Here is a 72,089-nt window from a genome sequence, read left to right as displayed (position 1 = left end):
GGGCCAGCTCAATTGATTAATCCCCTGGTGTTACCTAACCAGGTAGCTTGTGTCAAATTCTTCTCCCAGTTTTTAAAAGTTCCACCTCCCATTGCTTTCAGAGTAGTTTTTAACAAACCGTTATATCGCTCAATATCCATTTAATACCATGTTCTTTGGTTCAGTTGGTTATGAGACTATTTTTAAAATGAGTCCCATTGTCTGACTCTGTTCTTTCTGGAGTACCATGTTGCCACAGGACTTGCTTTTCAAGGCCCAGAATAGTGTTTCAGTCAGTGGCATGAGACACAGGATACGTTTCAAGTCATCCCGTGGTTGCTTCCACCATTGTAAGCACATAGCGCTTGCCTTGGCGTGTTCTAGGGAGTATAATATAGTCAATCTGCCAGGCCTGCCCATGTTTATATTTCAACCACTGCCCCCCATACCACACAGACTTTAACCTTTTGACCTGATTTATTGCAGCATATGTTTCACAATCATGGATAACCTGTGAAATAATGTCCATGGTTAAGTCCACCACTCAGTCCCGAGCCCATTTACATGTTGCATCCCATCCTTGATGCCCTGAAGCATCATGGGCCCACCGAGCTAAAAAGAAAGTTCACCTTTATGTTGCCAGTCCAAATTCACCTCAGCTACTTTAATCTTAGCAGCTTGATCTGCTTACTGGTTGTTCTGATGTTCCTCAGTGGCTCGACTTTTAGGCACATGGGCATCCACATGCCGTACTTTTACAGTCAGGTTCTCTAGTTGAGCAGCAATGTTCTGCCAATTGCAGGTGCTCTGGAGCTTTACCTTGTTCCAGTGCAGTCTGGATCAGTCCATGGCAGATAGTAGGGCTGTGTTTCTGTTAGCAATCAGGACACATAACCACGGACGTAGTTATATGCGGTGCTTTATTTCAGCGCTGGGAAACCAGGGGTTCGCGCCCAAAGCTGCCTTCGAACAGCTGATTCAGACCATACCTTATTATACAAGTTAGTCACATACATATTCATTACACCCCTGACAACCATTAGCATTTCCCACACCTATTCTAACACAAACTTTCTATCTAAAAGATGCTATAATTATCAGTTATTTTCTACGGTACCAACTTTAAAAGAATATATCGTAAATCTATGTCCACCTTAAGAATAAGGCTCGGTTACAGTTACCTGCCTTATAAGAATATGCCATAAATCTATGTCAGCTTTAAGAACAGAGTTTGGTTACTGATTGCAAGAGTTCTATGGCTACAGGGCTGGTTGCTATCCTAATATTAAGTCAACTGTAACAGATCCAGCGATATTCAGGGAAGACCCATTCTGTCCCGTTCCGTGGAAAAAAAACATTTTGTAAGGTTGATTACTATCATTTCCACCCCTGGGGCAGTCGATTCCAGGTGTATTGGATACCCCTCCAGGTAAAATCAATCTGTGGCCTGCATTCTGCTGCTAATGGAATAGAGAAAAATGCATTAGCAATGTCAAGTGTGGCATACCACTTGGCTGCCTTGCTCAGTCTCTGGTAGGGAGACACAAGAATCCCTCCTACTCTGTCTGGAAAGCCTCCCACTGGAAACTGGAGCAGCTTTTCTCTTGGGAGCTTTGTTTTTCAACTCACGTACTCTTGCATCTAGGTTGGCAGTGGGCTTGCCATGCCAATTACTCATATCTTCTCCCCGGTCATGTGGAAAAAACCATAATTCATTTCGTGACATGTTGCATTTCTCTCGGACCGATGCTGCAGAAGGGCATCTCTTCCCAATAGCTGTGGCTCGGGCCCGTGTATGTGATGAGTAGGATCTGTCCTCCCTCCTGGACAGTTTGTCACACAGTTTCTCCACAGCTGTGACACACGCTTGTAGGGGAGAAGAAAGAGTGTCTTCATACTGCCGCAACATGTCTGCTACTTCACCCACAGTTGATCAACTGTCTTTTGAAAGGGTGAGTATTCCTAAAGTGCGGGCATAAGACGGTGGTGTGCTCTGCACAAACTTCCTCATTATACCTCAGGAACATGGCACTTCATCAGGATCTATAATTGTCTGTGAGTCACTGTAAATTATCTCTTGCACAGCCGGTTCTCTCAGATACCTAATACCTCTTTCCATAGTAGTCCATTTGGGTGGGCGGCATATGATACCATCTTTTAAAGGGTACCTGATTTTTACTGCTGACAAAATTCTTCTCCAAAGGCTTTGACTTAGTTTTTTCTTTGCAATTGCCTTATCAATGCCACCATCTCTGGCCAGGGATCCCAACTGACTGGCTTCACTGCCATCTAAGTCCAAACTATTAGCCCCACTGTCCCAGCACCGAATGAGCCAAGTGACAATTGACTCGCCTTCATGACAGCTAAAGTCTTGTTTCACAGTCCTCAGCTCCTTCACAGATAAGGAGCGTTCTATTAGCTCGTCCTTTGCTGGTCGCTTTGTTTTAGAAGGACCCGCTGGTGGCTTTGCTGTAGTAGCCTTGGATAGCAGTGGAAGGAGTTTAGAAAGGGCTGTGGGAGGAGCTGTAGAAGGGCCCTCTTCTTCCTCCTCTGATTCTTTTTCATCATCACCTTGCTCTATTCCAGAAACAACCTCTCCCTGCTCTGTTGTAGAAGGACCCTCTGCTTCCTCTTCCTCATCTTCCTTCACAATGGATTCCAATTATTCTTTCTTTTGCTTCCTCTTTGTTGGGGCAACCAATACTGCTGAAGTCTGAATGGCTGGCAGGGGGGATACTGTTGTAGGTGTCTATTATAGGCCACCAGATCAGTTGATGAGGCCCTCTATGCACAGCTGAGAGTGGCCTCACAGTCACAGGCCCTGGTTGTTGTGGGTGATTTTAACTTCCCTGATGTTTGCTGGAAGGACCATTCAGCCAGCCAGCCACAGTCCAGGAGGTTCCTCCAGTGCATTGATGATAACTTCCTCATGCAGATGGTGGAGGAGCCGACTAGGAGAGGTGCACTGCTGGATCTCATCCTCACTAACAAGGAGGGTCTGGTCGAAGCAGTAAAGGTTGAGGGCTGCCTGGGTTGCAGTGACCACGAGATGGTGGAGTTCAGCATCTTGTGTGACAGGAACAGAATAGCAAGTAGAATTGCAACCCTGGACTTTAGCAGGGTTGACTTCGGCCTTTTCAAGCAATTGCTAGGGGAAATCCCATGGGCAAGACTGCTTGAAGGAAAAGGGGCCCAAGAGAACTGTGGTTGTTAACTCAGCGAGCCACCTATCGGGCAGGGGGCGTAGACCCTTTAGAAAGGGGAGACCCCAAATATAAATCATTTGACAGAAAGTTTACAGAAGGCAGCCTGTTTACGCTTAATGTACAACAGGCGATTAGTTCCCCAAAAATACTCTCCAATGTTACTAGTAGCTGATCCCAATCAGATGACACCCTTAATTCAGGGCTTACCAGACTGTTTGAAACTTTATGCAGTTCAGTTTCAAGATCGGTTACGGGATATACTAACCCTGCAGGGAGAGGGGAGGCAAGGTCCTGGAGGGGGGTCAACCCATGACCTGGGAGGAAGTAGTGCAGGAACTAATCAACTATGGGAGGTGGAGGGGGTTGAATGGTCCTAATGCTAAACAGAAGACTGTGGTTAGGCAGTCTGGATATTATGAGAAGTTATCTTCTACTCCTTGAGCCTCAGGAGTAAAAGGAAACCTATTGTGGGCAGAGGGAATCGAAAAGGGGATTCCCTGAGATTTAATGGGTGATATGCCTATAGAGCCTTAGAAAAGTTCATTTGAGTGTTGAAAAGCAAAAGAAAAAGTACTTGATTGATCTTCAGATGGGAAACTGAACATGCCATCCCCAATAAGTGAACTGGGGGACAGCCAGTGCGTCCATTTAAGAAGGCTCATGGAAAATGACATGGAGGACTTGTTGATTACTTTCCCTCTTGGCCCCTTTAAAACCCCAACCAATCCAGTCGGATAATGGAAACCATTTTACTGCCAGGGTGGTTCAAGACTGGGCCAAAAATGAAGGGATTCAATGGGCTTTCCACACTCCCTACTATCTTCAAGCTAATGGGATTGTAGAGAGAACAAATGGACTCCCAAAAAAATGCTTAAACATCATGAGCCTGGATGGGTGTCACGATTGTGGGATGCAGTTTTTCATATTAACAGTCGATAGGGGGGCCTGTGGTTGTCCCCAACTTACTGCTTTCTGTCCCCAAGACCCCCTCTGTTCTTCCAGGGAAAAAGGAGAACAAGAACCCTGTAGCCCTCCTCCACTACACCGGACAACCTGACTTTGTAGAACTACCCACCATTGGCACTGTACCCCTCATTTTAAAGACACCAATGAACATTTATACATGGAAAGCTACTGACACCCATGGGAAAGAGCACCAGATCAGCACCTGGTGGATTGTCCCTTCATTTTTTTTACAAAAGAGGAAGTTTATTTTGCCTTTTAGTGTTATTATTATTCTTTTAGTCTGTTTTGGGATTTTTTTGTATATTAGCTCTCTCTTATCTGACAAGGGAAAATGATGTGGGACAAATGGATATTCATATGTTGTATAGGACTAACATTGTTTTTGCCAGTGCATAACCAGAATGTATCAAATTTAGCTTGGGAATTGGTACAAGGGCTCATGCATATTTGGAACCAGATGGACCAAGGAATGTGTGTTGTGGGACAGGATTTGGCTGGCCTCAGCAAGACTCCCAGCACTTATCAATTGGTAAAAGGAGACGTGCTGGAACTTGTTGGTCACAGGCCATGGGAAGGATAAAGACAAGAACCTTACTTAGAAGGAATAGAGAGTGCTGACTCTATGTTAGTAAAGCTGTAAAACAGTTGTCCTGTAAAAAGAGGAACTATTGTTCTTGCACAAGGAAGATTGCTTGAGTTAAGGTAGTAACTGTTTAAGAAAATGTCTTAGCATTAGCCAATCTGTGAATGTCTAGTGTACAGTGTAGACCAATCAGCCTGTAACACGGTAGCAGAAACAACAATCAGCTCGAAGCACGTTGCTGAGGAAAAGTATAAATGTATGTGAAGTACACTAATAAAGCGGACATTTTGTTTGCATCAAACTGCGTCCCGTCTCTCAATCGCGGCAGTGTGTTTCCCTTCCTGGTTCAGCGGCGGAAGGATTTACATTTACAATGATTGGTTTGAACCTCACAAAAATATTGGAAAACAAGTTAAAAAACCTTAATCACACAGGAGGAAACACCATGTGGGGAATAATTGAGTCCCCTTTTCTTGAACAGAAAGGACAGCTGTGGAAAAGTAATGGGACATGAATGGAACACTCGAAAGCTTTGTATGAACTCCTGAGCAATACAACTTGGGGAGAGTTGTAGAACCAAACTTGTTATTGGTCCTATAATGTTACCTCCATTCTTGTTCCTTGTACTATAGTACCGCGGTGGGATTCCCCCTCTGAAGGTGATTATTTTGAACACTAATACAATGTAAGTTGGAATGACAAATGGTGTATACATATCCCAGACAAACCAGGGGAAATTCACCTTATTAACCAAACTAGATATGAATGGGCTTGGTCTTTGAAACAACTATTTACAAAAAAAATCACAGAATCGTTGGGGTTGGAAGGGACCTCTGAAGATCATCTAGTCCAACCCACCTGCTAAAGCAGGTTCACCTAGAGCAGATTGCAGAGAAATGCATCCAGGTGGGTTTTGAATTTCTCCAGAGAAGGAGACTCCACAACCTCTCTGGGCAGCCTGTTCCAGTGCTCTGTCACCTTCAAAGTAAAGAAGTTTCTCCTCATGTTTAGATGGAACCTCCTATGCTTCAGTCTGTGTCCATTGCCCCTCTGGAGGGAGTACAGAGGGGGTCTGCGAAGATGATTAGGGTCTGAAGCATCTTTCTTATGAGGGGAGACTGAGAGAGCTGGGTCTGTTCAGCCTGGAGAAGAGAAGGCTGAGAGGGGATCTTATTTATGCTTATAAATATCTAAAGGATGAGTGTCAAGAGGATGGGACCAGACTCTTCAGTGGTGCCCAATGATAGGATGAAAATTATGAAAGGTGATTTAAAAGTAGCTTTGCAATACTGAATAATCTGTGGTCAAAACAGCCAAAAAGCTCACTGTGCAAGGCGTAAACCAAAGAGCACTTAAGCCGAATGGTTTTTTTCCTTGCCATGGAAAAGGCACAAGTCTACTCTGTCATTATCTGATTCATACATAGGTTTATATTGTAGAATAAAGACAGAAGTCAGGGAAACATCATTGTTTTCTGGTCTGAAAACTAACAAATCACAGTAGTTCCTGACACACACTCAATTCTTCTTTTCAGCCCTGCTTTGTAGAAAGAACACAATCAGGTCTGGGTTGACTTTTTTAGAATTTGTGAAAAAATAAATAACGAAACAGTGGATATTAAAGGGCAAATAAATCCGAACAAATTTAGAGAAGAAAGGAAGAAGAGCCAGAATATGAACCAGGAAAGAAAAGAAATCCAAACCCAGTTGTCTGCTGCCATAAATAAGCATTTACTTAATTTATGGTATAGAGTTTCTTCTATATAAACTGACCAAAGATTTGTTCCCAAGTAAACAAGAAGCTGGGAATGGTCTGAGCAGAGCCTATATGAAACAGCAGCCTGTATTGTATCAATTGTTTGACATCCAGGTGGTTGAATTATTGTCAAGAGATACCTTGTTTCCCCAAAAATAAGACCTACCCCAAAAAGAAGCCTTAGCATGATTTTTTCAGGATTTTTGAGGATGCTTCAAATATAAGCCCTACTCCAAAAATAAGCCCTAGTTACGGTTCATTAAAAAGTCTATTTAAATAGTGTCCAGGCAACTATACATATAAAAAGAAATAAATTTTGGAGCAAAAATTAATATAAGACCCTGTCTCATTTTCAGGGAAACAGGGTAGTAGGGAATTGTGCTGGTTTCACTGAAAGCAAGTTAATTTTCTTCATGCAGTTAGAAACTTTTCTTTTTCACAGCTAGCACAGTTGTTGTTCGGATTTAGTTTGAGAACAAGAAGATAACAACCTGGGACAGAGTTTATGTTTTTCTTCAAGTAACTTTCCAGTGGTTTTGAGTTGGGATGGAGAGAATGTAAGAACTTACTGCTATCTTACCAAGGTCTTCCTGGGCTCTTTATCTGCAGGTGTGAGGTAGCTAGGAAAGGGGGTATAGATGGGGCAGACCTTGACTGACATCCAGACTGATCAATGAGAATATTCCATGTCATTAGCATCATACTTCTCATTTAATGAGAGTAGGGTTTTCCGGCCATCCTGGTTCAGCTCCGTTCTGGCTGAGTTCCTGTCGAGGGTTAAGATTGCGGGGTGACAATCAAACCCTGGCAGATGTACTGTTAACCTCCTCTCCCCCCCACTTCCCCCTTTTGCCCCTCCCTCTCCCCCCTTCCCACTCAGCACAGGCGATCGGGAGGGAAAGAAGGACAGAGAGAAGAGAGTTGGAAAAGTTAAAGATGTTTTACTAATGCTACTAATAAGAATAGAGAAAATAATACGAAATATACAAAACCAATCTTGTAAAGTCTCAGCAACTGCAGAGCCAGCACCCAAAGTCCTGGATTAGACTCTGTAGCCAACCGGAGCTGGATTCAGTCTCTCACTAGGCCTCAGTTCGCAGGGACGACCAGCAAGGTCCTCTCCTAATGTCAGCCATAAGCAGAAGGGAAGGAAAAAGGGAAAAGGGACGAGATCCTCGTGATCTCCCACTTTTATATGAAGTATTCACGTGAATGGAATGTTATACACCATTGGTCAGTCTCTCGGTCATCAGTTTCTCGTTGCCCCTCTCGCGAGATGTCCATCCGTGCTTATCAATAAGTTTGCATTCCATTGCTAGGTTTAACCAAAACATGTGTTGGGTTCTCCAGGAAAATGCAGCTAACATGAAGGCTTTAGCTGACAGGCAAATTCACTAAAAGAGAAACTTGTTTTTAACAAAACCAGGACAGTTCCATTCAGGAGTTCCTTTAATTCGGCCTTTTGCCATCCTGCCATTTTGCCGTGGGCTTCTGGGCCTTTCTGTCTATTTCTCTCTCTCCCTGGGATTTGCTGTTTGGGACCAGGGTGCTCTCTTCCCCAGACTGGTTGCTCAGTGCAGACAGAGATTGTGAGGAATTGCACTGAGTATCTCTTATATTCTATTTTCATTTTATATATATTACTACTAGTAGTAGCATATTAGAATTATTTTGTTATTATATTAAACTATTTTTATCTCAATCCATGAGTTTCTCTCTTCCCTTTCAATCCTCTCCCCTATTTGGGGGTGTGGGAGAGGGAGTGAGTGAGCGGCTATTGTGGTTCTGATTGCTATCTGGGGTTAAACCACAACAGAAGTTAAAGTATTATTTCAACTTCAGAATTCAGTACTGGTTTAAGACTAAAGTAATGTAAAATTAAAGGAGACATGAAGAAAACCTGAAACTCATTTGGAAACATTAGCAACATCTCCCTAAATGTCCCTTTCGGTCTAGCTGCCTAGCTACAAAGTGCTTTCAAGCTGTACTTTACACAAGCAAGTTCAAGCAGAGCAGTCCTGGGTCCCTTAGGGAACTCCTGGGTCTTTTAGGGCACGCCTGGGTCACTCCCAAACTCCTGGGTCCCTTGGGGCAGTCCTGGGTCCCTCTTGAACGCCTCGGTCCTTTGGGGCCCTCCTGGGTCTTTCCTGAACTCCTGGGTCCCTCCCCGAACTGCTGGGTCCCTTACGGCATTCCTGGTTCCGTTTCGACTCTTGGGTCCCTCCCAGAACTCTTGGGTCCCTTAGGGCATTCCTGGGTCTCTCACAGAGTCCTATGTCTCTTGGGGCACTCCCGAACTCCTGGGTCCGTCCTGAACTCCTGGGTCCCTTTCCAGAACTCCTGCGGCCCTTGAGGCACCCTTGGGACACTCCTGGGTCCGTTTGAAATCCTGGGTCCCTTGGGGAATTCCTGGGTCCCACCCGAACTCCAGGGTCCCTCCCCGAACTCCTGGGTCCCTTGGGGGACTCCTGGGTCCCTCCCAAACTCCTGGGAACCTTGGGGACTTCCTTTGTCCCTTGGGGAACTCCTGAGTCCTCCTAGAACTCCTGGGTCCCTTGGAACTTTCCTGGGTCCCTCCCAAAATCCTGGGTCCCTTCAAAACTCCTGGGTCCGTCCCGAACTCCTGGGTCCCTCTTGAACTACTGGGTCCCTTAAGGCATTCATGGTTCCGTGCTGAACTCCTGGGTCCCTTAGGCCATTTCTGGGTCCCTGTCACGGAGGCACCCCGAGGCTAGTTCAAGGGACAACAGGGTCCAAAACAACTTTTATTAAACCGGTGAGAAACAGGGTTTTAGCACTCCAAAAGTGACTTAAATATAGGTTCGGGTATCAGTTGAGGAAAATTAAGGGGCAGCAACTAGTACAAAAGGAGGTCCACAGTGTGCATGCACGTGGCTTCACCCAAAACAATGCCGGAACCGTCCCTGAGTCCCAGAGGAGTACACACTTGCCTGAACACGGTGCGGGATTATTCTTAAAGAGATATAGGTACTCGTAGTGAGTACAGAAAGTGTACGCTTGCGATTTCGCGAGGATACATTTATAATACACTCACAATCCTGCGAGGGTTAATTTACTTACACGTGTGAATGTGCACGGAATACTACACATGCTTATATGGAAGCACGGGAGGAAAATACACTCACGATTGTGCGAGGATAAATTTATAATGCACTCGCAATTGTGCGAGGAAATAATTTAAAGTACGCGTGCAAATGTGCACGGAATAAAGTTACACTCGCGATTGTGCGAGGAAATAATTTAAAGTACGCGATTCTGCGAGGAAATAATTTTATACGTGCTTGTATTAAGCACGGGAAGTTACACGTGCATATGTGCACAGAAAGGATAAATATACTCGCAATCTTGCGAGAAGTTTTACTCACACACGTGGCGGCAAGGCAAGCAGAGTCTCCATCCTGGCGAGGGGGGCTCTCGGCGGCAGCATCTTCAGCTCGTGCTCCGAGAGACCGGCGACAATGGGCCCAGTCTCGACGAGAGAGTCCCATTTTTATACTGACTGATCAGACCTGACTGTAGGCATTCTAGAAGCTTCTCTGCACCCCCACACCGTGTGTGGGGTGCCCCTGAAGCCTCCAAACATCCCCCACACTGGTCACAGGTGCCCAGCGGCTCACTGGCGCCTTGGTAATCCCTTCTCCTAATGGCCCTGGCCAGGGTGCTCTGGGGCCAAACAAAAGAAGCTGTTAGCCTCAAGTAGCAGAGAGAGGGAGATGTGCCTACTCCCTCCATACTGAAGGAGGTGGGGGGAGAGAGGGGGGTTTGCATTCTGCCACAGTCCCTCACAGAGTCCTGCCTCTCTTGGGGCACTCCCAAACTCCTGGGTCCCTCCTGAACTCCTGGTCCCTTAGGGAACTCCTGGGTACCGCTTGAACTCCTGGGACCATGGGGGCACTCCTGGGTCCTTCCTAAACTCCTAGGGCCCTTCCTGAAATCCTGGGTCCCTTCAGCACTCCTGGGTCCCTTTCAAACACCTGGGTTCCTTTGGGTACTCCTGGGTCCCTCGCAAACCCCTCGGTCCCTTCCCAAACTCCTGGGTCCCTTTAGGTACTCCTGGTTCCCCCCAAACTCCTGGGTGCCTTGGGGCACTCCTGGGTCCCTTTAGGTACTCCTGGTTCCCCCTGAACTCCTGGGTGCCTTGGGGCACTCCTGGGTTTCCCCTGAACTCCTGGGTCACTCCTGAATTCCTGGGTCCCTCCAAAACTCCTGGATCCGTCCCGAACTCCTGGGTCCCTCTCCGAACTCCTGGGTGCCGCTTGAACTCCTGGGTCTCTGGGGCACTCCTGGGTTCCTTGGGGCTCTCCTGGGTCCTTCCTTAACTCCTGTGTCCCCCACAGAGTCCTGGGTCCCTTTGAACTCTCCTGGATCCTCCCTCAAAATCCTGGGTCCTCGTAAACTCCTAAATGGGCACTCCTGGGTCCCTCCTGAACTCCTGGGTCTCTCCTGAACTCCTGGGTCTACCCCGAAGTCCTGGGTCACTTGGGGAACTCCTGGGTCCCTCCCAGAGTCCTGGGTCCTTTAGGGAACTCCTGAGTCCCTTGGGGCACTCCTGGGTCCATCCATAATCCCCTGGGTCATCCCTGAACTCCTGGATCCCTGGGGGCACTCCTGGGTCCCTCCTGAACTCCTGGGTGCCTTGGGGAATTCCTGGGTCCCTCCCGAATTCCTGGGTCCCTCCAAAACTCCTGGATCCATCCTGAACTCCTGTGTCCCTCTTGAACTCCTGGGTGCCGCTTGAACTCCTGAGTCCCTTGGGGCACTCCTGGGTCCCCCCTGATATCCTGGTCCCTTTGGCACACCTGGGTTCCTCCTGAAATCCTGGGTCCCTTGGGGCATTCCTGGGTCTGTCCCGAACTCCTGGGTCCCTTGGGGCACTCCTGGGTCCCTCCTGAAATCCTGGGTCCCTCCCTGTACTCCTGGGTCCCTCCCAGAGTCCTGGGTCCTTTCAGGCACTCCTGGAGTTAGGAGTTCGAGAGGCATTCAGGAGTGCCCCAAGGGACCCTTGAGTTCGTGAGGGACCCAGAAGTGCCCCAAGAGACTCAGGAGTTCAAGTGGGACCCAGGAGTGCCCAATGGACCCAGGAATTCAGGGGGGCCCAGGAGTTTGTTAGGGACCCATGAGTGCCCCAAGGGACCCAGAAGTTCGAGATGGACGCAGGGGTTTGAGATGGACGCAGGAGTTCGGGTGGGATCGCGGCGTTCGGGAAGGACCCTGATGTTTGGGAGGGACCCAGGAGTGCCCCAAGGGACCCAGGAGTTCTTGGAAGGACCCAGGAGTTTCGGAGGGATGCAGAAATGCCCAAAAGAACTTAGGGCCTTGGCAGGGACACAGGAGTTCGGGAGGGACTCAGGAGTGCCCCAAGGGACCCTGGAGTTTGAGAAGGATCCAGGAGTGCCTGCAGGTACCCAGGAGTTCAGGAGGGATCCAGGAGTTCAGGAGGGACCCAGGAGTGCCCCAAGGAAACCAGGACTCTGGGAGGGACCCAGGAGTGCCCCAAAGGACCCCGGAGTTTGGGGGGGATCTAGGAGATGGGATGGATGCAGGAGTGCCCCAAGGGACCCAGGAGTTTGGGGGGGACCCAGGAGTTTGGGGACGAACCCAGGAATGCTCCAAAGGACCCAGGAGTTCAGGACGGACCCAGGAGTGCCCCAAGGGACCCAGGAGTTTGGGGGGGACCCAGGAGTTTGGGGACGAACCCAGGAATGCTCCAAAGGACCCAGGAGTTCAGGACGGACCCAGGAGTGCCCCAAGGACCCATGAGTTCCGGTAGGGTCCTAGGAGTTTGGGATGGAACCATGAAATTGGGAGGAACCCAGGAGTGCCCCACGGTACCCAGTACTCTTGGAGGGTCCCAAGAGTGCTCCAAGGGACCCAGAAGTTCGGGAGGGACCCAGGAGAACCACAAGGGACTCGGGAGTTCAGGACAGACCCAGGAGTTCGGAGAGGGACCCAGGAGTGCCCAAAGGCACCCTGGAGTTCAGGACTGACCCAGGAGTTACCCAAGGTACCCAGGAGATCAGGAGGGATCCAGGAAATCTGGAGGGACCCAGGAGTGACTCAAGGGAACCAGGAGTTCTGGAGGGACCCAGGAGTGACCCAAGGGACCCAGGAGTTATGGAGGGATACAAGAGTGCCCCACGGTACCCAGTACTCTTGGAGGGACCCAAGAGTGCTCTAAGCCACACGGAAGTTTGGGAGGGACCCAGGAGTACCCCAAGGGACTCAGGAGTTCAGGACAGACCCAGGAGTGTGGAGAGTGACCCAGGAGTGTTCAAAGGGACCCTGGAGTTCGGGAGAGACGCAGGAGTGCCCTAAGGGACCCTGGAGTTCGGGACTGACCCAGGAGTTGCCCGAGGTACCCAGGAGATCAGGAGGGATCCAGGAGTTTGTTAGGGACCCAGGAGTGCCCCAAGGGACCCAGAGGTTCGAGATGGACGCGGGGGTTCGAGATGGACGCAGGAGTTCGGGAGGGACCTGGGAGTTCGGGAAGGACCCCGCTGTTTGGGAGGGACCCTGGAGTGCCCCAAGGGACCCCGGAGTTTGTGGGGGGGGAACGAGGAGATAGGGATAGACCCAGGAGTGACCCAAGGGACCCAGGAGTTCAGGAGGAACCCAGGGGTTCCCCCAGGTACCCAGGTGTTCAGGACGGACCCAGGAGTCCCCCAAGGAACCCAGGAGTTTGGGAGTGACCCAGGAGTGACCCAAGGGACCCAAAAGTTTGGGAGGGATCCAGGAGATCGGGGATGGACCCTGGAGTGCCCCAAGGTACTCAGGAGTGCCTTAAAGCACCCAGGAGTCAGGGAGGGACCCAGGAGTGCCCCAAGGGACCCAGGAGTTTGGGAGGCACCCAGGAGTGCCCCAAGGGACTCTTCATTTCAGGAGGGACCAAGGAGTGCCCTAAGGGACTCAGGAGTTCAAGTGGACCCAGGAGTGCCCCAAGGGACCCTGGAGTTTGGGATGGACAAAGAGTGCCCCCAGGTACCCAGGAGTTCAGGAGGGAACCAGGAGTGCCCCAAGAGACCCAGGAGTTCAGGACGGACCCGGGAGTGCCGATCCCTTATCTAACCCTGACTTGTACCGTGACCCTAACTCTAACCTGGGACTTGGCGTATGCGTAAGCCTAACCGTAACCCCAACCGTAACCTAAGCCTAACCCCAACCCTAACTAGTAACCTAATCCTAAGACTAATCCTAATGCTAACCCTAACCCTAACCCTGACCTAACACTGACTCTGACCATGACCCTAACCCTAACCAAAGCCTGAGTTTAAGCCTATGCCCAAGCATAATCGTAACCCTGACAGTAACCTAACCCTCACCCTAACTCTAACTGTAACCTAACCCTAACCCTAAGCCTAATCGTAACCCTAAGCCTAACCCGAAGCCTAACCCTAGCCCTAAGTGTAACCCTAACCCTGACCTAACCCTGACTCTGACCGTGAACCTAACGCTAACCTATGCCTAGGCCTATGCGTAAGTCTAACCGTAACCCTAACCGCAACCTAAGCCTAACCCTAACCCTAACTGTAACCTAAGCCTAACCGTAACCCTAATTCTAATCCTAACCCTAACCCTAACCCTAACCCTAACCCTGACCTAACCCTGAATCTGACTGTGAACCTAACACTAACCTGTGCCTAGGCCTATGCGTAAGTCTGACAGTAACCCTAACCGTAACCTAAGCCTAACCCTAACCCTAACTGAAACGTAAGCCTAAGTCTAACCCTCATCCTAATCCTGAGCCTAACCCCAACCCTAACCCTAACCATGACCTAACCCTGACTCTGACCATGACCCTAGCCCTAACCTAACCCTAAGCCTATGCCTAATGCTAAGACTAACCGTATCCCTGACCGTAACCTAAAGATAACCCTAACCCTAACTGAAACCTAAGCCTAACCATAACCCTAACCCTAACCCTGACATAACCCTGACTCTAACCGTGACCTTAACCCTAACCTAAGCCTGAGTTTAAGTCCATGCCTAAGTCTAACCCTAAACCTGACAGTAACCTAAGCCTCACCCTAACCCGAACTGTAACCTAACCCTAATGCTAACCCTAATCCTAACCAAAACCCTAAACCTAACCCTAACCCTGATCTAACCCTCACTCAGACCGTGACCCTAACGCTAACCTAGGCCTGGACCTAAGCCTATGCCTAAGCCTAACTGTAACGCTGACCATAACCTAAGCCTAATCCTAACCCTAAGCCTAATCCTAACCCTAACTGTAACCCTAACCCTAACCCTAAACCTGACCTAACCGTAACCCTAACCCTAACCCTAACCCTAACGCTAAACCTAACCCTGACTTAACCCTGACTCTGACCATGACCCTAAACCTAAACTAGGCCTGGACCTGCGCCTACGCCTAACCGTAATCCTGACCGTAACCTAAGCCTAACCCTAACCCTAATTGTAAGCTAAGCATAAATCTAAACCTAACCCTAAACCCTAACCCTAACCCTGTCCTAACCCAGACTCTCACCGTGACCCTAACTCTAACCCAGGCTTAGGTCCGTGCCTACGCCTAACTGTAAACCTCACCGTAACCTAAGCCTAACACTAACCTTAATCCTAATCCTAATCCTTACCCTAACCCTAACCCTAACCCTAACCCTAACCCTAACCCTAACCCTAACCCTAACCGTAACCCTGACCGTAACCTAAGTCTCACCCTAAACCTAACTGCAACCTAACCCTAACCCTAATCCTAATCCTAACCCTAACCCTGACCGAAAACCTAACCTAAGTCTCACCCTAACCCTAACTGCAACCTAACCCTAACCCTAAGCCTAATACTAACCCTAACACTAACCCTAACCCTGACCTAACCCTGACTCTGACCGTGACCCTAACCCTAACCTAGGCCTAGGCCTGCGCATACGCCTAACATTAATCCTGACCGTAACCTAAGCCTAACCCTAACCCTAATTGTAAGCTAAATATAAACCTTAACCCTAACCCTACACCCTAACCCTAACCCTGACCTAACCCTGACTCTGACCGAAACCCTAACTCTAACCTGAGCTTGGGCTTGCACCTACGTCTAACAGTAAACGAGACTGTAACCTATGCCTAATCCTAATCCTAACCCTAACTCTAACCCTAGCCTTAACCCTAACCCTACACTCTAACCCTAACCCTGACCTAACCCTGACTCTGACCGTGACCCTAACGCTAAGCTAGGCCTAGGTCTACACCTACGCCTAACCGTAACCTTGACCATGTCCTAAGCTTAACCCTAACCCTTACTGTAACCTAATCCTAAGCCTAAGACTAAGTCTAACCCTAACCCTAACCCTAACCCTAACCCTAACCTTAACCCTAACCTAAGCCTGAGTTTAAGCCCATGCCTAAGTCTAATCGTAACCCTGACCATAACCTAAACCTCACCCTAAACCTCACTGTAACCTAACCCTAACCCTAACCCTAATCCTAACCCTAACCCTAACCCTATTCCTAACCCTAACCCTAACCCTGACCTAACCCTGACTCTGACCATGATCCTAACGCTAACCTAGACCTAGGTCTACGCCTTATCCTAACAATAACCCTGACCGAAACCTAAGCCGAACCCTAACCCTAATGCTAATCCTAAACCTAACCCTAACCCTAACCCTAACCCTGACCTAACCCTGACTCTGACCGTGACCCTTTTTAACCCTAAGCCTAACAATAACCCTAAGCATAACCCTGACCTAACCATGACTGTGACCATGACCCTAACGCTAACCTAGGCCTAGGCCTGCACCTACGCCTAACCGTAACCATTATCGTAACCTAAGCCTAACCCCGCCCCTAACTAGTAACCTAATCCTAAGACTAATCCTAACGCTAACCCTAACCCAAACCCCGACCTAACACTGACTCTGACCATGACCCTAACCCTAACCAAAGCCTGAGTTTAAGACTATGCCTAAGCCTAACCATAACCCTGACCGTAACCTAACCCTCACCCTAACCGTAACCCTCACTGTAACCCTAACCCTAAACCTAACCCCAACCCTAACCCTAACCCTGATCTAAAGTTGGCTCAGATCGTTACCCTAATGCTAACCTAGACCTAGACCTAAGCCTATGCCTAAGCCTAACTATAATGCTGACCATAACCTAAGCCTAACCCTAACCCTAAGCCTAATCCTAACCCTAACTGTAACCCTAAGCCGAACCCTAACCCTAACCCTAACCCTAACCCTAACCCTAACCCTAACCCTAACCCTAGCCCTAACCCTAACCCTAACCCTAACCCTAACCTAACCCTGACTCTGATCGTGACCTTAACCCTAACCTAAGTCTGAGTTTAAGGCTATGCCTAAACCTAACCGTAACCCTGACCGTAAACTAATCCTCACCCTAACCCTAACTGTAACCTAACCCTAACCCTAATCCTGACCGTAACCCTAACCCTAACAATAAGCCTAAACCAACGCCTAACCCTGAACCTAACCCTGACTCTGACCGTGACCCTAACACTAACCTGGGCCTAGGCCTATGCCTAAGCCTAACCGTACCCCTAACCATAACCTAAGCCTAACCCTAACCCTAACCCTAATCAAACCTAACCCGGACTCTGACCGTGACCCTAACACTAACCTAGGCCTAGGCCTATGCCGAAGCCTAACCGTACCCCTAACCATAACCTAAGCCTAACCCTAACCCTAACTGTAACCTAACCCTAACCCTAACCCTAATCCTGACCCTAATCCTAACCCTAACCTTAACCCTAACCCTAAACATGACCTAACCCTCACTCTGACCGTGACCCTAGACTTAACATAAGCCTAAGCCGAACACTAGTCCTAACACTAACCGTAACCCTGAGCATAACCTAATCCTCAGCCTAACCCTATGTGTGACCTAACCCTAATCCTAACCCTAACCCTAAACCTAACCCTAACCCTAACTACACTCTGACTCTGACCGTGACCTTAACGCTAACTTAGGCCTATGCCTAAGCCTAACCGTAACCCTCACCATAACATCTGTCACCCTAACCCTAACTGTAACTTAACCCTAATGCTAAACCTAATCCTAACCCTAACTCTAACCCTAACCCTAACCCTAAACCTAACCCTAACCCTGACCTAACCCTGACTCAGACCGTGACCCTAACGCTAACCTAGACCTAGGCCTGTGCCTAAGCATAACCGTAACCCTGACCGTAACCTAAACCTAACCCTAATCCTAAACCTACGCCTAAACCTAACCCTAATCCTAAGCCTACGCTTAAACCTAACCCTAACCCTAAACCTAATCTAACCCTAACCTTAACCTTAACCCTAACCCTAACCATAACCCTAACCCAAACCCTGATCTAAACCTGACTCTGACCATGACCCTAGCCCTAACCTAAGACTATGACTAAACATATGCCTAAGCCTAACTGTAATCCTGACCGTAACCTAAGCCTAATCCTAACCCTAACTGTAATCTAATCCTAAACCTAATCCTAACCCTAACCCTAACCCTTACCCAAACCGTAACCCTAAACCTAACCCTAATCCTAACCCTAACCCTGACTCTGACCGTGACCCTAACGCTAACCTAGGCCTATGCCTAAGCCTAACCGTAACCCTAACCTTAACCGAAGCCTAACCCTAACCCTAACCCTAACCCTAACCCTAACCCTAACTGTAACCAAAGCCTAACCCTAACCCTAATCCTAACCCTAACCCTAATCCTGACCCTAACCCTAACCCTGACCTAACCCTAACCCTAACCCTAACCCTGACCTAACCCTGACTCTGACCGTGACCCTAACGCTAACCTAGGCCAAAGCCTATGTGCTCGACTAACCATAACCCTGACCGTAACCTAAGCGTAATCCTAACTCTAACTGCAACCTAAGTTTAACCGTAAGTCTAATCCTGACCCTTATGCTAACCCTAACCCTAACCCTAACCCAAACCCTGATCAAACCCTGATTCTCACCATGACCCTAATCCTAAACTAAGACTATGACTAAACCTAACCCTAACCCTAAGCCTAATCCTAACCCTAACTGTAACCCTAAGCCGAACCCTAACCCTAACCCTAACCCTAACCCTAACCCTAACCCTAACCCTAACCCTAACCCTAACCCTAACCCTATCATTAACCCTAACCCAAACCCTGATCTAAACCTGACTCTGACCGTGACCCTAGCCCTAACCTAAGAATATGACTAAACCTATGCCTACGCCTAACCGTAATCCTGACCTAACCTAAGCCTAATCCTAATCCTAACTGTAACCTAATCCTAACCCTAACCCTTACCCAAACCCTAACCCTAACCCTAACCCTAACCCTAGCCCTAACCCTAACCCTAACCCTAACCCTAACCCTAACCCTAGCCCTAACCCTAACCCTAACCCTAACCCTAACCCTGACTCTGACCGTGACCCTAACGCTAACCTAGGCCTATGCCTAAGCCTAACCGTAACCCTGACCGTAACCTAAGAATCACCCTAAACCTAACTCTAACCTAACCCTAATCCTAAACCTAAACCTAACCCTACTCCTAACCCTAACCCTAAATCTAACCCTAACCCTGACTTAACCCTGACTCTGACCGTGACCCTAACGCTAACCTAGGCCTAGGCCTACGCCTAAACCTAACCCTAACCCTAACTATAACGTAACCCTAATCCTAAACCTAATCCTAACCCTAACCCTTACCCTAACCCTAACCCTAACCCTACCCCTATCCCAAAACCTAACCCTAACCCTAACCGTAACCCTAACCCTGACCCTAACCCTATCCCTAAACCTAACCCTAACCGTAACCCTAACCCTGACCTAACCCTGGCATTGACCGTGACCCTATCCCTAAACTAAGCCTAAGCCTTGATCTATGCCTAAGTCTAACCGTAACCTTGACCGTAACCTAACCCTAACCCTAACTGTAACCTAAGCCTAATTCTAAACCTGATCCTAACCCTAACCCTAACCCTAACCCTAACCCTAACCCTAACCCTAACCCTGACCTAACCCTGACTCTGACCGTGACCCTACCGCTAACCTAGACCTAGGCCTAAGCCTAACAGTAACCCTGATCGTAACCTTAGCCTCACCCCAACCCTAACTGTAACCCTAACCCTACATCTAATCCTAATCCTAAGACTAATCCTAAACCCTAACCCTAACCCTAACCCTAACCCTAACCCTAACCCAACCCTAACCCTAACCCTAACCCTAGTCCTAGCCCTAACCCTAACCCTAACCCTGACCTAACCCTGCCTCAGACCGTGATCTTAACACTAACCTATGCCTAGGCCTACGCCTAAGCCTGAACATAAAACTAACTGTAACCTAACCCTAACCCTCACCCTCACCCTAACCCTAACACTATCGCTAAATCTAGCCCTAACACTAACGCTAACCCAAACCCTAACCCTAACTCTTACCCTATCCCTAACCCTGACCATGTCCCTGGGTCCCTCCAGAACTCCTGGGTTCCTTTGGTCACTTCTGGGTCTATCCCCTTCTCCTAGGTCCCTTGGGGCACTCCTGGTTCCCTCCCAAACCCCTGGGTTCCTTGGGGGACTCCTGGGTCCCTCCCAAACACCTGGGTACCTGGGGGCACTCCTGGGTCCCTCCTGAACTCCTGGGTCCCTTAGGGCACTCCTGGGTCCCTCCATAACTCCTTGGGTCTCTCTGGGTCCCTCCAGTCACTCCTGGGTCCCTCTCAAACACCTGGGTCCTTCTCGAACTCCTAGGTCCCTCTCTGAACTCCTGGGTCCCTTGGAGAATTCCTGGGTCCCTCCCGAACGCCTGGGTCCTTGCCCGAACTCCTGGGTCCCTTGGGGCACTCCTGGGTCCTGCCAAAACTCCTGGATCCGTCTCGAACTTCTGGGTCCCTCGCAAGCTCCTGGGTTCCTGGGGCACTCCTGGGTCCCTCCTACACTCGTAGGTGTCCATCAAACTCATGGGTCCTGTGTTTCACTCATGGGTCCGCCCCGAACTCCTTGGTCCCTTGGGACACTCTTGGGTCCCTTGGGGCACTGCTGAGTTCCTCCCAGAGTACTGACTGCCTTGGGGCACTCCTGGGTCCCTCACAAACCTCTGAGTCCCTTGGGGCACTCGGGAGTCCTTCCCAGAGTCCTGGTTCCTTTGGGGAACTCCTGGGTCCGTCCTAAATTCCTGGGTCCCTCCCCTACTCCTGGGTACCTGGGGGCACTCCTGTGTCCGTCCCGAACTCCTGGGTCCCTTCCGAGCTCCTTGGTCCCTCCCTGAACTCCTGGCTCTCTCTCAAACTCCTGGGGCCCTTGGGGCACTTCTGGGTCCCTCCCGAACTCCAGGGTCCCTTGGGGCACTCCTTCTGCCTCCCAAACTCCTGGGTCCCTTGGGGCACTCCTGGGTCCATCCCATCCCCTGGGTCCCACCCCAAACTCTGGGGTCCTTTGGGGCACTCCTGCGTCCTTCCCAAAGTCCTGGTTCTCTTGGGACACTCCTGGGTCCCTCCTGAACTCCTGGATCCCTACTGAACTCCTGGGTACTTGGGGGCACTCCTGGGTCCCTCCAGAACTACTGGGTCCCTTTGGTCATTTCTGGGTCTATCCCCATCTCCTAGGTCCCTTGGGGCATTCCTGGTTCCCTCCCAAACCCCTGGGTTCTTTGGGGGACTCCTGGATCCCTTCCAAACACCTGGATACCTGGGGGCACTCCTGGGTCCCTCCTGAACTCCTGGGTCCCTTAGGGCACTCCTGCATCCCTCCCGAACCCCTTGGTCCCTTGAGTCACTCCTGGGTCTGTCCCCAAACTCCTAGGTCCCCCCCAAACTCCGGAGTCCCTTGGGGCACTCTTGGGTCCCTCCAAGATTACTGGGTACCATAGGGCACCCCTGGGTCCCTCCCAATTTCATGGTTCCATCCCGAACTCCTGGAACCCTACCAGAGCTCATGGGTGCTTGTGGTACTCCTGGGTCCTTCGTGAACTCCTGGGTCCCTCTCCGAACTTTCGGGTCCGTCCCAAACTCCTGAGTCCCTTGGGGTACTCCTGGGTCCCTCCCTGAACACCTGGGTCCCTTAAGGCACTCCTGGGTTCGTCCTGAACTCCTGGGTCCCTTGGGGGATTCCTGGGTCCCTCCCGAGTCCTGGTCCTTTGGTGCACTCCTGGGTCCCTCCTGAACTCCTGGGTCCCTTGGGGCACTCCTTTATCTCTCCCTTACTCCTGGGTCCCTTGGGGCACTCCTGGGTACCTCCCTAACTCCTTGTGTCTCTCTGGGTCCGTCCAGTCACTCCTGGGTCCCTCCCAAACCCCTGGGTCCCTCCCAAACCCCTGGGTCCCTTGGTGCACTCCTGGGTCCTTCCTGAACTCCTGGGTCCCTCTCAAATACCTGGGTCCTTCCAGAACTCCTGGGTCCCTCTCCGAACTCCTGGGGCCCTTGGGGAACTCCTGGGTCCGTTCCAAATTTCTGGGACCCTCCCGGATCTCATGTGTCTTTGGGGCACTCCTGGGACTTTTCTGAACTTCTTGGTCCCTTGGGGCACTCCTGGGTCCCTCCAAAACTCCTGGATCCGTCCCGAACTCCTGGGTCCCTCGCAAGCTCCTGGGTCCCCTGGGGTACTCCTGGGTCGCGCCCTAACTCCTTGGTCCCTCCTCGAACTCCTGGATCTCTTGGGGCACTCCTTGGTCCCTCCTGCACTCCTGGGTCTCCCTCAAACTCGAGGGTCCTGGGTCCCATCTTGAACTCCTGGGACCCTACCAGAGCTCATGGGTCCTTGGGGTACTCCTGGGTCCTTGCTGAACATCTGGGTCTCTCTCCGAACTTTTGGGTCCGTCCCAAACTCCTGAGTCTTTTGGGGTACTCCTGGGTCCTTGCTGAACATCTGGGTCTCTCTCCGAACTTTTGGGTCCGTCCCAAACTCCTGAGTCTTTTGGGGTACTCCTGGGACCCTCCCTGAACTCCTGGGTCCCTTGGGGGATTCCTGGGTCCCTCCCTGAACTCCTGGGTCCCTTGGAGCATTCCTGGGTCCATCCCTGAACTCCTGGGTCCCCCCCGAACTCCTAGATCCCTTAAGGCACTCCTGGGTCCCTCCTAAATTCCTGGGTCCCTCCCGAACTCCTGGTAACCTCCAAAACTCCTGAATCCATCCCAAACTCCTGGGTCCCTCTTGAACTCCTGGGTGTTGCTTGAACTCCTGGGTCCATGGGGGCACACCTGGGTCCCTCCTGACTCCTGGGCCCCTTGGGGAACTCCTAGGTCCATCCCATACTCCTGGATACCTCCCAAACTCCTGGGTCCTTTGGGTCACTCCTGGGTCCCTCCCTAACTCCTGCGTCCCTTTGGTCACTTCTGGGTCTATTTCCATCTCTTAGGTCCCCCCCCAAACTCCGGGGTCTCTTTGGGGCACTCCTGGGTCCTTCCCGAACTCCTGGGTCCCTTGGGTCACTCCTGGGTCTATCCCCATCTCCTAGGTCCCCCCCCAAACTCTGGGGTCCCTTGGGACACTCTTGGGTCCCTCCAAGAGTACTGGGTACCATAGGGCACTCCTGGGTCCCTCCCAATTTCATGGCTCCATCCCGAAATCCTGGAACCCTACCAGAGCTCATGGGTCCTTGGGGTACTCCTGGGTCCTTCCTGAACTCCTGGGTCCCTCTCCGAACTTTTGGGTCCATCCCAAACTCCTGAGTCCCTTGGGGTACTTCTGGGTCCCTCCCTGAACTCCTGGGTCCCTTGGAGCATTCCTGGGTCCATCCCCGAACTCCTGGGTCCCCCCTGAACTCCTGGGTCTCTTAAGGCACTCCTGGGTTCGTCCTGAACTCCTGGGTCCCTCCTGAACTCCTGGGTCCCTTGGGGCATTCCTGGTCCCTCGCTAACTCCTCGGTCCCTCCTCGAACTCCTGGGGCCCTTGGGGCACTCCTGGTTCCCTCCTGAACACCTGGGTACCTGAGGGCACTCTTTCTCCGTCCCAAACTCCAGGGTCCCTTGGGGCACTCCTGGGTCCTTCCTGAACTCCTGTGTCCCTTGGGGGATTCCTGGGTCCGTTCCAAATTCCTGGGACCCTCCCGGATCTCATGGGTCTTTGTGGCACTCCTGGGTCTTTCCTGAACTCCTTGGTCCCTTGGGGCACTCCTGGGTCCCTCCCAAACTCGTAGATCCCTCCAAAACTCCTGGATCCGTCCCAAACTCCTGGGTCTCTCTTGAACTCCTGAGTGCCGCTTGAACTCCTGGATCCCTTGGGGCACTCCTGGGTCCCTCCTGCACTCCTGGGTCTCCCTCAAACTCATGGGTCCTGTGCGGCACTCATGGGTCCGCCCCGAACTCCTGGGTCCCTTGGGACACTCTTGGGTCCCTTGGGGTACTCCTGGGTCCTTCCTGAACACCTGGGTCCCTGCCCGAACTCCCTGGTCCCTTGGGGAATTCCTGGGTCCCTCCTGAACGTCTGGGTCCCTGCCGAACTCCTGAGTCCCTTGGCAGATTCCTGGGTTCGTTCCAAATTCCTGGGACTCTCCCGGATCTCATGGGTCTTTGGGTCACTTCTGGGTCCCCCCTGAACTCCATGGTCCCTTGGGGCACTCCTGGGTCCCTCCAAAACTCCTGGATCCGTCACAAACTCCTGGGTCACTCTTGAACTCCTGGGTGCCGCTTGAACTTCTGGGTCCATGGGGGCACACCTGGGTCCCTCCTGACTCCTCGGTCCCTTGGACAACTCCTGGCCTCACCCTAACCCTAACTGTAACCTAACCTTAATCCTAATCCTAAACCTAACCCTAACCCTAACCCTGACCCAACCCTGACTCTGCCCTAACCCTGACTCTGACCGTGAACCTAACCCTAACCCTAACCCTAACCCTGACCTAACCCTGACTCTGACCAAGACCCTAACGCTAACCTAGGCCTATGCCTAAGCCTAACTTTAATCCTGATCGTAACCTAAGTGTCAACCTAACCCTAACTGTAACGTAACCCTAATCCTAAACCAAACCCTAATCCTATCCCTAACCATAACCCGAACTCTCATTTAACCCTGACTCTGACCGTGACCCTAATGCTAACGTAGGCCTAGGCCTATGCCTAAGCCTAACCGTAACCATGACCGTAACCCAAGACTCACTGTAACCCTAACTGTAGCCTAACCCTAAACCTAAGCCTAATCCTAAACCTACACCGAACCCTAACCCTAACCCTAACACTAACCCTAACCCTAACCCTGACCTAACCCTGACTCTGACCACGACGCTAACGCTAACCTAGGCCTACACCTAGGCCTAAGCCTAACCGTAACCCTAAACGTAACTTAAGCCTAACCCTAATCCTAACTGTAACCTAAACCTGACGCTAACCCTAATCCTAAACCTAACCCTAACACTAACCCAAACCCGAACACTACCCCTGACCTAACCCTGAGTCTGACCGTGACCCTAACCCTAACCTAAGCCTAAACCTAAGCCTATGCGGAAGCCTAACCGTAACCGTGACCGTAACCTAAGCCTAACCCTAACTGTAACCTAACCCTTATTCTATCCCTAATCCTAAACCTGTCCCTAACCCTATCCCTAACCCTAACCTAACCCTGACTCTGAACGTGACCCTAAAACTAACCTAGGTCTAGGCCTACGCCTAAGTCTAACCATAACACTGTCCGTAACCTAAGTCTAACCCTATCCCTAACTGTAACCTAAACCTAACCCTGACCCTAATCCTAACCCTAACCCTAAACCTAACCCTGACCTAAATCTGACTCTGATTGTGACACTAACCCTAACCTAGGCCTAGGCCTATTCCTAATCCTACCCGTAACCCTGACCACAACCTAACCCTAACCCTAACCGTAATACTGACCTAACCCTTACTCTGATCATGGCCCTAACGCTAACCTAGGCCTAGGCCTACGCCTAAGCCTAAGTGTAACCCTGACCGTAACCTAAGCCTCACCCTAACCCTAACTGTAACCTAACCCTATTCCTAAACCTAATCCTAACCCTAACTTAACCCTTACCCTAACCCTGACCTAACCCTGACGTTGACGATGACGCTAAAGATAATCAAGACCTAGGCCTACGCGTAAGCCTAACCGTAGCCCTAACCACAAACTAAGCCTAACCCTGACCCTAATTGTAACCTAAGCCTAACCCTAACCCTAACCGTAATACTGACCAGCCCTTACTCTGATCATGGCCCTAACACTAATCTACGCCTAGGCCTATGCCGAAGCCTAATCGTAACCCTGACCGTAACCTAAGCCTAACCCTAACCGTAACTGTAACCTAACCCTAAGCCTAACCCTAACCCTAACCCTAACCCTAACCCTAACCCTAACCCTTACCCTAACCCTAACCCTAACCCTAACCCTAACCCTGACCTAACCCTGATTCCAACCGTGACCCTAAGGTTAACCTAGGCCTAGGCCTATGCCTAAGCCTAACCGTAACACTGACCGAAACCTAAGCCTAAACCTTACCCTAAGAGTAACCTCACCCTAAGCCTAACCCTAACCCTAACCCTGACCTAACCCTGACTCTGACCGTGACCCTAACGCTTACCTAGGCCTAGGCCTACACCTAAGCCTAACCGTAACCCTGACCATAACCTAAGCCTAACCTTAACCCTAACTAGTAACCTAATCCTAATCCTAACCCTAAACCTAATCCTAACCATAACCCTAAACCTGACCTAACCCTGACTCTGACCATGACCCTAACACAAACCTAGGCCTAGGTCTAAGCGAACCTTAACCCTGACCGTAACCTAAGCATCACCCTAACCCTAACTGTAAGCTAAACCTAAACCTAACCCTAATCCTAACCATAACCCTAACCCTAACCATAACCCTGACTCTGATCATGACCATAATGCTAACCTAGGCCTAGGCGTAAACCTAACCTTAACCCTGACCGTATCCTAAGCATCACCCTAACCCTAACTGTAACCTAACCCTAACCCTAACCCTAAGCCTGACTCAGACTGTGACCCTAACGCTAACCTAGGCCTAGGCCTATGCCTAAGGCTAACCGTAACCCTGACCGTAACCTAAGCTGAACCCTAACCCTAACTGTAACCTAACCCTAACCCTAACCCTAACCCTAACCCTAACCCTAAGCCTAACCCTAACCCTAACCCTCACCTAACCCTGACTCTGACCATGACCCTAACCCTAACCATAACCCCAAGCCTAAGCTTATGCCTAACCCTAAACATAACCCAGACCATAACCTAAGCCTAACCCTAACCCTAAACATAACCCAGACCATAACCTAAGCCTAACCCTAACCCTAACCCTACCCCTAACTTTAGTCCTAACCCTGACTCTGACAGTGACCCTAACCCTAACCCTAAGCCTAGGCCTATGCCGAAGCCTAATCGTAACCCTGACCGTAACCTAAGCCTAACCCTAACCGTAACTGTAACCTAACCCTAAGCCTAACCCTAACCCTAACCCTAACCCTAACCCTAACCCTAACCCTAACCCTAACCCTAACCCTAACCCTAACCCTAACCCTTACCCTAACCCTAACCCTAACCCTAACCCTAACCCTAACCCTAACCCTGACCTAACCCTGATTCCAACCGTGACCCTAAGGTTAACCTAGGCCTAGGCCTATGCCTAAGCCTAACCGTAACACTGACCGAAACCTAAGCCTAAACCTTACCCTAAGAGTAACCTCACCCTAAGCCTAACCCTAACCCTAACCCTGACCTAACCCTGACTCTGACCGTGACCCTAACGCTTACCTAGGCCTAGGCCTACACCTAAGCCTAACCGTAACCCTGACCATAACCTAAGCCTAACCTTAACCCTAACTAGTAACCTAATCCTAATCCTAACCCTAAACCTAATCCTAACCATAACCCTAAACCTGACCTAACCCTGACTCTGACCATGACCCTAACACAAACCTAGGCCTAGGTCTAAGCGAACCTTAACCCTGACCGTAACCTAAGCATCACCCTAACCCTAACTGTAAGCTAAACCTAAACCTAACCCTAATCCTAACCATAACCCTAACCCTAACCATAACCCTGACTCTGATCATGACCATAATGCTAACCTAGGCCTAGGCGTAAACCTAACCTTAACCCTGACCGTATCCTAAGCATCACCCTAACCCTAACTGTAACCTAACCCTAACCCTAACCCTAAGCCTGACTCAGACTGTGACCCTAACGCTAACCTAGGCCTAGGCCTATGCCTAAGGCTAACCGTAACCCTGACCGTAACCTAAGCTGAACCCTAACCCTAACTGTAACCTAACCCTAACCCTAACCCTAACCCTAACCCTAACCCTAAGCCTAACCCTAACCCTAACCCTCACCTAACCCTGACTCTGACCATGACCCTAACCCTAACCATAACCCCAAGCCTAAGCTTATGCCTAACCCTAAACATAACCCAGACCATAACCTAAGCCTAACCCTAACCCTAAACATAACCCAGACCATAACCTAAGCCTAACCCTAACCCTAACCCTACCCCTAACTTTAGTCCTAACCCTGACTCTGACAGTGACCCTAACCCTAACCCTAAGCCTAGGCCTATGCCGAAGCCTAATCGTAACCCTGACCGTAACCTAAGCCTAACCCTAACCGTAACTGTAACCTAACCCTAAGCCTAACCCTAACCCTAACCCTAACCCTAACCCTAACCCTAACCCTAACCCTAACCCTAACCCTAACCCTAACCCTTACCCTAACCCTAACCCTAACCCTAACCCTAACCCTAACCCTGACCTAACCCTGATTCCAACCGTGACCCTAAGGTTAACCTAGGCCTAGGCCTATGCCTAAGCCTAACCGTAACACTGACCGAAACCTAAGCCTAAACCTTACCCTAAGAGTAACCTCACCCTAAGCCTAACCCTAACCCTAACCCTGACCTAACCCTGACTCTGACCGTGACCCTAACGCTTACCTAGGCCTAGGCCTACACCTAAGCCTAACCGTAACCCTGACCATAACCTAAGCCTAACCTTAACCCTAACTAGTAACCTAATCCTAATCCTAACCCTAAACCTAATCCTAACCATAACCCTAAACCTGACCTAACCCTGACTCTGACCATGACCCTAACACAAACCTAGGCCTAGGTCTAAGCGAACCTTAACCCTGACCGTAACCTAAGCATCACCCTAACCCTAACTGTAAGCTAAACCTAAACCTAACCCTAATCCTAACCATAACCCTAACCCTAACCATAACCCTGACTCTGATCATGACCATAATGCTAACCTAGGCCTAGGCGTAAACCTAACCTTAACCCTGACCGTATCCTAAGCATCACCCTAACCCTAACTGTAACCTAACCCTAACCCTAACCCTAAGCCTGACTCAGACTGTGACCCTAACGCTAACCTAGGCCTAGGCCTATGCCTAAGGCTAACCGTAACCCTGACCGTAACCTAAGCTGAACCCTAACCCTAACTGTAACCTAACCCTAACCCTAACCCTAACCCTAACCCTAACCTAACCCTAACCCTAACCCTAACCCTAACCCTAACCCTAACCCTAAGCCTAACCCTAACCCTAACCCTCACCTAACCCTGACTCTGACCATGACCCTAACCCTAACCATAACCCCAAGCCTAAGCTTATGCCTAACCCTAAACATAACCCAGACCATAACCTAAGCCTAACCCTAACCCTAACCCTACCCCTAACTTTAGTCCTAACCCTGACTCTGACAGTGACCCTAACCCTAAGCCTAAGTCTATGCCTAAGCCTAACCGTAACCCTGGTCGTAACCTAAACCTAACCCTAACCATAACCGTAACCTAATCCTATCCCTAACCCTAACACTAACCCTAAGTCTAACAATATCCTAAGCGTAGCCCTGACCTAATCCTGACTCTGACCGTGACCCTAACTCTAATCTGGGAATGGGTCTCCGCCTACGCCTAACCGTAAACCAGACTGTAAACTATGCCTAACCCTAACCCTAACCCTAAAGCTAAGCCTAATCCTAACCCTAACCCTAACGCTAAACCTAACCCTAACCCTAACCGTAACCCTGACCTAACCCTGACTCAGACCGTGACCCTAACCCTAACCCTAACCCTAAGCCTAAGTCTATGCCTTTTTACTAACCGTAAGCGTGGCCGTAACCTAAGTCTAAGCCTAAGCCTAACCCTTACCCTAACCCTAATCCTAACCCTAACCTTAACCCTAACTAGTAACCTAATCCTAACCCTAACCCTAAACCTAACCCTGACCTAATCCTAACCCTAACCCTATCCCTGACCTAACCCTGACTCTGACCGTGATCCTAACCCTAAGCTAGTCCTAGACCTGCGCCTACGCCTAACCATAACCCTGACCGTAAACTAAACCTAACCCTAAACCTAATTGTAAACTAAGCATAACCCTAAGCCTAACCCTAAACCCTAACCCAAACCCTGACCTAACTCTGACTCTGACCGTGACCCTAACTCTAACCTGGGATTGGACCTCTGCCTACGCCTAACCGTAAACCAGACTGTAACCTATGCCTAACCCTAACCCTAACCCTAACCCTAACCCTGTCTCAGACCATGACCCTAACGCTAACCTAGGCCTAGGCCTAAGCCTAACCTTAACCCTCACCGTAACCTAAGGATCACCCTAACCCTAATTGTAACATAATCCTAACCCTAACCTGAACTGTAACCCTGACCTAAGCCTGACTCAGACCGTGACCCTAACGCTAACCTAGGCCTAGACCTACGCCTAACCCTAACTGTAACCCTGACCGTAACCTAAGCCTAACCCTAACCCTAACTGTAACCTAAGCCTAACCCTGACCCTAAACCTAACCCTAACCCTAACCCTGACCTAACCCTGACTCTTACCATGATCCTAACCCTAACCCCAAGTCTAAGTCTATGCCTAACCCTAACCATAACCCAGACCATAACCTAAGCCTAACCCTAACCCTACCCCTAACCCTAATTCTAACCCTGACTCTGACAGTGACCCTAACCCTAACCCTAAGCCTATGCCTAAGACTAACCGTAAGCGTGACCGTAATCTAAGCCTAACTGTAACACTGACCATAACCTAAGCCTAACCCTAACCCTAATTGTAATCTAACCCTGACCCTAACCCTAATACTAACTGTAATCTAACCCTAACCCTAATCCTAATCCTAACCCTAACCTAACCCTGACTCTGACCGTGACCCTAACCCTAAGCTAGGTCTAGACCTGCGCCTACGCCTAACCGTAACCATGACCGTAAACTAAGCCTAACCCTAACCCTAATTGTAAACTAAGCAAAAGCCTAAACCTAACCCTAAACCCTAACCCTAACCCTGACCTAACCCTGACTCTCACCGTGACCCTAGCCCTAACCTAAGCCTAAGCCTAAGTCTATGCCTAAGACTAACCATATCCCTGACCGTAAGCTAAGTCTAACCCTAACCCTAACTGTAACCTAAGCCTAACCCTAACCCTGATCTAACCCTGACTCTGACCGTGACCCTAACGCTAACCTAGGCCTAGGCCTACGCCTAACCGTAACCCTGATCCTGACCTAAGCCTAACCCTAACCCTAATTGTAACCAAATCCTAAGCCTAACCCTAACCCTAACACCAACGCTAACCCTAACCCTAACCCTAACCTAACCCTGACTCTGACCGTTACCTTAACTCTAACCTAAGCCTCAGTTTAAGCCCATGCCTAAGCCTAACCGTAACGCTGACCATAACCTAAGCCTCGCCCTAACCCTAAGCATAATTCTAACCCTAACTGTAACGCTAACACTAACCCTCCCCTAAACCTAACCCTAATCCTAACCCTAACGATAACCCTAAACCTGACCTAACCCTGACTCTGACCATGACGCTAACACAAACCTAGGCCTAGGTCTAAGCCAACCTTAACCCTGACCGTAACCTAAGCATCACCCTAACCCTAACTGTAACCTAACCCTAAACCTAACCCTAATCCTAATCCTAACCCTAACCCTAACCCTAACCCTAACCATAACCCTGACTCTGACCGTGACCCTAACGCTAACCTAGACCTAGGCGTAAGCCTAACCTTAATCCTCACCGTAACCTAAGCATCACCCTAACCCTAACTGTAACCTAACCCTAATCCTAACCCTAACCTAATCCTAACCCTAACACTAACCCTAAACCTAACCCTAACCCTAAGCCTAACCCTAACACTAACCCTAAACCTAACCCTAACCCTAAGCATAACCCTGACTCAGACCGTGACCCTAATGCTAACCTAGGCCTAGGCCTACGCCTTAGCCTAACAGTAACCCTGACCGAAACCTAAGCCTACCCTAACCCTAACTGTAACCTAAGCCTAACCCTAACCCTAATCTTAATCCTAATCCTAACCCTAGCCCTAAGCCTAACCCTAACCCTGACCTAACCCTGACTCAGACCATGAGCGTAATGCTAACCTACGCCTAGGCCTAAGCCTAACCTTAACCCTGACCGTAACCTAAGCATCACCCTAACCCTAATTGTAACATAACCCTAATCCTAATCCTAACCCTAACCCTAACCCTAACCCTGACCTAACCCTGACTCAGACCATGACCCTAACCCTAACCCTAACCCTAACCCTAACCCTAAGCCTAAGTCTATGCCTTTTTACTAACCGTAAGCGTGGCCGTAACCTAAGTCTAAGCCTAATCCTAACCCTAACCTTAACCCTAACTAGTAACCTAATCCTAACCCTAACCCTAAACCTAACCCTGACCTAATCCTAACCCTAACCCTATCCCTGACCTAACCCTGACTCTGACAGTGACGCTAACCCTAAGCCTAAGCCTATGCCTAAGACTAACCGTAAGCATGATCGTAATCTAAGCCTAAGCCTAACCCTTACCCTAAGCCTAATCCTAACCCTAACCTTAACCCTAACCCTAACCCTAACCCTAAATCTAACCCTAACCCTGACCTAACCCTGACTCTGACCGTGACCTTAACACTAACCTAGGCTTAGGCCTACGCATAAGTCTAAGCGTAACCCTAACCGTAAACTAAACCTAACCCTAACCCTAACCCTAATTGTAACCTAAACATAACCATAACCCTAATCCTAACACTAACCCTAACCCCGACCCTTACCTAACCCTGACTGTGTTCGTGACCCTAACGCTAAGCTAGGCCTAGGCCTGTGCCTAAGCAGAACCGTAACCCTGACCGTAACGTAAGCCTAAAGCTAACCCTAAACCTAACCCTAACCCTAACCCTGACCAAACCCTGACTCTGATCGTGACCCTAACTCTACACCTAGGCCTACACCTACGTACAACACTAACTGTAACCCTGACCGTAACCTAAGCCTAACCCAAACCCTAAATGCAACCTAAGTTTACCCGTAAGCCTAATCCTGACCCTAACGCTAACCCTAACCCTAATCCTAACCCTAACCCTAACCATAACCCTAACCCTAAGCCTAACCCTAACCCTAAGCCTAACCCTAATCCTAACCCTAACCCTAACCCTAACATTAACCCTAACCCTAAGCCTAACCCTAACCCTAACCCTAACCCTAAACCTAATCCTAACCCTAACCCTAACCCTAACCCTAACATTAACCCTAACCCTAAGCCTAACCCTAATCCTAACCCTAACCCTAACCCTAACCCTAACCCTGACCGTAACCTAAGAATCACCCTAAACCTAACTCTAACCTAACCCTAATCCTAAACCTAATACTAACCCTAACAATAACCCTAACCCTAACCCTAACCCTAACCCTGACCGTAACCTAAGAATCACCCTAAACCTAACTCTAACCTAACCCTAATCCTAAACCTAATACTAACCCTAACACTAACCCTAACCCTAACCCTAACCCTAACCCTAACCCTAATCCTAACCCTAACCCTAATCCTAACCCTAACCCTAACCTAACCCTAAGCTTAAGTCTAACCTTAACTGTAACCTAACCCTAACCCTGACCTAACCCTGACTCTGACCGTGACCCTAACGCAAACATGGGCCTAGGCCTACGCGTAAGCCTAACCGTAACCCTGACTGTAACCTAAACCCAAACCTAACCCTAACTGTAACCTAACCCTAACACTTACCCTAAGGCTAATCCTAACCCTAAACCTAAGCCTAACCCTAAGCCTAGCCCTGACCTAACCCTGAATCTGACCGTGACCCTAACGCAAACCTAGGTCTCGGCCTGCGCCTACGCCTAACCGTAACCCAAGCATAACCCTTGCCCTAACTGTAACCTAATCCTAAGACTAATCCTAAACCTAACCCTAAACTTAACCCTAACCCCAACCCTAACCTAACCCTAACCCTAACCATGACCATAACCCTAACCCTAACCCTAACCCTGACCTTATCATGACTCTGACCATGACCCTAACCCTAACATAAGCCTGAGTTTAAGCCTATGCCTAAACCTAACCCTGACCGTAACCTAAACCTCACACTAACCCTAACTGTAACCTAATCCTAAACCTAATCCTAAACCTAATCTTAAACCTAATCCTAACCCTGACCCTAACCCTAACCCTAACCATAACCCTAACCCTAACCCTGTCTCAGACCATGACCCTAACGCTAACCTAGGCCTAGACCTACGCCTAACCCTAACTGTAACCCTGACCGTAACCTAAGCCTAACCCTAACTGTAACCTAAGCCTAACCCTGACCCTAAACCTAACCCTAACCCTAAACCTAACCCTAACCCTAACCCTGACCTAACCCTGACTCTTATCATGACCCTAACCATAACCCCAACCATAACCCTAACCCTAACCCTGTCTCAGACCATAACCCTAATGCTAACCTAGGCCTAGACCTACGCCTAACCCTAACTGTAACCCTGACCGTAACCTAAGCCTAACCCTAACTGTAACCTAAGCCTAACCCTGACCCTAAACCTAACCCTAACCCTAAAACTAACCCTAACCCTAACCCTGACCTAACCCTGACTCTTACCATGACCCTAACCATAACCCCAAGCCTACGTCTATGCCTAACCCTAACCATAACCCAGACCATAACCTAAGCCTAACCCTAACCCTACCCCTAACCCTAATCCTAACCCTAAGCCTAATCCTAACCCTAACCCTAACACTAACCCTAAGTCTAACAATAACCCTAAGCCTAGCTTTGACCTAACCCTGACTCTGACCGTGACCCTAACCCTAACATAAGCCTATGCGTAAGCCCAACCGTAGCCCTGACCATAACCTAAGTTTCACCCTAACCCTAACTGCAACCTAACCCTAACCCTAAGCCTAATCCTAACTCTAACCCTAAACCTAACCCTAACCGTAACCCTGACCTAACCCTGACTCTGACAGTGACCCTAACCCTAAGCCTAAGCCTATGCCTAAGACTAACCGTAAGCGTGACCGTAATCTAAGTCTAAGTCTAACCCTTACACTAAGCCTAATCCTAACCCTAACCTTAACCCTAACCCTAACCCTAACCCTAACCCTAACCCTAACCCTAACCCTAACCCTAACCCTAACCCTAACCCTGTCCCTGATCTAACGCTGACTTGTACCGTGACCCTAACGCTAACCTAGGCCTTGGCATACGCGTAAGCCTAACCGTAACCCTGACCGTGACCTAAGCCTAACCCTAACCCTAACTGTAACCTAAGCCTAACCCTAACCCTAATCCTAACCCTAACCATAACCCTAACCCTAATCCTAAGCCTAACCCTGACCTAACCCTGACTCTGACCACGACCCTAACCCTAACCTAGGTCTAGGCTTGTGCCTACGCCTAACCGTAATCCTGACCATAACTAAGCCTAACTGTAACCCTGACCATAACCTAACCCTAACCCTAACCCTAAACCTAAACCCTAACCCTAACCCTGACCTTACCCAGACTCTCACCGTGACCCTAACGCTAAACTATGCCTAGGCCTATGCATAAGTCTAACCACAACCCTAACCGTAACCTAAGCCTAACCCTAAACCGTAACCCTAACCCTGACCTTAGCCAGACTTTCATCGTGACCCTAACGCTAACCTATGCCTAGGCCTATGCATAAGTCTAACCGCAACCCTAACCGTAACCTAAGCCTAACCCTAACCCTAAGTGTAATCTAACCCTAACCCTAACCCTAATCCTAATCCTAACCCTAACCTAACCCTGACTCTGACCGTGACCCTAACCCTAAGCTAGGCCTAGACCTGCGCCTATGCCTAACCTTAACCCTGACCGTAAACTAAGCCTAACCCTAACCCTAATTGTAAACTAAGCAAAACCCTAACCCTAACCCTAACCCTGACCTAACCCTAACCCTAACCCTGACCTAACCCTGACTCTCACCGTGACCCTAGCCCTAACCTAAGCCTAAGCCTAAGTCTATGCCTAAGACTAACCATATCCCTGACCGTAACCTAAGTCTAACCCTAACCCTAACTGTAACCTAAGCCTAACCCTAAGCCTAACCCTAACCCTGACCTAACCCTGACTCTGACAGTGACCCTAATGCTAACCTAGGCCTAGGCCTACGCCTAACCGTAACCCTGATCGTGACCTAAGCCTAACCCTAACCCTAAATGCAACCTAAGTTTACCCGTAAGCCTAATCCTGACCCTAACGCTAACCCTAACGCTAATCCTAACCCTAACCCTAACCCTAACCATAACCCTAACCCTAAGCCTAACCCTAACCTTAAGTCTAACCTTAACTGTAACCTAACCCTAACCTAGACCTAACCCTGACTCTGACCGTGACCCTAACGCAAACATGGGCCTAGGCCTACGCGTAAGCCTAACCGTAACCCTGACTGTAACCTAAACCCAAACCTAACCCTAACTGTAACCTAACCCTAACACTTACCCTAAGCCTAATCCTAACCCTAACCCTAAGCCTAACCCTAAGCCTAGCCCTGACCTAACCCTGAATCTGACCGTGACCCTAACGCAAACCTAGGTCTCGGCCTGCGCCTACGCCTAACAGCAACCCAAGCATAACCCTTGCCCTAACTGTAACCTAATCCTAAGACTAATCGTAACCCTAACCCCAAACTTAATGCTAACGCCAATCCTAATCCTAACCCTGACCCTAACCCTAACCCTGACAGTAACCCTAACCCTAACACTAACCCTAACCCTAACCCTAACCCTAACCCTAACCCTAGCCCAATCCCTAACCAAAACCCTAACCCTAAACCTAACCCTAACCCTGACCTAACCCTGACTCTGACGGTGACCCTAACGCTAATCATAGACCGTCGCCTAATCCTAACCGTAACCCTGACCGTAACCTAAGTCTCACACTAAGCCTAACTGTAACCTAATCCTAACCCTAATCCTAACCCTAACCCTAACCCTTACCCTAACCCCAACCGTAACCCCAACCCTAACCCTAACCCTAACCCTGACTCGGACCGTGACCCTAACACTAACCTAGGCCTATGCCTAAGCCTAACCCTAACCCTGACCGTAACGTAAGCCTAACCCTAAACCTAACTCTAACGTAACCCTTATCCTAAACCTAACCCTAACCCTAACCGTAACCCTAACCCTAACTCTAAACCTAACCCTAACCCTAACCCTAACCCTAACTCTAACCCTGACCTAACCCTGGCTCTGACCGTGACCCTAATGCTAACCTAGGCCTAGGCCTACGCCGAAGCCTAACCGTAACTAACCATAACCTAATCCTAACCCTAACCCTAACATTAACCCTAACCCTCATCCTAACCCAAACCGTACCCTAACCCTAACCTTAACCGTAACCCTAAGCTTAAGTCTAACCCTAACCCTAACCTTAACCCTAACCCTGACCTAACCCAGACTCTGATCGTGACCCTAACTCTAACCTAGACTTAGGCCTATGCCTATGCCTAGCCGAAACCCTGACCGTAACCTAACCCTAACCCTAGCTGTAACCTAACCCTAAATCTAATCCTAACCCTACCCGTAACGCTAACTCTGACTCTGACCGTGACCCAAACCCTAAGTCTAATCCTAACCCTAACCCTAACCCTAAACCTAACCCTAACCCTAAAGCAAACCCTAACCCTAACCCTAACCCTGACCTAACCCTGACTCTGACCGTGACACTCTCCCTAACCTAAGCCTAAGCCTAAACCTATGCCGAAGCCTTACCGTAACCCTGACCATAACTTAAGCCTAACCCTATCCCTAATTGTAACCTAATCCTAACCCTAACCCTAACCCCAAGCCTAACACTAACCCTAACACTAACTTTAACCCTAACCCTAACCCTAACCCTTACCCTAACTCTAACCCTAACCCTAACCCTTACCCTAACTCTAACCCTAACCCTAACCCTGACTCTTACCTTGACCCTAACGCTAACCTAGTTCTAAGCCTAAGCCTAACCTTAACCCTGACCGTAACCTTAGCCTACACTAACCCTAACTGTAACCTAAGCCTACCCTAAGCCTAATCCTAACCCTAAGCCTAACCCTAAGCCTAGCCCTGACCTAACCCTGACTCTGACCGTGACCCTAATGCTAACGTAGGGTTATGCCTAAGCCTAACCGTAACCCTGACGGTAACCTAAGAATCACTCTAAACCTAGCTCTAACCTAACCCTTATCCTAACCCTAACCCTAACTCTAACCCTGACTTAACCCTGACTCTGACCGTGACCCTCACGCTAACCTAGGCCTAGGCCTACGCCTAAGGCTAACCGCAACCCTAACCATAACCTAAGCCTAAGTCTAACCCTAACTGTAACCTTACCCTAACCCTAACCCCAATCCTAACCCTAACCCTAACCCTAACCCTAACCCTAACCCTAACCCTAACCCTAACCCTGACCTTACCATGACTACGACCTTGACCCTAACCCTAACATCAGCCTGAGTTTAAGTCTAACCCTAACCCTAACCCTGACCTAACTCTGACTCTGATGGTGATCCTAACGTTAAACTGGGCCTAGACCTACGCCTAAACCTAACCGCAACCCTAACCGTAAACTAAGCCTAAACCTAACCCTAATTGTAACCTATACCTAACCCTAACCCTAGCCGTAATCCAAACCCTAACCCTAACTCTCACCCTGACCTAACCACAACTCTGACCGTGATCCTAACCCTAACATCAGCCTGAGTTTAAGCCTACGCCTACGCCTAAGCCTAACCATAACGCTCACTGTAACCTAAACTTCACCTTAACCATAAATGTAACCTAACCCTAACCCTAACCCTAGCCCTAACCCTAACCCGAACCCTGACCTAACCCTGATTCTGACCGTGACCCAAACGTTAACCTAGACCTAGGCCTAAGCCTAACTGTAACCCTGACCGTAACCTTAGTCTCAGCCTAACCCTAATTGTAACCCTAACCCTACACCTAAGCCTAATCCTAACCCTAATCCTAACCCTAGCCCTAATCCGAACCCTAACCCTAACCCTCACCCTAACCCTCACCCTAACCCTCACCCTAACCCTAATCTTAACCCTACCCCTGACCTAACCCTGACTCAGACCGTGACCCTAGCCCTAACCTAAGCCTAAGCCTAAGTCTATGCCTAAGCCTAACCGTAATCCTGACCGTAACCTGAGCCTAACCCTAACTGTCACCTATCCCAAATCCTAATCCTATCCCTATCCCTAACCCTAACCCTAACCCTATCTCTAACCCTGACCTAACCCTGCCTCAGACCGTGATCCTAACGATAACCTACGCCTACGCCTATGCCTAAGTCTAACCGAAACCCTAACTGTAACCTAACCCTAATGCTAACCCTAACCCTAACCATAACCCTAACCGTAACTTTAACCCTGACCTAACCCTGACTTTGACCGTGACCCTAGCCCTAACCTAAGCCTAAACCTAAACCTATGCCTAAGCCTAAGCCTAACCCTGACCGTAACCTAATCCTAACCCTAACTGTAGCCTAAGCCTTATTATAAGCCTAATCCTAACCCTAACCCTAGTCCTAACCCTATCCCTAACCCTGACCTAACCCTGACTCTGACCGTGACCCTAGCCCTAATCTAGGTGTAAGCCTAAGCCTATTCCAATGTCTAACCGTAACCTGAGCCTAACCCTAAATCTAAGTGTTACCTAACCCGAAGCCTAATCCTATCCCTATCCCTAACCCTAACCGTAACCCAACCCTAACTCTAACCCTAACCCTAACCCTGACCTAACCCTGCCTCAGACCGTGATCTTTACCCTAACCTCGGTCTAGGCCTACGCCTAAGCCTGAACGTAAAACTAACCGTAACCTAACCCTAACCCTCACCCTAACCCTAACCCTAACCCTGACTCTGATCATGTCCCTGTGTCCCTCCTGAGCTCCTGGGTTCCTTGGGTCTATCTGGGTCTCTCCACAATGCCTGGGTCCCTTTGGTCACTTCTGGGTCTATCCCCATCTCCTAGGTCCCTTGGGGCACTCCTGGTTCCCTCCCAAAACCCTAGGTTCCTTGGGGGACTCCTGGATCCCTCCCAAACACCTGGATACCTGGGGGCACTCCTGGGTCCCTCCCGAATCCCTTGGTCCTTTGGGTCACCCTAACTCTAAGCCTAACCCTAAGCCTAGCCCTGACCTTACCCTGACTCTGACCTTGACCCTAACCCTAACCTAAGCCTGAGTTTTAGCCTATGCCTAAACCTAACCGTAACCCTGACCGTAACCGAAGCCTCACACTAACCCTAAATGTAACCTAATCCTAAAACTAACCATAACCCTAAACCTAACCCTGACTTTGACCATGACCCTAACGCTAACCTAGGCCTATGGCTAAGCCTAACCTTAACCCTGACCGTAACCTAAGCCTACACTAACCCTGACTGTAACCTAAGCATAACCCGAAGATTAATCCAAACCTAACCCTAATCCTGACCTAATCCTGACTCCGACTGTGACCTTAACGCTAACGTAGGCCTAGGCCTACGCCTAAGCCTGACCGTAAAACTGATCGTAACCTAAATCTAACCCTAACCCTAACTGTAACATAAACCTACCCTAACCGTAATCCTCAACCTAACTCTACCCTAACTCTAACCCTGACCTAACCCTGACTCTGATGGTGATCCAAACGTTAAACTGGGCCTAGACCTACGCCTAAACCTAACCGTAAGCCTAACCGTAAACTAAGCCTAACCCTAACCCTAACTGTAACATAAACCTACCCTAACCGTAATCCAAACCCTAACCCTAACCCTCACCCTGACCTAACCACACCTCTGACCGTGGCCCTAACCCTAACATCAGCCTGAGTTTAAGCCTACGCCTAAGCCTAACCGTAACCCTGACTGTAACCTAAACCTCACCTTAACCATAAATGTAACCTAACGCTAACCCTAACCCTAACACTACCCTAGTCTTAACTCTAACGCTAACGTTAAGCCTAACCCTAACCCTAACCCTGACTCTGACCGTGATCCTAACATTAACCTGGGCCTAAGCCTCCGCCTAAGTCTAACCGTAACCCTAACCGTTAAGTAACCCTAACTGTAGCATAATCCTAACCCTAATCATAATCCTAGCCCTAACAACTAACCCTAATCTAACCCTCACTCTGACTGTGACCCTAGCCCTAACCTAAGCCTATGACTAAACCTATGCCTAAGTCTAACCGTAACCCTAACTGTAACCTAATCCCAACCCTAACCCTAATCCTAACCTTAACCCTAACCCTGACCTAACCCAGACTCTGACAGTGACCCTAACTCTATCCGAGGCCTAGACCTATGCCTATGCCTAACCGAAACCCTGACCGTAACCTAACCCTAACCCTAACCCTAACCCTAAACCTAACCCTAACCCTAACCCTGACCCTAACCCTGAGCTAACCCTGACTCTGACCGTGGCATTCTCCCTAACCTAAGCCTAAACCTAAACCTATGCCTAAGCCTAACCGTCACCCTGACCGTAACCTAAGCCTGAGCCTATCCCTAACTGTAACCTAATCCTAACCCTAACCCTAACCCTAACCCTAATCTTACCCAGAACCCTAACCTCGACCTAACCCTGACTATGACCGTGACCCTAGCCCTAACCTAAGCCTAAGCCTAAGTTGATGCCTAAGCCTAACCGTAATCCTGACCGTAACCTGAGCCTAAACCTAACACTAAGTGTAAACTAAACCTAAACCTAAGTCTAATCATAACCCTAACCTTAACCCTAAACCTATCCCTGACCTATCCCTGAGTCTGTCTGTGACCCTAACGCTAACCTAGGTCTAGGCCTAAGCCTAATGCTAACCCTAACCCTAACTGTAACCTAAGTCTAACCCTAACCCTAATGCTAACCCTAACCCTAACCCTAACCCTAACCCTAATCCTAACCGTAACCCTAACCATAACGCTAAACCTAAGGCTAAGCCTAGACCTAACCCTAACCCTAACCCTTACTCTGACCGTGACCCTAACACTAATCTAGGGCTAGACCTGCGCCTAACCCTAACCCTAACCCTAACCCTAACCCTAACCCTAACCCTAACCCTGACCTAACCCTGACTCTGACTGTGACTGTGACTGTGACTGTGACTGTGACTGTGACCCTAACGCTAACCTAGGCCTAGGCCTGTGCTTACGCCTAACCATAATCCAAGCCTAACCCTAACCCTAATCCTAACCCTAACCCTAACCCTAACCATAACCCTAACCCTGACCCTCACCTAACCATGACTCTTACCGTGATCGTAACCCTACCCTAAGTCTGATTTTAAGCCTATGCCTAAGCCTAAACGTAACCCTGACCGTAACCTAAGCCTCACCATAATCCTAAATATAACCTAACCCTAACACTAATCCTAACCCTAACCCTAACCCTAGCCCTAACCCTAACCCGAACCCTGACCTAACCCTGATTCTGACCATGACCCTAACATTAACCTAGGCCTAGGCCAAAGCCTAACCATAACCCTGATGGTAACCTTAGCCTCAACCTAAACCTAACTGTAACCCAATGCTAAAGCTAAGTCTAATCTTAAACCTAACCCTAACCCTGAGCTAACCCTGAGTCTGACCGTGACATTCTCCCTAACCTAAGCCTAACCCTAAACCTATTCCTAAGCCTAACCATCACCCTGACCGTAACCTAAGCCTGACCCTATCCCTAACTGTAACCTAACCCTAACCCTAACCCTAACACTAACCCTAACCTTAACCAGAACCATAATCTCCACCTAACCCTGACTATGACCGTGACACTAGCCCTAACCAAAGCCTAAGCCTAAGCTGATGCCTAAGCCTAACCGTAATCCTGACCGTAACCTGAGCCTAACCCTAACACTAAGTGTAAACTAAACCTAAACCTAAGCCTAATCCTAACCCTAACCTTAACCCTAAACCTAACCCTGACATATCCCTGAGTCTGTCTGTGACCCTAACGCTAACCTAGGTCTAGGCCTAACCCTAAGCCTAACCGTAACCCTAACTGTAACCTAAGTCTAACCCTAACCCTAATGCTAACCCTAACCCTAACCCTAATCCTAACCGTAACCCTAACCTAACCCTGACTCTGACTGTGACTGTGACTGTGACCCTAACGCTAACCTAGGCCTAGGCCTGTGCTTACGCCTAACCATAATCCAAGCCTAACCCTAACCCTAACCCTAACCATAACCCTAACCCTGACCCTCACCTAACCATGACTCTTACCATGACCCTAACCCTACCCTAAGTCTGATTTTAAGCCTATGCCTAAGCCTAAACGTCACCCTAACCATAACCTAAGCCTCACCATAATCCTAAATATAACCTAACCCTAACACTAATCCTGACCCTAACCCTAACCCTAGCCCTAACCCTAACCCGAACCCTGACCTAACCCTGATTCTGACCATGACCCTAACGTTAACCTAGGCCTATGCCAAAGCCTAACCATAACCCTGACCGTAACCTTAGCCTCAACCTAACTGTAACTGTAACCCAACGCTAAACCTAAGTCTAACCCTAACCATAACCCTAATCCTGACCTAACCCTGACTCTGACCGTGACCCTAACCCTAACCTAAGCCTAATCTTAAGCCTATGCCTAAGCCTAACAGTAACCCTGACCATAACCTGAGCCTAACCCTAACTGTCACCTAACCAAAGCCTAATCCTATCCCTATCCCTAAACCTAACCCTAACCGTAACCCTAACCCTCACTCTAACCCTAACCCTAACCCTGACCTAACCCTGCCTCAGACCGTGATCCTAACGTTAACCTGGGCCTAGGTTTCCACCTAAGCCTAACCGTAACCCTAACCGTATCCTAAGCCTAATCCTAAAACTAATCCTAATCCTAACCCTAACCCTAACCCTAAATCTAACCCTAAGCCTAAGCGTAACCGTGACCGTAACCTAATCCTAACCCTAACCCTAATCCTAATCCTAAACCTAACCCTAACTCTATATCTAACCCTAATCATAACCGTAACCCTAAACCTAATGCTAACCCTAACCCTGAACTAACCCTGACACTGACCGTGACCCTATCGCTAACCTAGACCTAGGGCTGCACCTAAGCCTAACCGTAACCCTGACTGTAACCTAAGCCTAACCCTAAACCGAACCCTAACTGCAACCTCAGCCTAAGTCTAACCCTAATCCTAACCCTAAACCCTAACCCTAACCCTAATCTAACCCTGTCTCTGACTGTGACCCTAACGCTAACCTAGGCTCAGGCTTATGCCTAAGCCTCACTGTAACTCTGACCGTAACCTAAGCCTAAGTCTAACGCTAACTGTAACCTAACTCTAACCCTAACCCGAAGCCTAACCCTAACCCTAAACCTAACCTTAACCCTAACCCTAACCCTAACCCGAACCGTAACGCTAACCCTAACCCTAACCCTGACCTATTCCTGAGCCTGACCGTGACCCTAACGCTAACCAAGGCCTAGGTCTATGTCTAAGCCTAACCGTAACCGTGACCGTAAACTAAGCCGAAGCCTAACGCTAACCCTAACCCAAACCACAACCCTAACCCAAACCACAACCCTAACCCTGACCTAACCCTGACTCTGACCGTGACCCTAGCCCTAACCTAAGCCTAAGCCTAAGTCTATGCCTAAGCCTAACCGTAATCCTGACCGTAACCTGAGCCTAACCCTAACTGTCACCTATCCCAAATCCTAATCCTATCCCTATCCCTAACCCTAACCCTAACCCTAACCCTAACCCTAATCCTAACCCTAACCCTAACCCTGTCTCTAACCCTGACCTAACCCTGCCTCAGACCGTGATCCTAACGATAACCTACGCCTACGCCTATGCCTAAGTCTAACCGAAACCCTGACTGTAACCTAACCCTAATCCTAACCCTAACCCTAACCGTAACTTTAACCCTGACCTAACCCTGACTTTGACCGTGACCCTAGCCCTAACCTAAGCCTAAGCCTAAACCTAAGCCTTGTTATAAGCCTAATCCTAACCCTAACCCTAGTCCTAACCCTATCCCTAACCCTGACCTAACCCTGACTCTGACCGTGACACTACCGCTAACCTAGGCCTAGACCTAAGCCTAACAGTAACCCTGATCATAACCTTAGCCTCATCCTAACTCTAATTGTAACCCTAACCCTACACCTAAGCCTAATCCTAACCCTAATCCTAACCCTAGCCCTAACCCTAACCCAAACCCTAACCCTAACCCTCACCCTAACCCTAACCCTAACCCTCACCCTAACCCTAATCTTAACCCTAACCCTGACCTAACCCTGACTCTGACCGTGACCCTAGCCCTAATCTAGGTGTAAGCCTAAGCCTATTCCAATGTCTAACCGTAACCTGAGCCTAACCCTAAATCTAAGTGTTACCTAACCCGAAGCCTAATCCTATCCCTATCCCTAACCCTAACCCTAACCCTAACCCTAACCCTGACCTAACCCTGCCTCAGACCGTGATCTTTACCCTAACCTCGGTCTAGGCCTACGCCTAAGCCTGAACGTAAAACTAACCGTAACCTAACCCTAACCCTCACCCTAACCCTAACCCTAACCCTGACTCTGATCATGTCCCTGTGTCCCTCCTGAGCTCCTGGGTTCCTTGGGTCTATCTGGGTCTCTCCACAATGCCTGGGTCCCTTTGGTCACTTCTGGGTCTATCCCCATCTCCTAGGTCCCTTGGGGCACTCCTGGTTCCCTCCCAAACCCCTAGGTTCCTTGGGGGACTCCTGGATCCCTCCCAAACACCTGGATACCTGGGGGCACTCCTGGGTCCCTCCCGAATCCCTTGGTCCCTTGGGTCACCCTAACTCTAAGCCTAACCCTAAGCCTAGCCCTGACCTTACCCTGACTCTGACCTTGACCCTAACCCTAACCTAAGCCTGAGTTTTAGCCTATGCCTAAACCTAACCGTAACCCTGACCGTAACCGAAGCCTCACACTAACCCTAAATGTAACCTAATCCTAAAACTAACCATAACCCTAAACCTAACCCTGACTTTGACCGTGACCCTAACGCTAACCTAGGCCTATGGCTAAGCCTAACCTTAACCCTGACCGTAACCTAAGCCTACACTAACCCTGACTGTAACCTAAGCATAACCCGAAGATTAATCCAAACCTAACCCTAATCCTGACCTAATCCTGACTCCGACTGTGACCTTAACGCTAACGTAGGCCTAGGCCTACGCCTAAGCCTGACCGTAAAACTGATCGTAACCTAAATCTAACCCTAACCCTAACTGTAACATAAACCTACCCTAACCGTAATCCTCAACCTAACTCTACCCTAACTCTAACCCTGACCTAACCCTGACTCTGATGGTGATCCAAACGTTAAACTGGGCCTAGACCTACGCCTAAACCTAACCGTAAGCCTAACCGTAAACTAAGCCTAACCCTAACCCTAACTGTAACATAAACCTACCCTAACCGTAATCCAAACCCTAACCCTAACCCTCACCCTGACCTAACCACACCTCTGACCGTGACCCTAACCCTAACATCAGCCTGAGTTTAAGCCTACGCCTAAGCCTAACCGTAACGCTGACTGTAACCTAAACCTCACCTTAACCATAAATGTAACCTAACGCTAACTCTAACCCTAACACTACCCTAGTCCTAACTCTAACGCTAACATTAAGCCTAACCCTAACCCTAACCCTGACTCTGACCGTGATCCTAACATTAACCTGGGCCTAAGCCTCCGCCTAAGTCTAACCGTAACCCTAACCGTTAAGTAACCCTAACTGTAGCATAATCCTAACCCTAATCATAATCCTAGCCCTAACAACTAACCCTAATCTAACCCTCACTCTGACTGTGACCCTAGCCCTAACCTAAGCCTATGACTAAACCTATGCCTAAGTCTAACCGTAACCCTAACTGTAACCTAATCCCAACCCTAACCCTAATCCTAACCTTAACCCTAACCCTGACCTAACCCAGACTCTGACAGTGACCCTAACTCTATCCGAGGCCTAGACCTATGCCTATGCCTAACCGAAACCCTGACCGTAACCTAACCCTAACCCTAACCCTAACCCTAACCCTAACCCTGACCCTAACCCTGAGCTAACCCTGACTCTGACCGTGGCATTCTCCCTAACCTAAGCCTAAACCTAAACCTATGCCTAAGCCTAACCGTCACCCTGACCGTAACCTAAGCCTGAGCCTATCCCTAACTGTAACCTAATCCTAACCCTAACCCTAACCCTAACCCTAATCTTACCCAGAACCCTAACCTCGACCTAACCCTGACTATGACCGTGACCCTAGCCCTAACCTAAGCCTAAGCCTAAGTTGATGCCTAAGCCTAACCGTAATCCTGACCGTAACCTGAGCCTAAACCTAACACTAAGTGTAAACTAAACCTAAACCTAAGTCTAATCATAACCCTAACCTTAACCCTAAACCTAACCCTGACCTATCCCTGAGTCTGTCTGTGACCCTAACGCTAACCTAGGTCTAGGCCTAAGCTTAATGCTAACCCTAACCCTAACTGTAACCTAAGTCTAACCCTAACCCTAATGCTAACCCTAACCCTAACCCTAACCCTAACCCTAACCCTAACCCTAATCCTAACCGTAACCCTAACCATAACGCTAAACCTAAGGCTAAGCCTAGACCTAACCCTAACCCTAACCCTTACTCTGACCGTGACCCTAACACTAATCTAGGGCTAGACCTGCGCCTAACCCTAACCCTAACCCTAACCCTAACCCTAACCCTAACCCTAACCCTAACCCTGACCTAACCCTGACTCTGACTGTGACTGTGACTGTGACTGTGACCCTAACGCTAACCTAGGCCTAGGCCTGTGCTTACGCCTAACCATAATCCAAGCCTAACCCTAACCCTAATCCTAACCCTAACCCTAACCCTAACCATAACCCTAACCCTGACCCTCACCTAACCATGACTCTTACCGTGATCGTAACCCTACCCTAAGTCTGATTTTAAGCCTAAACGTAACCTAAGCCTAAACGTAACCCTGACCGTAACCTAAGCCTCACCATAATCCTAAATATAACCTAACCCTAACACTAATCCTAACCCTAACCCTAACCCTAGCCCTAACCCTCTCCCGAACCCTGACCTAACCCTGATTCTGACCATGACCCTAACATTAACCTAGGCCTAGGCCAAAGCCTAACCGTAACCCTGATGGTAACCTTAGCCTCAACCTAAACCTAACTGTAACCCAATGCTAAAGCTAAGTCTAATCTTAAACCTAACCCTAACCCTGAGCTAACCCTGAGTCTGACCGTGACATTCTCCCTAACCTAAGCCTAACCCTAAACCTATTCCTAAGCCTAACCGTCACCCTGACCGTAACCTAAGCCTGACCCTATCCCTAACTGTAACCTAACCCTAACCCTAACCCTAACACTAACCCTAACCTTAACCAGAACCATAATCTCCACCTAACCCTGACTATGACCGTGACACTAGCCCTAACCAAAGCCTAAGCCTAAGCTGATGCCTAAGCCTAACCGTAATCCTGACCGTAACCTGAGCCTAACCCTAACACTAAGTGTAAACTAAACCTAAACCTAAGCCTAATCCTAACCCTAACCTTAACCCTAAACCTAACCCTGACATATCCCTGAGTCTGTCTGTGACCCTAACGCTAACCTAGGTCTAGGCCTAACCCTAAGCCTAACCGTAACCCCAACTGTAACCTAAGTCTAACCCTAACCCTAATGCTAACCCTAACCCTAACCCTAATCCTAACCGTAACCCTAACCATAACGCTAAACCTAAGGTCAAGCCTAGACCTAACCCTAACCCTAACCCTAACCCTAACCCTAACCCTAACCCTAACCCTAACCCTAACCCTGACCTAACCCTGACTCTGACTGTGACTGTGACTGTGACCCTAACGCTAACCTAGGCCTAGGCCTGTGCTTACGCCTAACCATAATCCAAGCCTAACCCTAACCCTAACCCTAACCATAACCCTAACCCTGACCCTCACCTAACCATGACTCTTACCGTGACCCTAACCCTACCCTAAGTCTGATTTTAAGCCTATGCCTAAGCCTAAACGTAACCCTGACCATAACCTAAGCCTCACCATAATCCTAAATATAACCTAACCCTAACACTAATCCTGACCCTAACCCTAACCCTAGCCCTAACCCTAACCCGAACCCTGACCTAACCCTGATTCTGACCATGACCCTAACGTTAACCTAGGCCTATGCCAAAGCCTAACCGTAACCCTGACCATAACCTTAGCCTCAACCTAACTGTAACTGTAACCCAACGCTAAACCTAAGTCTAACCCTAACCATAACCCTAATCCTGACCTAACCCTGACTCTGACCGTGACCCTAGCCCTAATCTAGGTGTAAGCCTAAGCCTATTCCAATGTCTAACCGTAACCTGAGCCTAACCCTAAATCTAAGTGTTACCTAACCCGAAGCCTAATCCTATCCCTATCCCTAACCCTAACCCTAACCCTAACCCTAACCCTAACCCTAACCCTAACCCTAACCCTAACCCTAACCCTAACCCTAACCCTGACCTAACCCTACCTCAGACCGTGATCTTTACCCTAACCTCGGTCTAGGCCTACGCCTAAGCCTGAACGTAAAACTAACCGTAACCTAACCCTAACCCTCACCCTAACCCTAACCCTAACCCTGACTCTGATCATGTCCCTGTGTCCCTCCTGAGCTCCTGGGTTCCTTGGGTCTATCTGGGTCTCTCCACAATGCCTGGGTCCCTTTGGTCACTTCTGGGTCTATCCCCATCTCCTAGGTCCCTTGGGGCACTCCTGGTTCCCTCCCAAACCCCTAGGTTCCTTGGGGGACTCCTGGATCCCTCCCAAACACCTGGATACCTGGGGGCACTCCTGGGTCCCTCCTGAACTCCTGGGTCCCTTAGGGCACTCCTGGGTCCCTCCCGAATCCCTTGGTCCCTTGGGTCACTCCTGGGTCTATCCCCAAACTCCTAGGTCCCCCCCCAAACTCCGGAGTCCCTTGGGGCACTCTTGGGTCCCTTCAAGAGTACTGGGTACCATAGGGCACCCCTGGGTCCCTCCCAATTTCATGGCTCCATCCCGAACTCCTGGAACCCTACCAGAGCTCATGGGTGCTTGGGGTACTCCTGGGTCCTTCCTGAACTCCTGGGTCCCTCTTCGAACTTTTGGGTCCGTCCTGAACTCCTGAGTCCCTTGGGGTACTCCTGGGTCCCTCCCTGAACTCCTGGGTCCCTTGGAGCATTCCTGGGTCCATCCCCAAACTACTGGGTCCCTCCCGAACTCCTGGGTCCCTTGGGGGATTCCTGGGTCCCTCCCTGAACTCCTGGGTCCCTTGGAGCATTCCTGGGTCCATCCCCGAACTCCTGGGTCCCTCCCGAACTCCTGGGTCCCTTGGGGCACTGCTGGGTCCCTCGCTAACTCCTTGGGTCTCTCTGGGTCCCTCCAGTCACTCCTGGGTCCCTCCCAAACCCCTGGGTCCCTTGGGTATCTCTGGGTCCCTCCAAAACTCCTGGGTCCCTTGGGTCACTTCTTGGGTCTATCCCCATCTCCTAGGTCCCTTGGGGTATTCTTGGGTCCCTCCCAGATTACTGGGTCCCTTGGGGCACTCCTGGGTCCCTGCCAAACCCCTGGGTTCCTTGGGGGACTCCTGTGTCTCTCCCGAACACCTGGGTACCTGGGGGCACGCCTCCGTCCCTCCTGAACTCCTGGTGTGTCCCTTGGGTCACTCCTGGGTCTATCCCCATTTCCTAGTTCCCCCCACAAACTCTGGGGTCCCTTGGGGCACTCTTGGGTCCATCCAAGAGTACTGGGTACCATAGGGCACTCCTGGGTCCCTCCGAATTTCGTGGCTCCATCCTGAACTCCTGGGACCCTCCCAGAACTCATGGGTCCTTGGGGTACTCCTGGGTCCTTCCTGAACGCCTGGGTCCCTCTCCGAACTCCCTGGTCCCTTGGGGAAATCCTGGGTCCCTCCCGAACGCCTGGGTCCCTGCCGACCTCCTGAGTCCCTTGGCGGATTCCTGGGTCCGTTCCAAATTCCTGGGAACCTGACGGATTTCATGGGTCTTTGGGGCACTTCTTGGTCCCCCCTGAACTCCATGGTCCCTTGGGGCACTCCTGGATCCCTCCAAAACCCCTGGATCCATCACTAACTCCTGGGTCACTCTCGAACTCCATGTTGCCGCTTTAACTCCTGGGTCCATGGGGGCAAACCTGGGTCCCTCCTGACTCCTGGGTCCCTTCGGGAACTGCTGGCCTCACCCTAAACCTAACTGTAACCTAAACTTAATCCTAACCCTAAACCTAACCCTAACCCTAACCCTGACCCAACCCTGACTCTGACCTAACCCTGACTCTGACCGTGAACCTAATCCTAACCCTAACCCTAACCCTAACCCTAACCCTAACCCAAACCCTAACCCTTACCCTAACCCTAACCCTACCCTAACCCTAACCCTAACCCTGACCTAACTCTGACTCTGACCAAGACACTAACGCTAAACTAGACCTATGCCTAAGCAAAACTGTAATCCTGATCGAAACCTAAGTCTCAACCTAACCCTAACTGTAACCTAACCCTAATTCTAAACCGAAACCTAACCCTATCCCTAACCATAACCCGATCTCTCCTTTAACCCTGAATCTGACCGTGACCCTAACACTACCGTAGGCCTAGGCCTATGCCTAAGCCTAACCGTAACCCTGACCGCAACCCAAACCTCACCGTAACCCTAACTGTAGCCTAACCCTAAACCTAAGCCTAATCCTAAATCTACACTTAACCCTAACCCTAACCCTAACCCTAACCCTGACCTAACCATGAATCCGACCATGAGCCTAACGCTAACCCTAATCCTAACCCTAACCCTAACCCAAACCAGAACCCTACCCCTGACCTAACCCTGATTCTGACCGTGACCCTAGCCCTAACCTAAGCCTAAACCTAAGCCTATGCCGAAGCCTATCCGTAACCCTGACCGTAACCTAAGGCTCACCCTAACCCTAACTGTAACCTAACCCTAATTCTAAACCTAATCCTAACCCTGACCCTAACCCTAACCCTAACCCTAACCCTAACCCTAACCCTAACCCTAACCCTGACCTATCCCTGACACTGACCGTGACCCTAACGCTAACCCTAACCCTAACCCTAACCCTAAGCCTAAGCCTAAGCCTAAGCCTATGCCTAAGGCTAACCGTGACCCTGACTGTAACCCTAACCCTAACCCTAACCCTAATTCTAACAGTAACCCTGACCGTAACCTAAGTCTCACCCTAATCCTAACTGTAACCTAACCCTAACGCTAACCCTAATCCCAACCCTAACCCTAACCCTAACCCTAATCCTAACCTAACCCTAACCCTAACCCTAACCCTAACCCTTAACCGAACCGTAACCCTGACCTAACTATGACTCTGACCGTGACCCTAACACTCACCTAGACTTAGGCCTGCCCCTACGCCTAACCGTAAACCTCACCATACCCTAAGCCTCACCCGAATCCTAACTGTAACCTAACCCTAACGCTAACCCTAATCCCAACCCTAACCCTAACCCTTACCCTAACCCCAACCGTAACCCCAACCGTAACCCTAACCCTTACCCTAACCCCAACCGTAACCCCAACCCTAACCCTAACCCTAACCCTGACTCGGACCGTGACCCTAACACTAACCTAGGCCTATGCCTAAGCCTAACCGTAACCCTGACCGTAACCTAAGCCTAACCCTAAACCTAACTCTAACGTAACCCTTATCCTAAACCTAACCCTAACCCTAACCGTAACCCTAACCCTAACTCTAAACCTAACCCTAACCCTAACCCTAACTCTAACCCTGACCTAACCCTGACTCTGACCGTGACCCTAATGCTAACCTAGGACTAGACCTCCGCCTAACCGTAACTCTGACCGTAACCTAAGCCTCACCCTAACCCCAACTGTAACCTAACCATAACCCTAATCCTAACCTTAACCCTAACCCTGACCTAACCCAGACTCTGACCGTGACCCTAACTCTAACCTAGACCTAGGCCTATGCCTATGCCTAGTCGAAACCCTGACCGTAACCTAACCCTAACCCTAGCTGTAACCTAACCCTAAATCTACTCCTAACCCTACCCGTAACGCTAACTCTGACTCTGACCGTGACCCAAACCCTAACCCTAACCCTAACCCTAACGCAAACCCTAACCCTAACGCAAACCCTAACCCTAACCCTGACCTAACCCTGACTCTGACCGTGACACTCTCCCTAAACTAAGCCTAAGCCTAAACCTATGCCGAAGCCTTACCGTAACCCTGACCATAACTTAAGCCTAACCCTATCCCTAATTGTAACCTAATCCTAACCCTAACCCTAACCCCAAGCCTAACACTAACCCTAACACTAACTTTAACCCTAACCCTAACCCTAACCCTTACCCTAACTCTAACCCTAACCCTAACCCTGACTCTGACCTTGACCCTAACGCTAACCTAGTTCTAAGCCTAAGCCTAACCTTAACCCTGACCGTAACCTAAGCCTACACTAACCCTAACTGTAACCTAAGCCTACCCTAAGCCTAATCCTAACCCTAAGCCTAACCCTAAGCCTAGCCCTGACCTAACCCTGACTCTGACCGTGACCCTAATGCTAACGTAGGGTTATGCCTAAGCCTAACCGTAACCCTGACGGTAACCTAAGAATCACTCTAAACTTAACTCTAACCTAACCCTTATCCTAACCCTAACCCTAACCCTAACCCTAACCCTAACCCTAACCCTAACTCTAACCCTGACTTAACCCTGACTCTGACCATGACCCTCACGCTAACCTAGGCCTAGGTCTATGCCTAAGGCTAACCGCAACCCTAACCATAACCTAAGCCTAAGTCTAACCCTAACTGTAACCTTGCCCTAACCCTAACCCCAATCCTAACCCTAACCCTTACCCTAACCCTAACCCTAACCCTAACCCTCACCCTAACCCTGACCTTACCATGACTACGACCTTGACCTTAACCCTAACATCAGCCTGAGTTTAAGTCTAACCCTAACCCTAACCCTGACCTAACCCTGATTCTGACTGTGACCCTAACGTTAACCTAGACCTAGGCCTAAGCCTAACTGTAACCCTGACCGTAACCTTAGTCTCAGCCTAACCCTAACTGTAACCCAACCCTAAACCTAAGTCTAATCCTAAACCTAACCTTAACCCTGACCTAACCCTGACTCTGATCGTGACCCTAACGCTAACCTAGGCCTAGGCCTATGCCTAAGCCTAACCGTAACCCTGACCGTAAACTAAGCCTAACTCTAACCTTAACCCTAATCCTAACACTAACCCTAACCCTAACCATAACCCCAATCCTGACCTAACCCTGACTCTGACCGTGACCCTAGCCCTAACCTAAGCCTAAGCCTAAGCCTACGCCTAAGCCTAACCGTAACCCTGACCGTAACCTAAGTCTAACCCTAACCGTAACTGTAACCTAAGCCTAACCCTAACCCTGATCCTAACCCTAACCCTAACCCTAATCCTAATCGTAACCCTAACCATAACGCTAACGCTAAGCCTAAGTCTCGCCCTAACCCTAACCCTAACCCTAACCCTGACCTAACCCTGACTCTGACCGTGACCCTAACGCTAACCTAGGCCTAGGTCTACCCCCAACCCTAACCCTAACCCTAACCCTAACCCTAACCCTAACCCTAACCCTAACCCTAATCCTAACCCTAAGACTAATCCTAACCGTAACCCTAACCTTAAGCCTAACCCTAACCCTAACCCTAACCCTAACCCTAACCCTAACCGTAATCCTAACCCTAAGACTAATCCTAACCGTAACCCTAACCTTAAGCCTAACCTTAACCCTAACCCTGACCTAACCCTGACTTGTACCGTGACCCTAACGCTAACCTAGGCCTAGGGTTACGCCCAAGCCTAACCGTAACCCTGACCGTAACCTAAGCCTAACCCTAACCCTAACTGTAACCTAACCCTAACCCTAATCCTAACCCTAAGACTAATCCTAACCGTAACCCTAACCCTAACCCTAACCCTAAACCTAACCCTAACTCTAACCCTAACCCTAATCCTAACCCTGACCTAACCCTGACTCTTAGCGTGATCCGAAGCCTAAGCCTAAACCTATGACGAAACCTAACTGTAACCCTGACTGTGACCTAAACCTAAACCTAACCCTAACCCTAACCATAACCCTAACCCTAACCCTAACCCTGACCTAACCCTGACTCTGACTGTGATACTCTCCCTAACCTAAACCTAAGCCTAAATCTATGCCTAAGCCTTACCGTAACCCTGACCGTAACCTAAGCCTAATCCTAACCCTAACCCTAACCCTAACCCTGACTCTGACCTTGACCCTAATGCTAACCTAGGCTTATGCCTAAGCCTAACCTTAACCCTGACCGTAACCTAAACCTACACAAACCCTTACCGTAACCTAAGCCTACCGTAAGCCTAACCCTAACCCTAACCCTAACCCTAAGTCTAACCCTGACCTAACCCTGACTCTGACCGTGATCCTAACATTAAACTGGGCCTACTCCTATGCCTAAGCCTAACCCTAACCCTAACCGTAAACTAAGCCTAAACCTAACCCTAATTGTAACCTAAGCCTAACCCTAACCGTAATCCTAACCCTAACCCTAGCCCTAACCCTAACCCTAACCTAACCCTGACTCTGACGGTGACCCTAACGCTAATCATAGACCGTCGCCTAATCCTAACCGTAACCCTGACCGTAACCTAAGCCTCACACTAAGCCTAACTGTAACCTAATCCTAACCCTAACCCTAACCCTTACCCTAACCCCAACCGTAACCCCAACCCTAACCCTAACCCTAACCCTGACTCGGACCGTGACCCTAACACTAACCTAGGCTTATGCCTAAGCCTAACCGTAACCCTGACCGTAAACTAAGCCTAACCCTAAACCTAACTCTAACGTAACCGTTATCCTAAACCTAACCCTAACCCTAACTTTAACCCTAACCCTAACTCTAAACCTAACCCTAACCCTAACCATAACTCTAACCCTGACCTAACCCTGACTCTGACCGTGACCCTAATGCTAACCTAGGTCTAGGCCTACGCCGAAGCCTAACCGTAACTTTGACCATAACCTAATCCTAACGCTAACCCTAACCCTAACATTAACCCTAACCCTCATCCTAACCCGAAACCGTACCCTAAGCCTAACCTTAACCGTAACCTTAAGCTTAAGTCTAACCCTAACCCTAATCCTAATCCTAACCCTAAATCGAACCCTAAGCCTAATCCTAACTTAAAGCCTGATCCTAACCCTAACCCTGACTTAACCATGACACTGACGGTGACTCTAACGCTAACCTAGGCCTAGGCCTGCGCCTATGCCTAACCCGAACCCAAGCCTAACAGTAGCCCTAAGTGTAACCTAATCCTGAAACTAATCATAACCCTAACCCTAACCTTAATCCTGACTATAACCCTAACGCTAACCCTAACGCTGACCTAACCATGACTCTGACCTTAACCCAAACCCTAACCTAAGCCTGAGTTTAAGCCTATGCCTAATCCTAACCGTAACCCTGACCGTAACCTAAGCCTCACACTAAACCTAAATGCAACCTAATCCTAAACCTAAACCTAATCCTAACCCTAACCTAAACCCTAACCCTAACCCTGACCTAACCCTGATTCTGATCGTGACCCTAAAGCTAACCTAGGTCTAGGCCTACGCCTAACTGTAACCCTGACCATAACCTAAGCCTCACCCTAACCCCAACTGTCACCTAACCCTAAACCTAATCCTAATCCTAACCCTAACCCTAACCCTAAACTTAACCCTAACCTTAAGCCCAATCCTAACCCTAACCCTGATTCTTATCGTTACCCTAACGCTAACCTATGCCTAAGCCTAACCCTAACCCTAACTGTAACCTAACCCTATACCCTAAGCCTAATCCTAAACCTAACCCTAACACGAACCCAAACCTTAACCTAGACGTAACCCTGATTCTGACCGTGACCGTAACGCAAACCTAGGCCTAGACCTACGGGTAAGCCCAACCGTAACCCTGACCGTAACCTAAGCCTAACCCTAACCCTAACTGTAACATAACCCTAACTTCAACCTCACCCTAACCCTGACCCTACCCGTAACCCTGACCTAACCCTGACTCTTAGCATGATCCTAAGCCTAAGTCTAAGCCTAACTGTAACCCTAACCCTAACACTAACCCTGACCCTAACCCTAATCCTAACCCTAACCCCAAACCTAACCCTAAGCCTAATCCTAACCCTAACCCTAAGGTAAAACCTAATCCTAACCCTAACCCAGACTTAACCCTGACTCTGACCCTGACCCTAACCCTAAACTAGGCCTAGGCCTGCGCCTACGCCTAACCGTAACCCAAGCCTAACCCTAACCCTAACCCTAACCCTAACCCTAACCCTAACCCTAACCCTAACCGTAACCCAAACCAGAACCCTACCCCTGACCTAACCCTGATTCTGACCGTGACACTAGCCCTAACCTAAGCCTAAACCTAAGCCTATGCCGAAGTCTAACCGTAACCCTGACCGTAACCTAAGCCTCACCCTAACCCTAACTGTAACCTAACCCTAATTCTAAACCTAATCCTAACCCTGACCCTAACCCTAACCCTAACCCTAACCCTAACCCTGACCTATCCCTGACACTGACCGTGACCCTAACGCTAACCCTAACCCTAACCCTAAGCCTAAGCCTAAGCCTAAGCCTAAGCCTAAGCCTATGCCTAAGGCTAACCGTGACCCTGACTGTAACCCTAACCCTAACCCTAATTCTAACAGTAACCCTGACCGTAACCTAAGTCTCACCCTAACACTAACTGTAACCTAACCCTAATCCTAAGCCTAACCCTAACCCTAACCCTAACCCTAACCCTAACCCTAACCCTAACCCTAACCCTAACCCTTAACCGAACCGTAACCCTGACCTAACCATGACTCTGACCGTGACCCTAACACTCACCTAGACTTAGGCCTGCCCCTACGCCTAACCGTAAACCTCACCATACCCTAAGCCTCACCCTAATCCTAACTGTAACCTAACCCTAACGCTAACCCTAATCCCAACCCTAACCCTAACCCTAACCCTAAGCCTAACCTAACCCTAACCCTAAACCTAACCCTAACCCTAAATCCTAACCCTAACCCTAACCCTTACCCTAACCCCAACCGTAACCCCAACCCTAACCCTAACCCTAACCCTAACTCGGACCGTGACCCTAACACTAACCTAGGCCTATGCCTAAGCCTAACCGTAACCCTGACCGTAACCTAAGCCTAACCCTAAACCTAACTCTAACGTAACCCTTATCCTAAACCTAACCCTAACCCTAACCGTAACACTAACCCTAACTCTAAACCTAACTCTAACGTAACCCTTATCCTAAACCTAACCCTAACCCTAACCGTAACACTAACCCTAACTCTAAACCTAACTCTAACGTAACCCTTATCCTAAACCTAACCCTAACCCTAATCGTAACCCTAACCCTAACTCTAAACCTAACCCTAACCCTAACTCTAACCCTGACCTAACCCTGACTCTGACCGTGACCCTAATGCTAACCTAGGACTAGACCTCCGCCTAACCGTAACTCTGACCGTCACCTAAGCCTCACCCTAACCCCAACTGTAACCTAACCATAACCCTAACCCTAACCTTAACCCTAAGCCTGACCTAACCCAGACTCTGACCGTGACCCTAACTCTAACCTAGACCTAGGCCTATGCCTATGCCTAGCCGAAACCCTGACCGTAACCTAACCCTAACCCTAGCTGTAACCTAACCCTAAATCTAATCCTAACCCTACACGTAACGCTAACTCTGACTCTGACCGTGACCCAAACCCTAAGTCTTATCCTAACCCTAACCCTAACCCTAACCCTAACGCAAACCCTAACCCTAACCCTAACCCTGACCTAACCCTGACTCTGACCGTGACACTCTCCCTAAACTAAGCCTAAGCCTAAACCTATGCCGAAGCCTTACCGTAACCCTGACCATAACTTAAGCCTAACCCTATCCCTAATTGTAACCTAATCCTAACCCTAACCCTAACCCCAAGCCTAACCCTAACCCTTACCCTAACTCTAACCCTAACCCTAACCCTGACTCTGACCTTGACCCTAACGCTAACCTAGTTCTAAGCCTAAGCCTAACCTTAACCCTGACCGTAACCTAAGCCTACACTAACCCTAACTGTAACCTAAGCCTACCCTAAGCCTAATCCTAACCCTAAGCCTAACCCTAAGCCTAGCCCTGACCTAACCCTGACTCTGACCGTGACCCTAATGCTAACGTAGGGTTATGCCTAAGCCTAACCGTAACCCTGACGGTAACCTAAGAATCACTCTAAACCTAACTCTAACCTAACCCTTATCCTAACCCTAAACCTAACCCTAACCCTAACCCTAACCCTAACCCTAACTCTAACCCTGACTTAACCCTGACTCTGACCGTGACCCTCACGCTAACCTAGGCCTAGGACTACACCTAAGGCTAACCGCAACCCTAACCATAACCTAAGCCTAAGTCTAACCCTAACTGTAACCTTACCCTAACCCTAACCCCAATCCTAACCCTAACCCTTACCTTAACCCTAACCCTAACCCTAACCCTAACCCTGACCTTACCATGACTACGACCTTGACCCTAACCCTAACATCAACCTGAGTTTAAGTCTAACCCTAACCCTAACCCTGACCTAACCCTGATTCTGACTGTGACCCTAACGTTAACCTAGACCTAGGCCTAAGCCTAACTGTAACCCTGACCGTAACCTTAGTCTCAGTCTAACCCTAACTGTAACCCAACCCTAAACCTAAGTCTAATCCTAAACCTAACCTTAACCCTGACCTAACCCTGACTCTGATCGTGACCCTAACGCTAACCTAGGCCTAGGCCTATGCCTAAGCCTAACCGTAACCCTGACCGTAAACTAAGCCTAACTCTAACCCTAACCCTAACCCTAACCCTAACCCTAACCCTAACCCTAACCCTAACCCTAACCCTAACCTAAGCCTAAGCCTAAGCCTACGCCTAAGCCTAACCGTAACCCTGACCGTAACCTAAGTCTAACCCTAACCGTAACTTTAACCTAAGCCTAACCCTAACCCTGATCCTAACCGTAACTCTAACCCTAATCCTAATCGTAACCCTAACCATAACGCTAACCCTAAGCCTAAGCCTCGCCCTAACCCTAACCCTAACCCTAACCCTAACCCTGACCTAACCCTGACTCTGACCGTGATACTCTCCCTAACCTAAACCTAAGCCGAAATCTATGCCTAAGCCTAACCGTAACCCTGACGGTAACCTAAGAATCACTCTAAACCTAACTCTAACCTAACCCTTATCCTAACCCTAACCCTAACCCTAACTCTAACCCTGACTTAACCCTGACTCTGACCGTGACCCTCACGCTAACCTAGGCCTAGGCCTACGCCTAAGGCTAACCGCAACCCTAACCATAACCTAAGCCTAAGTCTAACCCTAACTGTAACCTTACCCTAACCCTAACCCCAATCCTAACCCTAACCCTAACCCCAATCCTAACCCTAACCCTAACCCTAACCCTAACCCTAACCCTAACCCTAACCCTAACCCTAACCCTAACCCTAACCCTGACCTTACCATGACTACGACCTTGACCCTAACCCTAACATCAGCCTGAGTTTAAGTCTAACCCTAACCCTAACCCTGACCTAACTCTGACTCTGATGGTGATCCTAACGTTAAACTGGGCCTAGACCTACGCCTAAACCTAACCGCAACCCTAACCGTAAACTAAGCCTAAACCTAACCCTAATTGTAACCTATACCTAACCCTAACCCTAGCCGTAATCCAAACCCTAACCCTAACTCTCACCCTGACCTAACCACAACTCTGACCGTGACCCTAACGCTAACATCAGCCTGAGTTTAAGCCTACTCCTACGCCTAAGCCTAACCATAACGCTCACTGTAACCTAAACTTCACCTTAACCATAAATGTAACCTAACCCTAACCCTAACCCTAACCCTAGCCCTAACCCTAACCCGAACCCTGACCTAAACCTGATTCTGACCGTGACCCAAACGTTAACCTAGACCTAGGCCTAAGCCTAACTGTAACCCTGACCGTAACCTTAGTCTCAGCCTAACCCTAATTGTAACCCTAAACCTACACCTAAGCCTAATCCTAACCCTAATCCTAACCCTAGCCCTAATCCGAACCCTAACCCTAACCCTCACCCTAACCCTCACCCTAACCCTCACCCTAACCCTAATCTTAACCCTACCCCTCACCTAACCCTGACTCAGACCGTGACCCTAGCCCTAACCTAAGCCTAAGCCTAAGTCTATGCCTAAGCCTAACCGTAATCCTGACCGTAACCTGAGCCTAACCCTAACTGTCACCTATCCCAAATCCTAATCCTATCCCTATCCCTAACCCTAACCCTAACCCTAACCCTGACCTAACCCTGCCTCAGACCGTGATCCTAACGATAACCTACGCCTACGCCTATGCCTAAGTCTAACCGAAACCCTAACTGTAACCTAACCCTAATGCTAACCCTAACCCTAACCCTAACCCTAACCGTAACTTTAACCCTGACCTAACCCTGACTTTGACCGTGACCCTAGCCCTAACCTAAGCCTAAGCCTAAACCTATGCCTAAGCCTAAGCCTAACCCTGACCGTAACCTAATCCTAACCCTAACTGTAGCCTAAGCCTTATTATAAGCCTAATCCTAACCCTAACCCTAGTCCTAACCCTATCCCTAACCCTGACCTAACCCTGACTCTGACCGTGACACTACCGCTAACCTAGGCCTAGACCTAAGCCTAACAGTAACCCTGATCGTAACCTTAGCCTCATCCTAACCCTAATTGTAACCCTAACCCTACACCTAAGCCTAATCCTAACCCTAATCGTAACCCTAGCCCTAACCCTAACCCTAACTCTAACCCTAACCCTCACCCTAACCCTAACCCTCACCCTAACCCTAATCTTAACCCTAACCCTGACCTAACCCTGACTCTGACCGTGACCCTAGCCCTAATCTAGGTGTAAGCCTAAGCCTATTCCAATGTCTAACCGTAACCTGAGCCTAACCCTAAATCTAAGTGTTACCTAACCCGAAGCCTAATCCTATCCCTATCCCTAACCCTAACCGTAACCCAACCCTAACTCTAACCCTAACCCTAACCCTAACCCTGACCTAACCCTGCCTCAGACCGTGATCTTTACCCTAACCTCGGTCTAGGCCTACGCCTAAGCCTGAACGTAAAACTAACCGTAACCTAACCCTAACCCTCACCCTAACCCTAACCCTAACCCTGACTCTGATCATGTCCCTGTGTCCCTCCTGAGCTCCTGGGTTCCTTGGGTCTATCTGGGTCTCTCCACAATGCCTGGGTCCCTTTGGTCACTTCTGGGTCTATCCCCATCTCCTAGGTCCCTTGGGGCACTCCTGGTTCCCTCCCAAACCCCTAGGTTCCTTGGGGGACTCCTGGATCCCTCCCAAACACCTGGATACCTGGGGGCACTCCTGGGTCCCTCCCGAATCCCTTGGTCCCTTGGGTCACCCTAACTCTAAGCCTAACCCTAAGCCTAGCCCTGACCTTACCCTGACTCTGACCTTGACCCTAACCCTAACCTAAGCCTGAGTTTTAGCCTATGCCTAAACCTAACCGTAACCCTGACCGTAACCGAAGCCTCACACTAACCCTAAATGTAACCTAATCCTAAAACTAACCATAACCCTAAACCTAACCCTGACTTTGACCGTGACCCTAACGCTAACCTAGGCCTATGGCTAAGCCTAACCTTAACCCTGACCGTAACCTAAGCCTACACTAACCCTGACTGTAACCTAAGCATAACCCGAAGATTAATCCAAACCTAACCCTAATCCTGACCTAATCCTGACTCCGACTGTGACCTTAACGCTAACGTAGGCCTAGGCCTACGCCTAAGCCTGACCGTAAAACTGATCGTAACCTAAATCTAACCCTAACCCTAACTGTAACATAAACCTACCCTAACCGTAATCCTCAACCTAACTCTACCCTAACTCTAACCCTGACCTAACCCTGACTCTGATGGTGATCCAAACGTTAAACTGGGCCTAGACCTACGCCTAAACCTAACCGTAAGCCTAACCGTAAACTAAGCCTAACCCTAACCCTAACTGTAACATAAACCTACCCTAACCGTAATCCAAACCCTAACCCTAACCCTCACCCTGACCTAACCACACCTCTGACCGTGACCCTAACCCTAACATCAGCCTGAGTTTAAGCCTACGCCTAAGCCTAACCGTAACGCTGACTGTAACCTAAACCTCACCTTAACCATAAATGTAACCTAACGCTAACTCTAACCCTAACACTACCCTAGTCCTAACTCTAACGCTAACATTAAGCCTAACCCTAACCCTAACCCTGACTCTGACCGTGATCCTAACATTAACCTGGGCCTAAGCCTCCGCCTAAGTCTAACCGTAACCCTAACCGTTAAGTAACCCTAACTGTAGCATAATCCTAACCCTAATCATAATCCTAGCCCTAACAACTAACCCTAATCTAACCCTCACTCTGACTGTGACCCTAGCCCTAACCTAAGCCTATGACTAAACCTATGCCTAAGTCTAACCGTAACCCTAACTGTAACCTAATCCCAACCCTAACCCTAATCCTAACCTTAACCCTAACCCTGACCTAACCCAGACTCTGACAGTGACCCTAACTCTATCCGAGGCCTAGACCTATGCCTATGCCTAACCGAAACCCTGACCGTAACCTAACCCTAACCCTAACCCTAACCCTAACCCTAACCCTAACCCTGACCCTAACCCTGAGCTAACCCTGACTCTGACCGTGGCATTCTCCCTAACCTAAGCCTAAACCTAAACCTATGCCTAAGCCTAACCGTCACCCTGACCGTAACCTAAGCCTGAGCCTATCCCTAACTGTAACCTAATCCTAACCCTAACCCTAACCCTAACCCTAACCCTAATCTTACCCAGAACCCTAACCTCGACCTAACCCTGACTATGACCGTGACCCTAGCCCTAACCTAAGCCTAAGCCTAAGCTGATGCCTAAGCCTAACCGTAATCCTGACCGTAACCTGAGCCTAAACCTAACACTAAGTGTAAACTAAACCTAAACCTAAGTCTAATCATAACCCTAACCTTAACCCTAAACCTAACCCTGACCTATCCCTGAGTCTGTCTGTGACCCTAACGCTAACCTAGGTCTAGGCCTAAGCTTAATGCTAACCCTAACCCTAACTGTAACCTAAGTCTAACCCTAACCCTAATGCTAACCCTAACCCTAACCCTAACCCTAACCCTAACCCTAACCCTAATCCTAACCGTAACCCTAACCATAACGCTAAACCTAAGGCTAAGCCTAGACCTAACCCTAACCCTAACCCTTACTCTGACCGTGACCCTAACACTAATCTAGGGCTAGACCTGCGCCTAACCCTAACCCTAACCCTAACCCTAACCCTAACCCTAACCCTAACCCTAACCCTGACCTAACCCTGACTCTGACTGTGACTGTGACTGTGACTGTGACCCTAACGCTAACCTAGGCCTAGGCCTGTGCTTACGCCTAACCATAATCCAAGCCTAACCCTAACCCTAATCCTAACCCTAACCCTAACCCTAACCATAACCCTAACCCTGACCCTCACCTAACCATGACTCTTACCGTGATCGTAACCCTACCCTAAGTCTGATTTTAAGCCTAAACGTAACCTAAGCCTAAACGTAACCCTGACCGTAACCTAAGCCTCACCATAATCCTAAATATAACCTAACCCTAACACTAATCCTAACCCTAACCCTAACCCTAGCCCTAACCCTCTCCCGAACCCTGACCTAACCCTGATTCTGACCATGACCCTAACATTAACCTAGGCCTAGGCCAAAGCCTAACCGTAACCCTGATGGTAACCTTAGCCTCAACCTAAACCTAACTGTAACCCAATGCTAAAGCTAAGTCTAATCTTAAACCTAACCCTAACCCTGAGCTAACCCTGAGTCTGACCGTGACATTCTCCCTAACCTAAGCCTAACCCTAAACCTATTCCTAAGCCTAACCGTCACCCTGACCGTAACCTAAGCCTGACCCTATCCCTAACTGTAACCTAACCCTAACCCTAACCCTAACACTAACCCTAACCTTAACCAGAACCATAATCTCCACCTAACCCTGACTATGACCGTGACACTAGCCCTAACCAAAGCCTAAGCCTAAGCTGATGCCTAAGCCTAACCGTAATCCTGACCGTAACCTGAGCCTAACCCTAACACTAAGTGTAAACTAAACCTAAACCTAAGCCTAATCCTAACCCTAACCTTAACCCTAAACCTAACCCTGACATATCCCTGAGTCTGTCTGTGACCCTAACGCTAACCTAGGTCTAGGCCTAACCCTAAGCCTAACCGTAACCCCAACTGTAACCTAAGTCTAACCCTAACCCTAATGCTAACCCTAACCCTAACCCTAATCCTAACCGTAACCCTAACCATAACGCTAAACCTAAGGTCAAGCCTAGACCTAACCCTAACCCTAACCCTAACCCTAACCCTAACCCTAACCCTAACCCTAACCCTAACCCTAACCCTGACCTAACCCTGACTCTGACTGTGACTGTGACTGTGACCCTAACGCTAACCTAGGCCTAGGCCTGTGCTTACGCCTAACCATAATCCAAGCCTAACCCTAACCCTAACCCTAACCATAACCCTAACCCTGACCCTCACCTAACCATGACTCTTACCGTGACCCTAACCCTACCCTAAGTCTGATTTTAAGCCTATGCCTAAGCCTAAACGTAACCCTGACCATAACCTAAGCCTCACCATAATCCTAAATATAACCTAACCCTAACACTAATCCTGACCCTAACCCTAACCCTAGCCCTAACCCTAACCCGAACCCTGACCTAACCCTGATTCTGACCATGACCCTAACGTTAACCTAGGCCTATGCCAAAGCCTAACCGTAACCCTGACCATAACCTTAGCCTCAACCTAACTGTAACTGTAACCCAACGCTAAACCTAAGTCTAACCCTAACCATAACCCTAATCCTGACCTAACCCTGACTCTGACCGTGACCCTAGCCCTAATCTAGGTGTAAGCCTAAGCCTATTCCAATGTCTAACCGTAACCTGAGCCTAACCCTAAATCTAAGTGTTACCTAACCCGAAGCCTAATCCTATCCCTATCCCTAACCCTAACCCTAACCCTAACCCTAACCCTAACCCTAACCCTAACCCTAACCCTAACCCTAACCCTGACCTAACCCTACCTCAGACCGTGATCTTTACCCTAACCTCGGTCTAGGCCTACGCCTAAGCCTGAACGTAAAACTAACCGTAACCTAACCCTAACCCTCACCCTAACCCTAACCCTAACCCTGACTCTGATCATGTCCCTGTGTCCCTCCTGAGCTCCTGGGTTCCTTGGGTCTATCTGGGTCTCTCCACAATGCCTGGGTCCCTTTGGTCACTTCTGGGTCTATCCCCATCTCCTAGGTCCCTTGGGGCACTCCTGGTTCCCTCCCAAACCCCTAGGTTCCTTGGGGGACTCCTGGATCCCTCCCAAACACCTGGATACCTGGGGGCACTCCTGGGTCCCTCCTGAACTCCTGGGTCCCTTAGGGCACTCCTGGGTCCCTCCCGAATCCCTTGGTCCCTTGGGTCACTCCTGGGTCTATCCCCAAACTCCTAGGTCCCCCCCCAAACTCCGGAGTCCCTTGGGGCACTCTTGGGTCCCTTCAAGAGTACTGGGTACCATAGGGCACCCCTGGGTCCCTCCCAATTTCATGGCTCCATCCCGAACTCCTGGAACCCTACCAGAGCTCATGGGTGCTTGGGGTACTCCTGGGTCCTTCCTGAACTCCTGGGTCCCTCTTCGAACTTTTGGGTCCGTCCTGAACTCCTGAGTCCCTTGGGGTACTCCTGGGTCCCTCCCTGAACTCCTGGGTCCCTTGGAGCATTCCTGGGTCCATCCCCAAACTACTGGGTCCCTCCCGAACTCCTGGGTCCCTTGGGGGATTCCTGGGTCCCTCCCTGAACTCCTGGGTCCCTTGGAGCATTCCTGGGTCCATCCCCGAACTCCTGGGTCCCTCCCGAACTCCTGGGTCCCTTGGGGCACTGCTGGGTCCCTCGCTAACTCCTTGGGTCTCTCTGGGTCCCTCCAGTCACTCCTGGGTCCCTCCTAAACCCCTGGGTCTCTTGGGTATCTCTGGGTCCCTCCAAAACTCCTGGGTCCCTTGGGTCACTTCTTGGGTCTATCCCCATCTCCTAGGTCCCTTGGGGTATTCTTGGGTCCCTCCCAGATTACTGGGTCCCTTGGGGCACTCCTGGGTCCCTGCCAAACCCCTGGGTTCCTTGGGGGACTCCTGTGTCTCTCCCGAACACCTGGGTACCTGGGGGCACACCTCGGTCCCTCCTGAACTCCTGGTGGGTCCCTTGGGTCACTCCTGGGTCTATCCCCATTTCCTAGTTCCCCCCACAAACTCTGGGGTCCCTTGGGGCACTCTTGGGTCCATCCAAGAGTACTGGGTACCATAGGGCACTCCTGGGTCCCTCCGAATTTCGTGGCTCCATCCTGAACTCCTGGGACCCTCCCAGAACTCATGGGTCCTTGGGGTACTCCTGGGTCCTTCCTGAACGCCTGGGTCCCTGCCCGAACTCCCTGGTCCCTTGGGGAAATCCTGGGTCCCTCCCGAACGCCTGGGTCCCTGCCGAACTCCTGAGTCCCTTGGCGGATTCCTGGGTCCGTTCCAAATTCCTGGGAACCTGACGGATTTCATGGGTCTTTGGGGCACTTCTTGGTCCCCCCTGAACTCCATGGTCCCTTGGGGCACTCCTGGATCCCTCCAAAACCCCTGGATCCATCACTAACTCCTGGGTCACTCTCGAACTCCATGTTGCCGCTTTAACTCCTGGGTCCATGGGGGCAAACCTGGGTCCCTCCTGACTCCTGGGTCCCTTCGGGAACTGCTGGCCTCACCCTAAACCTAACTGTAACCTAAACTTAATCCTAACCCTAAACCTAACCCTAACCCTAACCCTGACCCAACCCTGACTCTGACCTAACCCTGACTCTGACCGTGAACCTAATCCTAACCCTAACCCTAACCCTAACCCTAACCCTAACCCTAACCCTAACCCTAACCCAAACCCTAACCCTTACCCTAACCCTAACCCTAACCCTAACCCTAACCCTAACCCAAACCCTAACCCTTACCCTAACCCTAACCCTAACCCTAACCCTAACCCTAACCCTAACCCAAACCCTAACCCTTACCCTAACCCTAACCCTAACCCTAACCCTAACCCAAACCCTAACCCTTACCCTAACCCTAACCCTACCCTAACCCTAACCCTAACCCTGACCTAACTCTGACTCTGACCAAGACACTAACGCTAAACTAGACCTATGCCTAAGCAAAACTGTAATCCTGATCGAAACCTAAGTCTCAACCTAACCCTAACTGTAACCTAACCCTAAACCTAAGCCTAATCCTAAGCCTAAGCCTAACCCTATCCCTAACCATAACCCGATCTCTCCTTTAACCCTGAATCTGACCGTGACCCTAACACTACCGTAGGCCTAGGCCTATGCCTAAGCCTAACCGTAACCCTGACCGCAACCCAAACCTCACCGTAACCCTAACTGTAACCTAACCCTAAACCTAAGCCTAATCCTAAATCTACACTTAACCCTAACCCTAACCCTAACCCTAACCCTGACCTAACCATGAATCCGACCATGAGCCTAACGCTAACCCTAATCCTAACCCTAACCCTAACCCAAACCAGAAACCTACCCCTGACCTAACCCTGATTCTGACCGTGACCCTAGCCCTAACCTAAGCCTAAACCTAAGCCTATGCCGAAGCCTATCCGTAACCCTGACCGTAACCTAAGGCTCACCCTAACCCTAACTGTAACCTAACCCTAATTCTAAACCTAATCCTAACCCTGACCCTAACCCTAACCCTAACCCTAACCCTAACCCTGACCTATCCCTGACACTGACCGTGACCCTAACGCTAACCCTAACCCTAACCCTAACCCTAAGCCTAAGCCTAAGCCTAAGCCTATGCCTAAGGCTAACCGTGACCCTGACTGTAACCCTAACCCTAACCCTAATTCTAACAGTAACCCTGACCGTAACCTAAGTCTCACCCTAACCCTAACTGTAACCTAACCCTAAGCCTAATCCTAACCCTAAGCCTAACCCTAAGCCTAGCCCTGACCTAACCCTGACTCTGACCGTGACCCTAATGCTAACGTAGGGTTATGCCTAAGCCTAACCGTAACCCTGACGGTAACCTAAGAATCACTCTAAACTTAACTCTAACCTAACCCTTATCCTATCCCTAACCCTAACCCTAACCCTAACCCTAACTCTAACCCTGACTTAACCCTGACTCTGACCATGACCCTCACGCTAACCTAGGCCTAGGTCTACGCCTAAGGCTAACCGCAACCCTAACCATAACCTAAGCCTAAGTCTAACCCTAACTGTAACCTTGCCCTAACCCTAACCCCAATCCTAACCCTAACCCTTACCCTAACCCTAACCCTAACCCTAACCCTAACCCTAACCCTAACCCTAACCCTAACCCTAACCCTGACCTTACCATGACTACGACCTTGACCTTAACCCTAACATCAGCCTGAGTTTAAGTCTAACCCTAACCCTAACCCTGACCTAACCCTGATTCTGACTGTGACCCTAACGTTAACCTAGACCTAGGCCTAAGCCTAACTGTAACCCTGACCGTAACCTTAGTCTCAGTCTAACCCTAACTGTAACCCAACCCTAAACCTAAGTCTAATCCTAAACCTAACCTTAACCCTGACCTAACCCTGACTCTGATCGTGACCCTAACGCTAACCTAGGCCTAGGCCTATGCCTAAGCCTAACCGTAACCCTGACCGTAAACTAAGCCTAACTCTAACCCTAACCCTAATCCTAACACTAACCCTAACCCTAACCATAACCCCAGTCCTGACCTAACCCTGACTCTGACCGTGACCCTAGCCCTAACCTAAGCCTAAGCCTAAGCCTACGCCTAAGCCTAACCGTAACCCTGACCGTAACCTAAGTCTAACCCTAACCGTAACTGTAACCTAAGCCTAACCCTAACCCTGATCCTAACCGTAACCCTAACCCTAATCCTAATCGTAACACTAACCATAACGGTAACGCTAAGCCTAAGTCTCTCCCTAACCCTAATCCTAACACTAACCCTGACCCTAACCGTAACCCTAACCCTAATCCTAATCGTAACACTAACCATAACGGTAACGCTAAGCCTAAGTCTCTCCCTAACCCTAATCCTAACCCTAACCCTGACCTAACCCTAACTCTGACCGTGACCCTAACGCTAACCTAGGCCTAGGTCTACCCCCAACCCTAACCCTAACCCTAACCCTAACCCTAACCCTAACCCTAAACCTAATCCTAACCCTAAGACTAATCCTAACTGTAACCCTAACCTTAAGCCTAACCCTAACCCTAACCCTCACCCTAACCCTAACCGTAATCCTAACCCTAAGACTAATCCTAACCGTAACCCTAACCTTAAGCCTAACCTTAACCCTAACCCTGACCTAACCCTGACTTGTACCGTGACCCTAACGCTAACCTAGGCCTAGGCCTATGCCTAAGCCTAACCGTAACCCTGACCGTAACCTAAGCCTAACCCTAACCCTAACTGTAACCTAACCCTAACCCTAATCCTAACCCTAAGACTAATCCTAACCGTAACCCTAACCCTAACCCTAACGCTAACCCTAAACCTAACCCTAACTCTAACCCTAACCCTAATCCTAACCCTGACCTAACCCTGACTCTTAGCGTGATCCGAAGCCTAAGCCTAAACCTATGACGAAACCTAACTGTAACCCTGACTATGACCTAAGCCTAAACCTTACCCTAACCCTAACCATAACCCTAACCCTAACCCTAACCCTGACCTAACCCTGACTCTGACTGTGATACTCTCCCTAACCTAAACCTAAGCCTAAATCTATGCCTAAGCCTTACCGTAACCCTGACCGTAACCTAAGCCTAATCCTAACCCTAACCCTAACCCTAACCCTAACCCTGACTCTGACCTTGACCCTAACGCTAACCTAGGCTTATGCCTAAGCCTAACCTTAACCCTGACCGTAACCTAAACCTACACAAACCCTTACCGTAACCTAAGCCTACCGTAAGCCTAACCCTAACCCTAACCCTAACCCTAAGTCTAACCCTGACCTAACCCTGACTCTGACCGTGATCCTAACATTAAACTGGGCCTACTCCTATGCCTAAGCCTAACCCTAACCCTAACCGTAAACTAAGCCTAAACCTAACCCTAATTGTAACCTAAGCCTAACCCTAACCGTAATCCTAACCCTAACCCTAGCCCTAACCCTAACCCTAACCTAACCCTGACTCTGACGGTGACCCTAACGCTAATCATAGACCGTCGCCTAATCCTAACCGTAACCCTGACCGTAACCTAAGCCTCACACTAAGCCTAACTGTAACCTAATCCTAACCCTAACCCTAACCCTTACCCTAACCCCAACCGTAACCCCAACCCTAACCCTAACCCTAACCCTGACTCGGACCGTGACCCTAACACTAACCTAGGCTTATGCCTAAGCCTAACCGTAACCCTGACCGTAAACTAAGCCTAACCCTAAACCTAACTCTAACGTAACCGTTATCCTAAACCTAACCCTAACCGTAACCCTAACCCTAACTCTAAACCTAACCCTAACCCTAACCATAACTCTAACCCTGACCTAACCCTGACTCTGACCGTGACCCTAATGCTAACCTAGGTCTAGGCCTACGCCGAAGCCTAACCGTAACTTTGACCATAACCTAATCCTAACGCTAACCCTAACCCTAACATTAACCCTAACCCTCATCCTAACCCGAAACCGTACCCTAAGCCTAACTTTAACCGTAACCTTAAGCTTAAGTCTAACCCTAACCCTAATCCTAATCCTAACCCTAAATCGAACCCTAAGCCTAATCCTAACTTAAAGCCTGATCCTAACCCTAACCCTGACTTAACCATGACACTGACGGTGACTCTAACGCTAACCTAGGCCTAGGCCTGCGCCTATGCCTAACCCGAACCCAAGCCTAACAGTAGCCCTAAGTGTAACCTAATCCTGAAACTAATCATAACCCTAACCCTAACCTTAATCCTGACTATAACCCTAACGCTAACCCTAACGCTGACCTAACCATGACTCTGACCTTAACCCAAACCCTAACCTAAGCCTGAGTTTAAGCCTATG

The sequence above is a fragment of the Patagioenas fasciata genome, chromosome W, assembly GCF_037038585.1.
Source record: "Patagioenas fasciata isolate bPatFas1 chromosome W, bPatFas1.hap1, whole genome shotgun sequence".
Taxonomy (NCBI): Eukaryota; Metazoa; Chordata; class Aves; order Columbiformes; family Columbidae; genus Patagioenas; species Patagioenas fasciata.
The sequence above is the reverse complement of the archived record's forward strand: the minus strand, read 5'-3'. Positions refer to the sequence as shown.